Source organism: Xyrauchen texanus, chromosome 31 (assembly GCF_025860055.1).
Source record: "Xyrauchen texanus isolate HMW12.3.18 chromosome 31, RBS_HiC_50CHRs, whole genome shotgun sequence".
In the NCBI taxonomy this organism is placed as follows: domain Eukaryota; kingdom Metazoa; phylum Chordata; class Actinopteri; order Cypriniformes; family Catostomidae; genus Xyrauchen; species Xyrauchen texanus.
In genome coordinates, this window is record NC_068306.1 from 20,555,012 (window position 1) to 20,627,100 (window position 72,089).

A 72,089-nucleotide genomic window follows, 5' to 3' on the forward strand; every position below is an offset into this window, starting at 1 on the left:
GATGGATAAAAGAATAGTAAAGAATAGTGTGAAACCAAATAAACTCATTCCCCAACGGCTGTGTATGATAACTTCACCTCACAAGTGGCATGATTAAAAATGTCACTTTCTTTATAAAACAAATGTGTTGCAAGAAAAGATAATAATCAGCTGTGGTAGGTGTAACATTGCTTCAAATTTCTGGAGTTCAGAAATCCCAAAGTTTGGGATTTTTTTTTTTCTTCCTGTAGAACTGGCAACATATTTTAATAAAAACACTGTGAACACAAATGTAATGTATGTGCATAAATTGATAAATATTAAATATAAAATTTACATCAAACTTGGCATAAGTGGGAATGACAATTAGTCAGACAAAAATGCACATTAGAAGACAAATAATAAAATGTTATTTGAAAAACTGTTTAAATGTCATGTTACAAGAATGGCAGGCATGGAAACTGCCACTGCTCTTTTTACATTTAATTTATTCATTTAGCGGACACTATCATTCAGAGCGACTTGCAGTGCATTTAAAGTATACATATAAATATTTCTTACTCCTGACATCATGCCAAAGTCACGTTAAGAGATACTTATAAAAAGGTTTCCTTGAATTGGACAGGACACTGTTTATCTGTGACACTTTGATTGAGAGGTCCGCTCTGCATCCTGCTTCATGTGGCTACGTGCCTTCATTATTGTCTTCACTGCTAAACAAACAACCGATTGGCCTGTATCATCCTCGCACAACTCTCAGCTAAATGACTCAATGCTTGGACATTATTCCTTTCACATGACAGTGGGATGTATTGTACATGAATGGCCAATTTTCTTGAACAAGAGCACACAGATTACAGATTGTGCAAAAAAATATATAGTTATCACTAACTTGATCACTTTATTCATGAAGTGATTTTGTCTTTATGGCTCCCTTTGCTATCGATGTTTTAAGGGGGCTTTAGCATACATTGTTCACTGCAGTTTAGAAGGCAAAAAGAAGACGCAATATAGTTATTTCATGACCTATTAAGTACACCTTTGGTATAGCACTCTCAACAAAAAATACTTTTCTTAATCAGTGATTTTGTCTTCTTTTTTCCCAAATATCAAAACATCCTTAAAACACCATAAATATACTTGAGAAGCAGAATTGAATAAGTAAAGTTATTTTCTTGTTTAATGCATAAACCTCACAAAATGTGGTTAGATTTATACTTGCATAAAAGCAAAGACTAAAATACTGATTAAGAAATTGATTTTTGCTATGCCAAAAAATTAATAAAAAAAAAACAATTACAAAAAAATGGCAGCATCAATAAAAAAAACAAAGCTTTTTAATAATTGTTGCGTCTAAATGAAAATTTAATGGCAGTATTATTTTTTACATAGTCATACTATATTCATGTAAAGCAATGCAATGGATGCCTTATCAACACGCACAAAACAACTTGTAAAGACAGCTCAAGCACTGCAAAAGCACTGTAAAAATGTACATTCATCTTATCCAAAGCAATTCAGCTTAAATCATTCTCATTTGGTGCTTGATAAGTCCCTGAGGTTTGAAATGTAAAAACTGACATTAATCTTTGGTGAACTTAAAGGTTCCTTCCTTTAATGGCTCATTTCGGATTGCGTATGATTGTGCTGATTAAGTCAAAACCAATATTATGAGCTGTTTTGCTAATTGCCTTGTTTTATGATTTCGAAGCCCTGCCCTGGTGTGCCGAGGAAGAAAAGAATGGGGAATAGAATGCACTATGATGCATGCTGAAGCCTGTTTCCTGAAGGGACTACCAGACAGTGTCCCCACCACAAGGAAGTAATGCACTATGAGTAAGTAATGAACTATAAGCTCCCAGACGAAAATACCTTCAGATCAGGTATGCTAATACATGTTATAAATGTCACTTTTTACACTAAAGGACTGTTCTCAAGGACGTATACCCTACTCCTACCCCAATCACAGAACAAGTGCCATAGGCGTAAAAGCTTTATTATATTAGTACTAATACATATTTATCACATTCTCAGATTTTCCGTTTTTAAAAAATAAAATAAAAAATAACTACAATTTTATTAATTAGGGTCCAGACACTTTAAAGGATCTGGAAATATTTTCGCCCATTTTTTTTTCCCCCCTTTCACATCACATCTTTTGTTTTCCTGTAATACCAGTAGATTTTATCAAACTTGTTTAGAAGTATGGTGAAGTCCCCAAACATCTAGATGTTTCTTTCATTTTATCATCGTAGAACCATAATTATTTACTCATTAAAGGAAAAACATTTTTAAATAACAGTTCAAGTTTTTAAATTTTCAGGTTTTTCCTCAGATATACAAACAGACTAGTAACATGTCTTTTGGCCTGACTATTTCTATGCCTTCGATGGGGCTCTCATTGCATAGTGTAAAACAAAAATATATCTTTACTTGATATTTTACTTAATTACGTATTTCACCAATGTCACAGGTTAAATAGTTCACCCAAAAATGAAAATTCTGTCATTATTTATTTACCCTCATGTCGCTTCTAACCTGTATGACTGATCCCATGACCAAAGGTTGTAATGTCATGTCAGACGTTTGGTCACGAGACGCAATGAGAACCAACAAGGTTTCATGTTATCGACATAGCTTCTTAAATTTCATTCTATTCATCGTACAAAATGATTGTTGCTTCAGAAGACATGGATTGTAGCTTATTGGTAGCACTGATTAATATTATGGTGGTTTTATGGTGTTTTGTTGTCCTTTTTCGAGTTACTGTTCACTTACATTACATGAATAAACCCTTTTTAAATATTGACCTTTTGTGTTCATAGTCATACAGGTTTGAAGTGACATTAGGGTGCGTATATAATGACATAATTTTCATTTATGCTGACCTATTCCTTTAAAGCTGAAGTATGTAACCTTTTCTGTATTAAAATACTCCTATTCGTAGGTTTTTACAGTTTTTTACAGTTATTTTCTCAAAAACTGTAAGCACTGTGTCTCTATAGCTCAATGAAAATCCTCTGTTTGTTTTATGCGACCCATCTGTACAAACACAATTACATTCAGAAAGCTGTTGAAAACAGCTTCCACACTGTTTATAATTTAAAAAGTTTATTTTTGCATGTCTATTTGTTGTCGCAGAAATTACATACTTCAGCTTTAAGGCTGAGTTTCTTGGTCACCATTTATAGAACACCTACTATTCCACAACATTCTCATGCATTTCTCTGTGTAATTCAATTAAAATACCTCTATCTACTCTGTATTATCAGAGGAGTACACAGTGCTTCTTGGCCACCACAGGCTGTGGACTGAGGAAGGCACGCACTGCATCTGCGAACACGTCCTTGATGCCATCCTGATTGAGTGCAGAGCACTCCAGGTACTTGATGGCATGGATGTGTCGAGCCAGAGCCTGGCCCTGCTGCTGCGTGATGGGTGCCTGATTCTGCTCCTTGAGCTTCTTCAGCACATCTGCATCATTGCGGAGGTCACTCTTGGTGCCCACCAGCAAGATGGGCACACTGGGACAATGGTGCGTCACTTCTGGGTGCCACTTGTGCTTGACGTTCTCATATGATGGTGGACTGGAGATTGAGAAGCAGATGATGAAGACGTTGGTCTGTGGATAGGAGAGCGTACGCAGGCGGTCGTACTCTTCCTGGCCGGCTGTGTCCCACAGATTAAGGCTAATGGTGCGGCTGTCCACGCTGACTTGCGAGCTGTAGTTGTCGAACACGGTGGGAATGTACTCCTTGGGAAACGCTCCGGTCGTGTAGGAGATGAGCAGGCAGGTTTTTCCGACTGCTCCATCCCCCACCACCACACACTTGATGCTCTGCATGATAAAAAGGTGAGCACTATACTTCAGCAGTCTGTGGAGAAACACAGAGACACAGCACTCTCTATTAGTGCAGGTCATGACAAGTAACTCGATTAGCCCTTTTCATAATACTGTTTCAAAGCAGCTGAAAATTATGCCTTATTTAGTTTAAGCCCCTAGTGAGCAATCCGAAAGAGACAAAAACAGTACATGGATGGATAAATGAATGGATAGTTTATTAGATGAAACATTGGTCGAATAATAAATATATAGAGGGATAGGTGGCTGAGCCACTGGCTACAGGGGCATAGAAAGGGTACTTTTACATCTCTGAATTGGGTGTATGAAAGCTTCAGTGGAAAGAAAGATTTACACACATGCAAATAGACGGACAAATGGAAGAGATAAAAAAAGAGAACATAAATGTTTGTTTTCATGCAAATATGCAGTGGGTTGAGATCATTTGTGCCTTTATGAAGCACTGTTTTGAATATACAGTCACACTAAACCAGTTCCTTCTACTTCCCCTGACAGTCCTAGTGATAAGCTGTATATCTTTTAACATAATTCACCTCTCACTTGTAAATTAAGGAATAGGGATCATGCATCTTACCCAAAATACACAAAAGTTCTCCCTCCATTTTTCCTATTCCACTCCATTTGGTCATATTCTCTGTAGAAAATACTGTATGTGAGAGGCCTAAATTAAGGCTTCATAGAGCATGTATGTGCTGGAAAATGTTAAAACAAGAGGAATTTGGTTTGAGCCAATTCTTGAGGATGTTTCAAGTGAGTAAGGGAATGATGAAATACACATATTTGTAGATGTTTGACATTTGGGGATAGTCAGTCCTAGGCAGTTGTCGATTTGCAAAACAATAAAAAAAAACAACATTCAAGGGCGGTGGTGGTATCAAACTTAAAAAAATAAAAAATGTAATGTGGTCTAACCATAAAGTAAAATGTATTATAATACTTTATTTGCACCTTGAATACTTGAGAATAAACAACTTTATCATTCATTTCAAAACATTTTTGAAACCCATTTTTCTAGATGCAAAATATTTTTATAAATATCATGAATTTTTGTGTCAAAAATATCAAGATGTTTTCTCCGGATTACACCACATGATCAGAAGAAAATGTGCCTTTTAATAAAAATGTCTTACTGTCTTGAGGGTCCTTTTTTGTGGTTATTAAGGTAATCATATACAAAAAATACATATTGGTTTAACCAATTTGGTGGTAAAAACATTAATCATATATTAAAACAATAGGTTCACTGCTTATTTTATTTATTTAAGAAACAACAATAAAAGATTATCCTGCAGTAGTCATGCCAACATTTATAATTTCAAGAATTTCAGCTTTTAATTTTGTTTTTTTGTTTTTTAATGTTTCTGGACACCATGACATTTTTTTTTTTAAGCCCCAGAAAAAATATCAATATGACATGAAATGTAAAAATGTTTAAATATGCCAATCATAGAAGAAATGTATTCAAGTAAATGTTTATTGTTAATTGCATTTTTCTTTATCTTTAGTTTAGATCTGGTCTTGACAAAAAAATAAATAAATGAGCCCTTATTACATATGGCCATAATATCCACCTGTTACCATCTGTTATTGTATTTTAAGATTAATTTTGTGAATAGAATCCTCATTATGATCATGAAAGAAACAGACACTCTTTCCACTTTTTTTCACTCTTATAACCAAACTAGTAATGGAAGGTTGGGCTGTTTCTATGAAGGATCCTTAAACAGAGGTGCAAAATGATTTTCTACACACCAAAAGCTATTTATGGGTGAAACCCTGAAAATCGTTTGAGTTTAAAACACATGCATGTTGTAACTGTACACTTGTCATAGCAATATCTTACATTCTGTTCTCATCTTTTTAAAGAAATACAAATTGTTTCCTTGAATTGTTCTTGGCTGTTTTTGAAAGTCCAAAAAACTTTTGAAAACTTGCAGTAACTCAAGTGGTGTAAGCTTCATGTGAACAATAGGAAGGACAAGTCAACCCATTGCTAAACTCACACCTGTTTCTGTTTGACGATGGTGTTTTCAGAAAACTGGCGCCTTTTTACAGTGGAGAGAGCTTGTGCGCTCATGGTTGTCAGATTGCACAACTTAAGCGCCACACTGGTAGAATATTTCCAAACTGTGCAAGTGTACATATCTGATTGAGGGATTAAACCTCTTGAAATCTAGCAACCCCAAATGTGTTGAAATCTAATTCCGATTAGCTAATCGGCATTATTTAAAGTCTGTTATTTATCAAATGCAGAGAATTAAACATTTTACTTGCATGATTATTTCTAATACATGAAACAATTAATATAAAGGGGATGGTAAGGGGGGTTTATAATGGGGATGGTTTATGGCATCCACTCGCATCCCCCTCAGCTCAAGCCCTGGTCCTAGGGAAACATGTCCAGCTGCAGTTTTTGTGGAAAAGGAGCCAGAAAACAGATTGATTGATGAGTTTGCTCATTACAACAGAGGTCAGCATAAAGTACAGTCAGCAAAGCACTTTATAAATTCTTTCAACAGCTGTTTAAAAATCAGTTGATGTCTGTTAATAAAAAAATTACATATTTGTTCAAACTTGTTACATGTTAAAGGGATAGTTCACCCAAAAATGAAAATTCTGTCATTTACTCTTATATTGTTCCAAACTTTCTTCTGTTGAACACAAAAGGAGATGTTAGGCAGAATGGCAGCCTCAGTCACCATTCACTTTCATTGTATGGGGGAAAAATGCAATGAAAGTCAATGGTGACTGAGGCTAACATTCTGCCAAACATCATCTTTTGTATTCTACAGAAAAAATAAAGTCAAACAGGTTTGGAACAACATTAATAAATGATAACAAAATTTTAATTTGTGATCTCGCACATCAACAAGAAACAGAGCTGAAGAGTTGCAACCAAAAGCTCTCAGAATTCCCTCCCTCTTTCTTTCTTTCTTTCTCACTTATTCCAAGAGTCTGGCAGATGTTTGACCCCAGGAGAAAGGAGTGAGATGGACTCTGCCCAGTCTCCGGAGACACTACAGAGAAAAATACTCCAAGCCCTGCCCTCAACTGCAAGCCATAACACAATGTGGTTAGTGAACCTAAAGCTCAGTGAAACAATAATGACAGCTCAGTCTGTGTGGAGTCTTCTCTCCTGTCACTCAATCTCTTACAACACGGGTTTCTCACATCACAATACTAATATTTTTCAGAATAACAGTACAATGGAGAAGAAGATTAAATATGTGTATTATTTTTATCTTCTTGCCCTTATGAGAAATTACTAGAGTATTACTAAAGCTATGTTCTGTAGCGTACCACTAAAGTATAGGCCTATGTAAGGCTTGAGAAAAATAATGACGCATGCAAATCATCTATATAAGCAAGCAGAGAATCGACAATCCAAAAGGCCACTAGTGTGGCAGAAAAAGGAGAACTTAGATTGCAAAGTGTGCAATAAAAAAAGTGGTCACCTATTTATCCGTCACTCACATTCTTTTTGGAAAGTGTAGCAGTTAGTTTACCCATTCTTCACTACACATTCCAGCCTCCAGTTAAAGTGGTTCCGTGGAACACAAAAGGATGTTAGGCTTGGTGTATGTTATTCACTTCAGTGTAGTGGGGAAAAATGATGCAATGAAAGTGAATGGTGACTGAGACCTAACATTCTGCCTAACATCTCCTTTTGTGTTTTACAGAAGAAATTAAGTCATACAGGTTGGATTCTTGAACAAGGCAGAGCTCATTTCCTGCTACTTTAAAACTGAAACTAAATTACTGTCTACATGGTCATACAGTCACGATCTTCTGAGTACTAAACTGCAACTAAAAATATCCTGTTATTGCATATTTATTCCTCTGTATTTGTAACCTAAGCATGAGAAAATGAGAGAGAGCGAGAGCTGATCATGGTAAATTGTCACCACAATTTAAGACACGGCATGTCACAGTCTTTCCAGTGACTCAGAGGGCCCCTTTGTGTCATTAAGGAGATTCAGCTGTTTTGAAATGGTATTTTTGCATTAAGAAATTCCCAATAACTGCTCTGAGGTTTTTTAGGGTAGCTGCCCTCTCCTCCACTGTGACAGGTGAGTGTGGAAGATCTTGATCACAAATAGGCCATTATGTTTCCAACTAGAATGAACACAGACGGTTAAAATATAGCACAGCGTTCTTCATAGCAGACACATATATGGCTCGTTTCTGACAATGAATGCAGGGAAAGGATTGAATGGACCATATGGTTCTGAAATAGATTGAGATCTCCACTTCTGCATGGATTTGTTAAAATTAGGATGTCTCTCAGTTCCTCATTCCATGTGGAAATCCCAGTCTTAAATTTATTTTCTCAAAATGCGCACAATCTTCCATTATTCACATATGGCAATATTATGTTTTCACATTAACCTATGTCTACAACCACATCACAGAACACCAAGAGAACTTGTGAGATAGAATATTAACAGACATATTGTGTTATTGAGCAAAAAATAAATACAGAATTCACAGATATTGTCTTCACAACTGTTCTAATCAAAAATCTTAATTATAGTAGACTATACATTACTGTCCTGTGCATTACTATCTGGGAGTGGCCCTGATTTCAGCTGTCTGATTTAAAACACCCTAAACTTTGCTCATTAAGTCAATGCTGAAGCATCGAGCACTGGTCGACCACGAGAACGATACATGAAATTCTTGGCAAAATACCGAACACATATTCCGATATAGAGAGCTGCTTGAGCGCAATTTATTTTCGATAAATGCAGTCAGAAGTGAATAACACTCGGGTTAACAGCTTCGAGATGCTGTCCAACACACGCTATAGGCTGTATGTCACAATACTATATAATAGTATTTAACAAATGGCTTTGCACGAATATAATGGGTCTTACCAAACATAGCAGATGCTCTTCTAGACCGTAATCCCGCTGCTGTGGATGTGAGTTATTGAAGTCTGTAGGAAGTGAGTGTGAGAGGAAGTTAATGGCTTAACGGCATATTTGAGGAAGTTTACCGAAGTACATGAGGCTATGAAAAAATGTATGAGGGCGTAACAACCTGTCTAAGCGCGCGAGCGACCATTGAATCAACGAATTCGCTCGCGTGCTGTGTCAGCTTCACTCATTAAAGGGCGCGTTCTAGTTTTTGTCGCGTCGCTCGCTTGCAGTGTATGCGATGTAGAACATGCATCACAGAGAAAGCACGCATTTGACACAAATGACAATTTTAGAAATCTGATGATTTGGCGCTTTAATTTGGTCAAAGATGTTTGACGTGCAGCTCTGGCGACACACGGAAGCGACACAAGTGCATTTTAATAAATTAAAATGATTTCACTTTTAGGCCCACAGCAGCGCAACATTATAAATAGTTTATATTCTTTTTAACAAGACTATAAAATTGTAATTGATTGAAAATGAACATTATAAATACCATTACTTGTACTAGGGACTTCAAAGACACAGAATAACTCATAAAAACAAGTTGAGTCAGACACACATATCTCTTCCCGTAATAAAGTTGTAGGTGTTGTTTGTTACCATGATGATCACCATTTCCACCACAATTAGAACAGTTATGTAAGATTGCAGAATCTTTGGGTCAGTCACAATTTTCTTTATTGATGTCTGTGCTGGCTAACACCATATGGAATTATTGTAATAATAATAATATAGGTTTTGGTGGCAAGTTTTCCCCATGGGTGGGCAGTTGCTTTGATTCTGGGCAATGTGCTAAAACTCAGAACTCGGAACAATTTAGGCTACATCTTCACAGGTATCATCTTAAAGTGACGATTTAAATTTATCTAATAATTTTCTCAAATTTATGAGAAAATTATGCCATTTGTGTATGGCTTTCTTTCTTCTGCAGAAAACTAACAAAGATTTTTAAAAGAATATCTCAGCTCTATTGGTCCATACAATGCAAGTGAATGGTGACCTAAAATTTGAAGCTCCAAAAAGCTCATAAAGGCAGCATAGAAGTAATTCATATGACTTGAGTGGTTTAATCCATGTCTTCAGATGTGATATAAGTGTACAAACAGATCAATATTTAAGTATTCAGAAAACAGTTTTGAAAACAAAGTTTATTTTTGCAATCCTGTTTGATGGCGCAAGTGGCACAAAAATTACATACTTCCCTGCCCAGAAGGTGGCGATATGCACAAAGAATGTGAATCAACAAAAGCAAAAGAAGAATGTGAAAGTGGAGATTGATTGTAAAAAAAAAAAAAGTACTTAAATATTGATCTGTTTCTCACCCACACATCATATCGCTTCAGAACATATGGATTTATTCTATTGGATTTGTATGGATTATGTTTATGCAGTATTGGGCAAGCTACTCAAAATGTAGCTAGCTAATCTACCAACTACTCAATAAATAATTTGTTAAGCTATGCTAAAAGCTACACTTCAGAAAAGGTAGCAAGTTACACTACAAGCTACATGCCAAAAGTAGCTTGCTACATTTAAGCTGCTAAATATCTTTTCAGCTGCAGATGTACAGAGCACACTGTCATAGACAAATAACCTAAAAGTATTCATATGACGTTTATCAAATCCATGATACTGTATATTACAGTTTAGTGCCAAACCTATGAGCATGTAAAAACAACAATGTGTTCAAACCCATGTGTTCAACATGTAAAATCACAGATTTTTACATATTTAAACTATCTCTACAAACCCATAAACATTTTAACGTAGTGTGTGTGTGTGTGCGCATATCTCTGTAATAACAATGTGATTTCTGATGGTATCAGATAGTAATACCTTGGTACTTTCATATACAAATATTTATGTACCATTCTGTAGTTGCATGGTGCTTCAAAGTACTTAAAAAAATACCATGTTACTACCATGGTAATTTGATATATGATTACCATATTCATATACTATTGTATTTACATGCTGCTTCAAGGTAAGAAAACAAAATACCATGGTACTTCACAATATTACCACATTCATATACATTGTATTAACATGGTGCTCCCAGGTAATGGTACATGTCCAAAAAAACATGGTAATGTCATGGTACTTTTTTAAATGTTTTTGTGTAGGTGTTTTGGTTGGAAAATGTCTTTACCTGCAGAAGTTGTTCACAAGCTGCAAACGATAGGATGTATTTGCAGGTTTGGTTTCATCGATTGATTGTAGATCCAATACAACCAGCATTATCTTTACTTGCAGTGTTATAAAATATTCCAAGAGCAAGTGAGAGAGCACTCCAAATGATTCATCAGCATGAGTGCAAGCTTTCTGAGCCAATCAAATTGAATCGTGAACCGATTCAGACCGCTTTCCTATCACATTTGACTAATTCATTATAAAGAACCGACTCTAATGAGCGATTCATTTGTGATCAGACATCTTTAGTTTTAATTCAAATCTGGTGGTAGTAAACACTGGGTACAAGCAGGTATGGATTACTGACTGGGCCAATGGGGCCAGTACCCAGGGGCCCTTGACTTCCGGGGGGCCCTGGGCTTTAAGGTTGCGCGATCCAGTTTGGATGAAATGTAGTTAAGCTAATAGCGTCACTATTTGTAGCAAACCTACTGCATTTATGGTATTTTAATTAGCTTTTTGGTGCTTCAAAGTTCTGGCCACCATTCACTTACATTGTAGGACCAAAAGAGAAGAGATATTCTTCTTAAAAACTTAATATGTGTTCAACAGAAGAAAGAAAGTTATACATTTGGGATGAGAGTAATTGATGAGAGCATTTTTCATTTTTGGGTGAACAATACCATTAACTCTTAGCTACAATTATAACTCCTCTGAAAATATATAATTAAGTTAAAAACACTATCTTTTGGAAAATATCATGTATCAACCTTTTAAATGTTAACTGTAAACAAACATCTCTCATAATTTCTCGAAGCATGGTGAGTAGCCAATGTTCTCACCACCAGATGGCTGTCTTTCTGCTTTTTTGAGACCAAACATTAAAACCTCACACTTTATAATTCAAGACAATGTTGCTTTCCACACACAACCTCCAAAAGCAACGTCAAACGGATTCTTAACACCGAGAGGATTTTGATAAATCAGAAAAGGGACTTTGGAACCATGTAAGGAGCTTTTATTTATGCATTCGTGACAGCTGTTTGGACAAAAAAAGAAAAAAGTATAATGTCCCTACTTAACATTTGAGGAAGCGCGTGCCACAATAGATGGACAGATATTTTAAACCGTATTAATACAACTATTGATAACGGCGGGTCATTGATTAGCAACAACAGCGATGAGGAGGATACAAATGAATGTCGAACATCTCTAAAGTGTTGTTCAAACTTGTTGGAGCGTTCAAACTTGTTGGAGCGTATAAAAGGCAACATTTTCGCACCTGAGAGTTAAAACATCATACCATCAACTTCACACATCCACAGTCAACTCAAAATAACGTTTCTACCTGATTTGTCTCGAGGGTTCCCAGCCAATTCCAGCTTTTCAGAGCTTGACAGGTAAGCTAAGAGTTTTTCGAGAATCCCGATGAGTGTTTATAAAGTTTGTGCGACTTTTGTTGGTTTCCTTTCCCACAGTCTGACAGACATGAAGCGGAAAAACATGTAAATGCGGAATTTGACTGTACCAAAAGAGCCACATTTGTCGCTATTTTTGTTTTTTAAACAATGAGAGGATCCGAGCTTCTCTGTTTAAAAGTCACCTTTGTCCAATAGCTACGCAAACATCGCAAATTTAGTGTCACATGCGACTTACAGTAGTTTGGAATCTGTGTGAAAAGCCTCCAAATTCTTCTTATGTTTAAAGCATTTAGATTTTTTTTTTTTCTTTTTTTTTTCCATCATTTACTCACATTCATGACATCCCAGATGTCTTTTTCTTACTTCTGCAGAACACAAATTAGGTTTTTAGAATAGTATCTCAACTATGTATGTTCATACAGTGCGAGTGAATGGTGGCCAGATCTTTAAAAAAAAAAAAAAGCCCATACAAGCAGCATAAAAGTAATCCATCTGTGCATGCATCAAGCACTAGGATGTGTAATCGAGTTTGAAATCATGATTGTGCTTTGAGACTGAAATGTCAAGATGTACAGTGAAAAAGTAGTTACATTTTGATCTATTCTCACCCAAAACCGATTGGAGTCCTTTGAATTTCTGTTATGCTATTATGTTACTTTATGTCCTTGTTGGAGCTTCAAAGGCTTTGTCACCATTTACTTGCATTGAATTGACCAACAGAGCTGAGATATTCTTCTAAAAATCTTTGTTTGTGTTCCGCAGATGAAAGAAAGTCATACGTATCTGGGATGGCATGAGGGTGAGTAAATGATGAGAGAATTTTCTATTTGGGGGGAACTATTACTTCAAGCGTAAGAAGCATTTGGAGGCTTTTCACATTACACTATAGTACACTATACTGTAAGCAATGTTTTGTCAGGTAACCTAGAAAATTTGCTTTGTGTGGTAACCGTTAAATTTACTGTTTTTATTTGACTAAAAATTAAATGTTATTCAACCTGACAAATCAATGTTACACCAGCAAAAGTACTTTTTATGGGTTACATCAAGTAGAAATTGATCCTTGAAGTAGCAATTGCAGGTTATCACTTTTGTCAGTGTATTTCTATACCCAACATTCATGTATGTTCCACAATAGTTTGCCTCAATGTTTCAATATGTCTTCCATGTTGGCAGATTAATGCTTTGTTTTGTTCTGAAACCTTCTCTCTCTGTTTTAAGTTCAGAATGGATTCACTGAGATATGCCAGAGATTGCATGTACATTGCATGCCTTTGCTTCTTCTGGGGGAGTGCAGCAGACCAACCCAGCCTGACAAGGCACCTACAGTCTGCCAATGAATTGTCCGGTAGGAAATCGTCATTCAGTTGAACCAATCAGTGCTATTTTCAGTGCTTTGTGTCTGTATAAAGTGCATTTTATGTGTTACACAGTGCTCCCTATGGGATAGTGTGTTTGTTGGAGAGTTTGAATGATTTTGTGTAGTACAAAAAAAATAAGTGCTGAACTATATATTTCATTGGTGACACTGACAAATATTTACATGTGTAAAACACCAAAACACTTTTCACTCCCCACTACTGCTAACCAAGAATAGGAACATGTTTGTCTTGGAAAAATGGATTGAGTCCCTCCTTTAATGCAAGTCTATGGATTTGGAAGATTCTGTACTCTTCAGTCGATTTTCACAGTTTTTATGGCTTAAAAGTCTGCTTGCTTTGAAAAGTAACAGCACACATCTCTTCAACAATCTGTATGATTTGAGATATTCTTTATGTCCATAATACAAACAAAAAGGGATGCACCAATGCATCAAAATTTAGGGTAAATCCCAAACCCAAAATATGACCAATAGTAATATAGATTTTTGCCTCAGTGGTTTTGTAAATGCACAGTTTGACAAATGGTTCCATGAGAGAGGTGAACACCGAATAGATGCCCCTCAGAGGTCATGAGTGGAGGCTTCTGGAGTATGTTACCCTTGCAAGGCAGCTAGATTTGATCCCACATGCCATCCAATTTCATTCAATATCCCATTGTGCTTTGATGCTAATGTTCAGTTTCCACTTAAGACATTGTTCCTTGACTCATTAAAAAAAAAAACTCTTTAAAAGTACAAATGTAGTCTTCTTGAAAGTTTTTGCAATCACTGCACTCGGGACAGGCATCGAGGATGGGATGACCTATGAACTGGAGAGTTTCTGTTGTTCTATTTATTATTTATTGCAATAATTTTGTTTGCACAGTAAACAAATAGTCTTTAAAATGGGTTCTCAGGTCATCCATCTGTTCCCATCTCAGGCCCTCTTCTGGGGTTTGTTTAAAACTGACATGTCTTTTCAGGTGGATTCTCTTAGGATGCATTTGGCAAAGAGTAAATTGGATTTAGTAGGCCCAGGGCTGTGTTGACATTATCCAACTGTTTTAGATAAGGACTAAGCATCTCATTGTCTAGCGAAATGCATTCCCGAAAACATTTCTCCTGTTGTAGGAAATGGTGAGGTTTTCAGCATTATCTCCCTTTGATTTTAAGAGCTGCAGAGTCACTGTGGATGGAGATTGTTTTAATAGCATGCAAGAGGAAATGCTACCTTTTTGAAAAAATTGGAAATTATTTTCATAAGTACCCATTTAGTAGACTGATGAACCGTGAACAGACTGATCTCACAGAAACAGTAGTTGGTGTATGCTTAATCTGTAAACAGTAGCAGAAATCGGTCTATGCTTACCAAAATGTGAAACTCTGCCCCTGGTGGCCAAAGTGGTAAGTGTTGTTGGGTGACTGGGCACATTTTTCCGGGTGTAATGTCCACAGAGGGGTGGCAAATGTTGTGAAGTGAGTTGTTTTCAGCTGTACATACTATATATCAATTCAAACACCAAACCTAAACCTAACCATCAGTGGAGTAGAAATGTAATGTAAGAGGGGGAAAATGAAACCCTCAATTCTTCACAGATTACGCAAAAGTGAGTGCTACTTCGTTTCTATGCAGTATCCGGACCTGGGTCTCCCACGCTGCTGACGAAACATGCTTCCATCCAGTAGTGCCACAGGTGATGGTAAATGCTTGAGCTTATGCATAAATGTCTGATAAGAGATGTCGCATATCGTTGAGTTTGCATAATGTGGCCGATCCTAAGGAACTGGAACTCACGTACACAATATGCTGACTTCCCATGTGATTATGCTGAAGTGAACGGGGCCAGTCCATAAACAATAAAATACACAAATTCAAAACTATAAAATTAAGTTCCAAAACTATAGCCATAAGTCCAAAATGTCACACATGCTAACATGATTTTTGTGTGATAAAATCAGGAAGTTTATCTCAGTTTACACTATTTACCAGATTACAGGATTTATGGTGTCATGTCGGCATGACAACGAAGTTGTAATATTGGATATAACTTCACAGATATGGTTAGTAAGCAATTATTGTTAACACGTATAATGTTTAGGCCTACTGGCTAAACTTTAAAAACTTTTTGTACTTTCATGTTTATGGACTTTAATTTTAAATTCACAAATTTAGCAAATATATATTTTAAAGAGAGAGAAAAAAGAAACAAGGGGCAAGTAGTAATCAAATTGAACTCAGAACATTCCTTTACCATTTTTGTGTACTTAATGTATAAATGATCATTCTACCTGTCCTGTATATCAGTGGTTCTCTACAACATTTGCTTCAAGAACCACACTTGACACTGGACATCATGACGTGACCTCGGAATATTTGTAATTTTTTATTTTGGAAATGTAGGAACAGCAGAAGTGTAATTTACCAGCCTAGCACATGGAACAAGCAGTGGTTCGAATACAGTTTTGTTTAGCCTTATTACCACTGAGTGATGTATTTGCTGCCAAAATACCTTACAATTTGGTTGGACACGCAGCCTTTGAGATCAACAACAAAACACATGGGAAGCATTTTAAAAAGTTGATAAGCTTATTCATTTTGCTATCCTAACTATGCATAATTATGGTTAGTGGAGAACCACTGGTGTATATTACCCATGTGGCCTGTTGTTATTTCATTTATGCCATTGTGGCTTTGTAGGTCTCCTTCTCTAAAAGGCTTTTTGCCTATTTCCTCATAAGGATGTGTAAATATAATTAATCACAAGCCAGTGGAGTTGTTCCAGCTCCAGTGTATTTAGACCTGTGTTAATATGTACTAAGGAACTCACAAGCCATGGCTAGACTCCAGTTAAACAAATACATGTTGAGCCTGTTTACATGCGCACCAATATACCGATTACTCGCAAAAATCTTCTTATTTAAAAAAATCAGACAAAGCAATAAATCTATGTTTACATCAAAACATGAAGACATATGTGCATGACACATGCATACATTGGATATGCCTGTAAGAACGCAAGTTAAGGTGTTTACATTCAACAAGAAATTGGGTTAATTGGCAAAAATCTCCCCATGTCGATCAGTTTATTCTTAAGCCATTTAAGGCCTTATGCTGATAAGGAAAGCCGTTTAATACATTTACAAGACCACACACATTGTCAGCGTATTAAGCATAATAGGTGTAAGAAGGTGCATGTAAACACACTTGGTTTCGTTATGCTGCTCTTGTTCTATATAGTCAACCTCACACTCAGACACACAGTTTTTGTGAATTTATTCTTGCAATAAATTTGATCACAATGGCTTAATGTAAGCTATATGGAAATGTGTGTTGATAAGTGGTTGACTGTAATTGTTTTTTCAGTGGCCAGTGGTTATATCTGGAGTGCTGGTAGGGCGGTGTCTGATACAGTATAATGCAGATCAATATTTGACAAGATACCAGTTTTTACTATAAAATTCTGCTTTTGCAGCGGAGGAGACCGCACAGGTATATGTACAGTGTATATATACAGTATATAACAAATATAAATGTGTATCTTTATTTACACATTGTCACATAAGCAACAGTTGTAATGACTGATTTAATTTTCACAAACCTTCAATTAAACAACACAGCTTTCGCTTTGGACATGACTGAGAAAGACTTGTGAGTCACTGAGTCACTTTTATAACAGTAACCACTCTGACTGATTCAGTGAAGGATTCATCGGATTGATTCAAACCGATAACTTGCTGATGAGTCATTTGGATTGATTAATTAAAAAAGCCAGATCATACAAGTCATTTGCTCATGAATGCACTGTATGTTTGGTTTTGAGTACAACCAACAAACACTAAAGCATAGAAAAAAAGTGTTGTTTTAGCTTTATTTTATGTTACACAGTTTTTTTTTTTATCTCATCACATTCAAACTGCAGGCTCACAGCTTGGGTAATATAGAATTTCTTTTGTTGTGGTGCAAGAAGCACGGTTTCATAAAATTTAAGGCATGTTATTTAATATTGCATGGCAGCAATCCAGCAGCATTTGGTACGTCTACAGATGATTGCTTATATTTGCAATGTTTCACTCAAACATATTTAAAAATTGGCTAGGCTAGTAGTAGATTTTGGAAACTCCTTAAGGGGAAACTACAACTATGTATCGGCCAAGTTGAGCTCACTGTTGACACTGTTGAGCTCAAATTATTAGCCTGCAAATGGCTGTAGCATGGATGTTGGCATTTCTGTAAGGGGTGTCTGATCTTGACCCTTGTGTGGCTTCATCCAGCTTAGCCAAAGGATGATATTAAAGGGTCTTTGTAAAGAGATCTGTCAATCCTCAAGGCTCCGCAAACTCTGACGCTCCTCTCAGATCTTTTTTAAAGGTCTCTGACAGCCAGTAAAGCAGACTAAAGGCCTTTGCACACCAAATGCGAATCTTAGCCGCAGTTTCTCACCACGATTAACATTTTGAATCGAAACATTGGATTACTAATGAGCCATTCTCACCTTGAGCGTGCAGACAAAGCTTTTTTTTCTCGGTGAGTGTGTCAATTTTTTGCCGGGCTATGAAATGCCCTGACCAATAAAGGAGCTGCTGTTGGTTTTGTTTTCCTCATTCTCTTTTATGCTTTTCATTCTTGGGTCAGCGACACAGGAAAAGAAATGAAGGAAACTGATCCTCTTCTGTGGGGTTTTATCAAATGCTAACAGTTGCCTGCACTATCTAAATTAAGCATAACACATTCTAGCTCTTAACTGTGTTGGACAAACATATTCTCACTCTCAAAGGGATAGTTAACTTAAAATAAAAATTCCGTAATTATTTACTCACCCTCACGTTGTTCCAAACCCCTATTACTTTTTTATGTTTATGTTTGCCAGAAATTTAGTCTCAATCATGATTCAGTTTCATTAGATGGAGAAAAAAACAAAGGCATAACATTCTGCATAACTTGTCATACAAGCTTGGAGCAATAAGTAAATAATTCAAATTTTTAAGATAGCTATCCATTCAAATATGAGGAGATTTTAAATGTTTTAGCATACATAATGTTTAAGTGGTGGTAAAGACAGCTGTCTTGCACACACAAAGATGATTCCATCACTTTAGTGAATGGGATGAATGAAATGCATCCAGGGAATTAAAGCATAATTTCTGAGGAAATGCCTGAAGCCCTCAACATTTCCCCTTCTGTTTGTTCTTCCTTGTCTCTTACTTCCATGTCAGCCATATGTTTCTCAGCTGTTTCAGTTGCAAATCGATTTGTCTCACTTGAACAAGCTCTTAGATGGGAAATTATTTTGTGTGTTGTTAAATTTGCGAGTAGCAGAATGAGTTGTACACATTACTATTTCTTCCAGGACTGTTGAGCTTAGTTTCATTAAAAAGCTAAACTGGATGCAGTGTCAACATTTGCAAACAGTTCTCTCGAGTCACAATGTTTTCTTAGTAATGCAGCAACCCCTTTGAGTGGTGCTAAAGTGTGTAGTGTTTTTTTTTTAATTTTTAGAAGACTGCAGGTTGTGGCATGTGTGTTTGTGGTTTTGTCATGCACTATTGTTTTACATGCTGGCGCACAGCCAGAATTAATGTAGCTGTGCAGATCTCACAATGTTTTAAGTGTTTCTTTGTATAGATATGACTGAAAGATCACAGTATAGTAATGGAATTGAAACACAAGCATCTTTAATTATATTATCATATTACTGTAAATTCTCTAATCATTTACTCACCCACATGCCATCCCAAATGTGAATGACTCACTTTCATCTGCTGAACACAAATTAAGATTTTTAGAAAATTATCACAGCTCTGTAGGTCCATACAATGCAGAGATTGAAACTGCACCTGGCTGAGGCACACTCTGATGTATCTTTTTTTTAAGGATTTTTAGACCATTTTAAATGGAAAACAAAACTAAAACACTTGATAACAATAGTATTGGTATTAGGATGTGGCTCCAGACATGATAGGGCACCACTTGGGATTTTTGCACAATGCAAGGCAGACACACTTTCCTACATTTCTGAACTATCACTGCATTATTCATCAGCAGGCTATCTGCGCTAAGGTTATGGGCTTTCATCATGTCATAAAACCAGTTGTTCGTGTTATCAACTAGATTTGTGCAAAGGCTAAACAGCACAGAATTTTCAAAGTGTTTCTTGATTAACTTTCTGTAGACTATGACGATTTCCACACGAAAGTCAGATGGTTGAGCAGTGGTAAAGTATTTCACCACTTTCTTTCCTTGCTGAGTGAAATTTTTATTTTTTATTTTATGGAATCAAGGGGGAGGAAACTACCCTGTTGTCTGAAGCTGGGTGGCTGCTTGATCTTGCATTCTTGGCTGATGTGACTGAGAAACTGAATCAGCTCAATCTTCACAGCACCGATTATATCACATATGGTTTTATCTTTACATTGTAACTGAAGGCATTTAAAGCCAAACTTAAATTTTATCTTCATCGATTGAAAAACCAAAGACTGCAACACTTCCCTTCAGTGGCAAAGATGTAAGAGACCCACACTGATGCAACTGAGTTTTTGGATGTACACCAGTATTGTGACCTCCTGTCCAGGCTTGGGCAAGAGCTTGAAGAAAGTTTCAGTGATTTTGACAAACTTGAGCCCTGTGTGGCATTCATTGCCAACCCTTTCATGGAAGTAGGCATTAGTGAGATTTCAGAGCAGATGGTTGAACTGTTCTATGTCAGATCTGTAGAGCTGGAGATGGAAGTGTTTAATCTACAAAATCATGTCCAGCTAAAATCTATGAAACATTCACACAATTTCTGGAGTCTGGTAGGCACAGTAAACTACAAGAACATCCACCAAGTAGCCTTCAAAGAATCTGCTTTATTTGGCTCTACATACCTTTGTGAAGCAGCTTATTCTGAAATGAATGTCATCAAATCTGAAATCAGATCAAGACTGACAGATGAACATTTACATGACTGCATAAGAGTAAACCTCAGTGCATACTCACCAGCATACAACTCACTTGTGGAATCCATGCAGTGTCAGTCAGCTCATTAACTGTGTGAATGCACTTCAATTCATGTGGCAAACATTTTTCTTTTAAATTTAGACTAATATTTTAGTTTTATATAGTTTAAACTTGAATTAATGTACACTGTCAGCCAAAAGTTTGGAATAATACAGATTTTGCTGTTTTGGAAGGAAATGTGTACTTTAATTCAGCAAGGTGGCATTCAACTGATCACAAAGTTCTGATTAAATCTAGACAGGCCCCATTTCCTGCAGCCATCATTCCAACACCTTATCCTTGAGTAATCATGCTAAATTGCTAATTTGGTACTTACAAAAATCACTTGCCATTATATCAAACACAGCTGAAAGCTATTATGTTCATTAAATTAAGCTTAGTATTGTATTTGTTTTTGTTTTTGAGTTGCCACAGTATGCAGTAGACTGTTATGTCTTAAGGTCAATATTTGGTAAAAAAAAAAAATGGCAAAAAAAGAAACAGTTTTCACTAGAAACTTGTCAGTCAATCATTGTTATGAGGAATAAAGTCTATACAATGCTTGAAATTGCTAAAAAAAACTGAAGATTTCATACAAAGGTTTACACTACAGTCTTCAAAGACATACATTCCGCAAAAATATAAACAAGGTATTAATTTTGTGAACGCAAAATGCTCCAGTTTCGCTTAACGGGCATGTAATGGCAAATGTCCGTGGTCATTGTGGGTTTATTCACGTAGTGTTAATAACAGGCAGTGAGACAGAGGAGATGCCCTGCTCAATTTCTGTGGAGCTGATAAAATGCAAGAAACAGATTCTCAAAGTCTTCCTTCATGAGAATTAAGGGCTTGTGAGCCTTAAAATAATGTGTGAAAGTTAAGAATTTAAGGCAGAAATATTTTACTATTGCATAATATAATATAATAGCTATACAGGTTGGCTGGGTTACAAAAGAAGCAAAAGAAAACAAAACATTGAAAAAGTCCAATGGATCAAAAATAAGATTATATATATATATATAGTAGAGTTATTTAGACATATTTTGATCATTAAAATATTATTTTAATTATTTTAAATTTTATACTTTTATATTTGATTGTAATTCATACGTTTTTGAAGCCTGTAAAGGAAATGATATACCCTTATTTAATTATATAACCCAAGCTAAATTTGTATAAATGACTTTAATTAATCGTCATAATGGTGAAACACCTAAAACAGACAATTAATCATCATAGTTCTAAAACAGACAATTAATCATCATAATTGAAATTATTTGTTTGACAATTAATTGTCAGCCAAATTTCACAATCCTGACCCCTAATTTTCATAATTAGGTTCCTACCTTGTGAATTGTTTTGTTATAAATGTGTATGAAATTTCAAAAAGTGACAACAGCTTGTATCATTATTAAAAATGTGATTTCATGACATCATATAAATTGATAGAATGTGACATTTAAAAATTTTAAAAAGCTAAAATGTGATCAAAATAAAAAAAAAATTACAATTACAATATACTATATTGCATGAATATATATGAAGAGGCCCCCTATCTCAGTTTACTTAATATATTTTTTGTTACATTATGCTTGCATGTCTTCAAAATTCTGGTGAGTAAATACAAAAAAGTATTGGCCAATGTTGATTCTTTCTCCAACATGATCGTAGAGGGTTGCTTTGTATATAAATGTGTGAAGAAATTTAAAATAAAAGTTTTTGATTTAGAATGGTTCTATAATATACTCCGATTCTGTTCTCTGGTTTTGAAAGACAACACACACACACACACACAGAGGAAAAAAAATAAGTAACTCTCAGCCACCTTTATTTTTTAAAAAGTAGTTCACCGAGTAAAAAAGGTTGGGGGCCCCTGGCCTATACGGACCAAACCAAGGAAAAATGCACCAGGTTGTGAAACAAATGCTACAAATGAGTCAGGTGTCAAAGTATAAATCTGGGACACAATAATTTAGCAGCTGTGCCTTGTTCTAAACATCGTTTAAATAGTCACACTATGGCTCTCACAGACTACATTACTGACTGTATGAGCATCACCCTCAAACTGAACTAACCTGTGACAATGGGCTCTAACACTGGGCCCTTACAATGGCACCACTATTGGCCCTGTTTTAGATTGGCACTGCAGGGGTTTCTCTAGTCTCAATCAGGACTCATGTAAAGTACAGGATCTGCTTAAGGGGGTGCTGAAAACTAATGGCATTTTCAGACCTGTAGCTCATTTGATTTGTTCTGAAACGGGCAAAATTGTTAAATGTTGCATTTTCTTCTTGGTTCGGTTTGCTTTCACAAGGGAACATTTAAAAGCGGACCAAATCTGTGCTAATAAAAGTCACATATGAGCAAGCTGTCCCCTCGTTGGTCACGATGTTTGTGCACTTTTCCGGGATTTAGCTCGTTCATGTATTCAAATATGTATATACCGGTTAAAATGATATACTGTACCTGTAAAAATGTGTCAACCGATCAAAATTTTCAAGTATTGTTTATGTGACGGTCATGCAAATCGTTGCTGCCTTGTACAAAATTAGCATTCCAGTCAGAGGTTGTGCTGCAAATAAACATTATCCATCACTCGGATGGATATTAGTTGTAAAATTTATGGTATGGTTGCTTCATTAGTTGCTTTTGCATTATTATTGCCTTGAAAAATGCCTATTTTCGCTGTCACAGAGCTCTCCCTTGCGGGAACATATACACACAGCAGAAAGAGTGAAGCCACATACAAAATAGTTTTTATCTGTCAAAATGTTGTGGATGCCGTCCTAACTGTGTTCCGCCACCCGCTATCCAAAAGAGAGAAGTGATCGTACTAAAATTACCTATTATAAAACAACTTCTATTTTAAATGTGGAAGTACACTCACCTAATGGATTATTAGGAACACCTGTTCACTTTCTCATTAATGCAATTATCTAATCAACCAATCACATGGCAGTTGCTTCAATGCATTTAGGGGTGTGGTCCTGGTCAAGACAATCTCCTGAACTCCAAACTGAATGTCAGAATGGGAAAGAAAGGTGATTTAAGCAATTTTGAGCGTGGCATGGTTGTTGGTGCCAGACGGGCCGGTCTGAGTATTTCACAATCTGCTCAGTTACTGGGATTTTCACGCACAACCATTTCTATGGTTTACAAAGAATGGTGTGAAAAGGGAAAAACATCCAGTATGCGGCAGTCCTGTGGGCAAAATGCCTTGTTGATGCTAGAGGTCAGAGGAGAATGGGCCAACTGATTCAAGCTGATAGAAGAGCAACTTTGCCTGAAATAACCACTCGTTACAACCGAGGTATGCAGCAAAGCATTTGTGAAGCCACAACACGCACAACCTTGAGGCGGATGGGCTACAACAGCAGAAGACCCCACCGGGTACCACTCATCTCCACTACAAATAGGAAAAAGAGGCTACAATTTGCAAGAGCTCACCAAATTTGGACAGTTGAAGACTGGAAAAATGTTGCCTGGTCTGATGAGTCTCGATTTCTGTTGAGACATTCAGATGGTAGAGTCAGAATTTGGCGTAAACAGAATGAGAACATGGATCCATCATGCCTTGTTACCACTGTGCAGGCTGGTGGTGGTGGTGTAATGGTGTGGGGGATGTATTCTTGGCACACTTTAGGCCCCTTAGTGCCAATTGGGCATAGTTTAAATGCCACGGCCTACCTGAGCATTGTTTCTGACCATGTCCATCCCTTTATGGCCACCATGTACCATCCTCTGATGGCTACTTCCAGCAGGATAATGCACCATGTCGAATCATTTCAAATTGGTTTCTTGAACATGACAATGAGTTCACTGTACTAAAATGGCCCCCACAGTCACCAGATCTCAACCCAATACAGCATCTTTGGGATGTGGTGGAACGGGAGCTTCGACTGCAAGATGCTATCCTATCAATATGGGCCAACATTTCTAAAGAATGCTTTCAGCACCTTGTTGAATCAATGCCACGTAGAATTAAGGCAGTTCTGAAGGTGAAAGGGGGTCAAACACAGTATTAGTATGGTGTACACCTCATACCTGTTTGATTTCTGAGCTCTTTTTTTCTGGTACACTTAGTAGTCACAAGTTCACTGGTTCATATACTCCCAGAGCACATTAAGGTAAATGGATATGCGTGCTGTCCGTAACAGAGGGGCTCGAGCACAGCACAGGACTAGGCTTGAGCTCTGAAATCTTCCATGTATGGACTATCTGACTAAAGCAAGAAATAGCAAGACAATGTTTTAAATAATAAAGGATGTAGTCTCTGGAATTGTTACCAGTGCGAGGGAAGCAATTGCTGATATATCCTTGTGATATGAGTGGCAGGCCTAGATGAAAAAGCTCCTCCCAAACTTTTGGAACTTCATTTAGTGTTTGTGCTATGAAATAAACTTTGGTTCTTTTCATTTTGATTGAAATGTTTTCAGCATAATTGCAGATAAGGCAAGATTTTCACTGTGGGGACTTAAACACGATTAAAGTCATTTTCATTTCAAGGTAATTTGTGCTTGAATAGGCCTATTGTTGTGCCTGGCATTTATGTGCTCTTGAGAAAGGCTTTAAACTTGGTTCATACCAGGACAATCTGAGGCTTTTCAGTGCAATTGTAAGGCAGCATCGCATCATTGTACCCTTTGCAGTGAATGCAATCCAGTAATGCATATTGACGAGCTCCAAGATAAATCCTAAATGGCAGACAAAGTGAGAGAAATGCTATATACTTATGGTTTATTCAAAACAGAAAGTGATTTATATTAAATTGTTTAATTAAAAATTGACTATTTTACTCAGTATTGGTGTACGCTGTGTATTTTATGCTTAATTTGGCATCGCAGCGAAATTTTGGGGCTCAAATCTGACCCTGAATTGGCATTCTTCTTATTGGACAAGTAACCTTACATAACTGCAAAGCATGTGAAATATAGTGCCATAAGGATTGATCTGTGTAATTTTAGCTAACTTGATCTTGCCTGCTAACGCTGATGAATTGCAAGCTGCCTTGCTTCATAAATTTCAAGTCATTTCAACGATCTTCTCTTTATACTTAAAGTCAGGTTAATATCAATGTTAATATGTAATTATTCAGCAGGGTAAACTACAGTAATACATGAAATGAATGCTAAACAATGTTCAAGATAATGCAAAAAGACCCATTCATTAGTGTAATGTAACTTGGTTATACAGAAAATATATACATTATATTATTATAAAACAATAACTCATCGATATATCAGAATGACAGTTGTGATGGAATCACATCAATACTGAATTGTCAACACATTTATAATGTACCATCTATTTATAATGTACAGTCTATTTTATAAACAGCTACCAAATTTAGCTAACAGCTATTGATAAAGCTGGCTAGCTAGCTAACACAAGCATAGGCTATCGTATAAATGCAGTCGTATAAAAGAAAAGTGATTACTTCAAACTACAGTCTGGCATAGACCTATATCCACACTTTGCTTTAGCCCTGTTCCAGCACTGCAGATTCAAATATAATATGCAGTCTAAAAGTTTGTAGTAAAACAATCATAACTGTAATTTTAATTACGCTACCTCATCTGTCAGCATGATGCTGGTGAATCATGTTGTCTCTCTCTGTACGTCTTTGTTTTGGCCAATGCTCGCGTGCGTCCCTGGTGGCTGTCTGCAGTTCACAGCCACAGGTGTCATTAATAACAAGGGTTTCTGAATCTTACATACTGCACCTTTAAAGGAATAGTTCACCCAAAAATGAAATATTGCTGATAATTTAGAATTCAAAATTTTGAGGATTTAACTTCAGACCTCCTCTAAACAATGCAAGTGAATGTACTAAATTTTTTGACAGTCCAAAATGCATATTTGGGATGCATCAAAATAAAGTTCTTCTGAACCCAAACAATTGATTGTTTTTTTTAGACACAAAACAATACTTATATACTTTTTAACTACAGATGTTCACTTCCATACATCCCTGTGACACGCACTCATGAGAGGGATGATGTAAGCTCGTTGGTAAGGTTATGCGTCACATGTAGGAGACAGGAAGTGCATCATTGTTTACAAGAGAATCTTCCACAGACCAAGTGCCGTTCACAAACCAAAATAGTCCAAAACAATATAAAATAATACAAATTAATTATTTCCAAATAATAATAAAATAACCATCCTTTATTTTGGAGCAATGCGTTGCGTTATCTACTTGTGCTTTTTCTTTAGCAGAAATATATAGGCTATATAACTGTCAGGAATTCAAGCCACACAATTTGTAGTTAGTGAAACCAAGTGCGAGAGTGTTTGCTGAGATTCACAGGATTTACACAGTGAGATCAATGGTACAGGTGATATGACACCGAAGAGAAGCTTCACAAACTGAAGAAGAGGTATCTGGTAAAACAGCAGGGTAAGCACCAAACAGATATCAATGAAGATCAAGAGCAAATACAAACAGGTAATTAAACACTGCGAGTCCTTTGTGTGAGACTTGACAGTGAAGTGGCGTGAACGTGAGTTATTTATGCAGGTAGTGATGAGAGAGTGAATTGAGTGCAGGTGCAATGAATTAGAAATCGGGTTATGAGGAGCGGAGCACTGAGGGACGTGCAGAGCCCGAGGGAGGCGTGACCATGACAAAGTTTTCACACATATCTGAGTTCACTTGAAAAACAGCACGGGCACAGCCGATGAATTCAGATACTGACCCTTTGTTTCTTCAGATGGTCTGAAATGTTCGCTGCACCTCCTCCAATTTGGAGAGAATGTAGGGGTGTACTGATATCCAGGTTCAGCAAGATAAACCAGAGCTTCAATCGCTCATGATCATTGTTTGGGTTCAGAAGAACTTCATTTGTCGACTGGAGTCGTGTGGATTATTTTGATGCACTCTAAATATGCATTTTGGACTGTCAAAAAACGTGCATTGTTTAGAGGAGGAGGCCTGAAATGAAACCTTAAAAATCTTGAATTCTGTTTTGATGATGAAAGAAACTCAGATACATCTTGAATGGCCTGAGGGTGAGTAAATTATAAGCAAATTTTCATTTTTGTGTGAACTATTCCTTTAAGGGGACCATCACAGGTTACCACTTGTGTAGGATGTAGGTTACAGTGTAGTTCAAGTGGCTTTGCTGTCTCATATCTGACGGTTCTTTCTCCTCTCTAGACCTATGTGGTATCGATGAGCTTCTTTGCCAGGATGAGAATGCTTTGCTGAGTTTTGAGGCCATCCGCAGCATTCACAAAGACATGGACGATGATGCAGACGGCAGTGTGGATGTGACAGAAACGGATGGGGTGAGGCCTGCAGTATTTATGAGTGGTTTTGTGGTATGCAGTGTAGAAGACTGATGTTGCAGCAATGTACTGTGCTCTACATAAGCAAGTGCTAAGTCTACTTGCTTGAAAGGGCATATATAGGGTGAACAGGTTGTTTAGAACAATAACATAATAATAACTGTGAACTGTTCCTTTTAATGTGCAATATTTCCTCATTGTTGCAAGATAGTAACCCTAACCCTAAGCAATAGTTGCACTGTTTAGTGGAAATTGCCCCTCATTACTCTTTTTGAATCACCCATAGTCAGTGGCCAGTGATTCCTCTTTCATGAGAATCCCACAGCTGAGCATTCTGTATTTAGGTAAACAGCATTACTGCAGCTTGAACACTGCCTGACCAAGGCCATGCACAGTCCTGTGAGTGTAAACTCAAGCACTCTAAGCATTGATCTGGGGTATCAAGAGGCAAAGTCCATTGAAACTGACAGAGTTTGCAGAGGTTGCCTACAGTGAAAGGAGGCTCTACAGTTCTACTGCTTAGTGTCAACAACCTGATATTTAAAATCAACGCAATCACACAAGACTACCTGTCATGGTTTCAGGCATTTCATCTGCCCCTCTTTGTGCCTTTAATTCTGGAGCTATTCAGCTGATAAACCACAGGACAGGTGTGGTTCTCTCTACTCACGCTATCAAGATCTCTTTTACTAGCACTAAATAAAACAGAGTTATTAATGTGTTCACATATTGTGAATGTAAATGTACTCTATAGCAATACATGGTTGTTTATTTGATTTGTGTGTATGTGTGTTTGTGTTTCTATTACTGTGGCTGTTGCAGGAGCATGTTTAAAGTTTGGGTTCCTCCAATATTTTGAATTATGCAAATAGACCGCTAAATGGAAACTCCTCCTAGAAATACAAATGATAAAGCCTATGCCAGTGTGTGACTCATTCACATATATGCGAATGCTTTGTAATGATTTTCATTATTCACATTGAAAGTTGTTGATGAGGTATTGATGCATAAGCATCAGAACAGTACATTGACTTAAATTCCTTAAATCTTAAAGATATGTTCCCCCAAAAAATGAAAAATGTCTCATTATTTACTCACCGTCATGATATCCTAGGAGTGTTTGACTTTCTTTCTTCACCAGAACACATTTGAAGACAAATTTTAAAATATCTCAGCTCAGTAGGTCCTTAAAATGCAAGTGAATGAAATCTCAGACAGTCAGCATAAAAATCATCGAAAATACTCCAGCGGTTAGATTAATGTCTTCTAAAGTGACGTAATCACTTTTGGTGCAAAAATCATACTCGTGTTTTGTAGTAGCATGCGTGTGTGACATAATTACATTGACGCTTGAAACATGCAAGAACTGATGCAAGTGAGTCACAGCCAGAAGTGTGTAGGAGGAACGCTGTACAGAAGCTTCACTGGTTTTGGTTCAGATCTGTATTTATCTTTTTCTTTACTCACAATGGTGCGTTTGTGTGCTTATCCTGGATGTCTCAACCGAGAGGAGAACATGATATTACATCTGTATCATGGCAACGCAAATACCGTCACTCGAGAGACTGCTTGGACTCCACCATCTTGAAGCCTAATGGAAGCGATGGTTTATAGTTCATAATTACTTAAATATTTATCCTTTTTTTCACACCAAAAGTGATCATATCACTTTAGATGACATTCATGTAACCGCTGTAGTCGTTTCGAAGACGTTTTATGCTGACTGTCTTTGATTTTTGGAGCTTCAAAAGAGAAATCTCCATTCACTTTTTTAAGGACACAATTTTATTGACCTACTGAGCTAAGATATTTTTCTTCTAATGTGTTCTGGTGAAGGAAGAAAGAAAGTCATACACACCTGGAATATCATGAGGTTGAGTAAATAATTTTCAGGTGAACTATGCCTTTAATTGCACATAGAGCATCTCTGCAAAGGATTCACAAATTACAGCAGGACAAACATGAATGATACTTCCACATGCAGCCGTAAAACTTTATAATGAGAGGAATCAAAAGAGATGGACTGTCAAAGCAACAGTGACCTCATATTTTCTCTGAAGAAAAAAATGTAAAAATTCAGTCTATTTTTTTCAAATAGTTTCTGAGGGAGGACTTGAAATACCACGACCCCAAAATGAAACACAACAACTTCCATAGAGCCGATCTGCTGATCACAGTGGAGGACATGTGGAACTCCTGGAAGGCCTCAGAAGGTTTTCATACATCCTTTTACAGTTTATAAAACTCAAACTCAGATGGCTAATTGTTTTCAGAAGCTATGTATTTCAAAATCATTCCTGAAAGGTGACATTATAACAGGTATGTACGTTTAGAGGTACTGTATATAGAACATAACCCCTCCACCAAAGAATTGTCAAACCAATAACTCATTTTATACATTTGTTGGTTATGTTATGCGTGATTGGTGTTTTTGCCTGTAGTGTATAACTGGACAGTAGAGGAAGCTGAGGCATGGCTCAACAGCTGTGTGGAGTTACCACAGTATGCTGATTCCTTCAGGAAAAATAGCATCAGCGGCAAAGCCCTTCCCAGGTAAGAATGCTTGTGTTCCTGGTGCCTTCATATAGTCCAACTATTAGACTGTCACTCACAGTGTCTCAATCCATTCAAAGACTTGCAGTTAAAAACGCCACCCTGCTTCTGACCGTGCTGAAGATACCGGACCGCAGTCATGCACAGAAACTGCATCTGAAGGCTCTGGATACAGTCCTCTTTGGACCTCCTCTAAGTGAGTATAAGGGCTTGAACAACTACTTGGTTTAACTAGACATCCAGAAAAGTAGTAGACTAGTCTGCAGTTCATAGTTTATCTAACATAACAGCCTATATAGTGCAATTGTAGCTTGGTTTTGCCTAGCACGTATACACACGTTAATCAGACTGCATTGTGCTCATGTTCCATAGACGGAGGTGACACACAACCAGTGCTGGGTTCTTATGTATAACATGTAATTTGGATTATGTAATCAGATTGTAAAAGTTTTAGTATTTGTGTGGGGCCTGGGTAGCTCAGCGAGTAAAGATGCTGACTGCCACCCCTGAAGTCACGAGTTCGAATCCAGGGCGTGCTGAGTGACACCAGTCAAACTTTCTAAGCAACCAATTGGCCCGGTTGCTAGGGTGGGAAGAGTCACGTTGGGTTAACCCCCTCGTGGTCACTATAATGTGGTTCTCGCTCTCTGTGGGGCACTTGGCGAGTTGTGCGTGGATGCCACGGAGAATAACGTGAAGCTTCTACATGCACTTTGTCTCCGTGGTAACGTGCTCAACAAGCCACATGATAAGATGCATGGATTGACTATCTCAAATGTGGAGGCAACTGAGATTTGTCCTCCACCACTTGGATTGAGGAGAGTCACTACACCACCATGAGGACTTAAGAGTGTATTGGGAATTGGGCATTCCAAATTGGTGAGAAAAGGGGAGAAAATAAAAATTTTAATGTTTTGAACAAAATGCACATTATAACTGCACATCAAAATAAAGTTCTTTAATACACAATATAAATCTTCAAAATATAAATAATACAAGTTTCTCATATACCTTTCGCTATAAGAAACAATCGCAAACATGTCAGCATTCAAAATTTGTTTTTGATCATAAGCAGAAGAACTGAACAGAACCTGACCTGAAAAAGTATTTGAAAGTGTTCATTTTTTTTTTTTATTTGTTTGCCATCATTATTATACATTTTAAACTCTTAAAAATATAAATATTCTATCAATTAATGTTATATCATGAAATTGTGTTTATAATTATGATATGAGCTGTTAATCTTTGAAATAATGTATCCGAGTCACAAGTAATAACATTATGTTTACATTAATTTTATAACAAGTGCTATAATGGTACTGTCACTTTAAGATTTCAACATGCATCTCACAGGCTCAAAGTGTTCTGTTTTCTTTATTTTATCTGTGTTGTGTGTAATAAAAATTTATATTTCATTTACATTTTTTACCTAACTGTAAAGAACAGAAATAATATTAAAAGACACATTAATCAAATTAATCAATGAAAGTGGAGTGTGTGGATCTTAACTTTGATGGTAACACATTACCTGGAAAAAATTGTCAGTTTTAATCTCAAGCACTTTTCAACAAAAGGCAATTTTCCAGGTATTCCAGTACTTGCATTACTAAAAGCTAAGTTCAAGCATTTTAAGCACTTCAATGACCTTTTGTGAAGAGCAGAAGGGGTAAAATCAAGTGATAGAGTTATGATAATTTTCACAATTGTGCAAATTATCCTACTCAAATGCATGTGACATCAAATAAGGTTACTCTGCGTTAATTCAAAATTAATAAAAAAAATAAACAGATTAGATTATCCAAAAAATACAATCCAAGAGGTTATGCTACTGATTGCAATTTTAATCATGTAATTTGTTATTAGTACTGGATTCAAATTCAGATGTAATCTACACAGCAGCACTGCACGCAACGTGTATTACCTGTACTTCCTCAACTGATGTCTTTCCTTTAAATAGTCAATTACATATTGTGTCATGTATACTTGGACAAAAAGATGAAGACTGAAGATCGACTACACAAAACCCTGCTGTAGCTCAAATATACTGTAACTGCACTTGTAAATGTACTGACAGACCATACTGACAAACATGTGTCACTCCGTAGCAACACTAATCAACCAATATGTGCTCTGCAGTGGCAGTAATAGTGGCAGATCTCTTGTGACATGAAGCAACAAAAAAGCTAAATATTAAATACATGATAAATGACTTTATTTGCTTCACTGTCTCCTCTTTGATAAATGGACAATAAAAGAATATTCATAGTTGGCCCCTTAATTATTCCACTGAATTGCTGGAACAGTTGCATTTCCTATTTTAGGAAAAACTGAGCATGGAAATGTTCAACAGTGCATACTTAACAAGTTTTTCAGGATTGATGCCTCCAAAGGATTTAAGTCCATACTGCAACAGTTATTGCTTATTATGTACTGAAATCAAGAAAGGTTGACAAAAAAGTTTATTTTTTTTAAACTACATCTGAAAATAGCCAGACATATTGGAATTCAAGTGCCTGACAGTGGAGGTATGCCCCATTAATGTCAGTCGTTACAGCATGATAATCAAGTACAACTGCTTAAACTGAGAAGAGGGACAATTGGCGAGAAATGTTGTCAATAAATAAGTGAGAGAGACAGAGAGCGGGAGATTGATGGGAATGGTAGAGGGCATTTCATCATAGGATTGAAGATCAGCCAGAGTCATGAAACTCTGTTGTCAATAGCAAAGCTGCTGGTATGAAAAGTGATTTTGAAAATGCACCCTCTTAATCCCAAAAGCCGTCAAAGACTGCAAGACATTTGATGCAAGGATTTCGGCACACACCGTGTCTGAATGTCACTGACAGACTGTAGGTACTGTGTATGCTCATGGTGAGACTAGAGAAGGCAGATGTTACAACAGCCATATTCCATTGTGCTGTTTAACTCACAAGAGCACACATTGTCTAGTTCTGGCTTCTGAGATTTTAGCAAGCTGGGACCTCTTTGTAATCTCAGCTATGGCAGTTATTCGGCTTGTCTCTTTGGTGACTGTTTATACTGTCTGAAGTAGAAGGTTGCTTACTTTTCCAGTAAGCAACCAGTAACACCCAATAGTGTTGCATCACTAATGAAAATGTATCTAGTGTCAGTGTGCGTAGCTTCTATGTGTTGGCTCAGCATTTAAGCATGAACGGTTAAAGACAGTTGGAAAAGTCCTGTGCCAGGCAAACTCAAGGAGTAAGGACACTGTTGCCATTCAGCCATTCACTTTCAATGTATGGAAAAATAATGTGCTGGTCCCAAGAGATTTGAGCTGAGCCCAAATCAGTGGCAGGTTAAGATAAGTGATTGTCAAGGTTGATTCAGCACCGTCCACTCACAGATATTTTGGCACCACATCACATCACCTGCTATTTTCCTGGACAGGATGTGAATGGTGAAACTGCAGATGGAAATAGCACTTGATAATCCATTCATCCAAAATCCTGCCATTACTCAACTGATGCCGCCATTGTTGTGGTGGGGAACACCTCTCTGTTCACTCATGTCAGTGTCATAGCTGCACACAAAGACAGATGTATGATCTGTCTTTGTGGCAGCATCATGTTGTGGGGGTGCTTTGCTGCAGGAGTGGCCATCACAAAACCCTGACCTCAATCCAATAGAATATTTTTGGGCAGAACTAAAAAGTGTGTGCGTGCAAGGAGGCCTACAAACCTGACTCGGTTACACCAGTTCAGTCTGGAGGAATGGGCCAAAATTCCAGCAACTTATTGTGAGAGGCTTGTTGCAAAATGTTTGACCCAAGTTAAAGGCAATGCTACCAACAAAGTGTATGTAAACTTCTGACTTCAACTGTTATTGAAGCTGATTGTCACCTATCAATGTATGTTTTTGTGATCTTTGTGGCAGTGAGCAGGCACAGTCACTTAAAGGATTTAATGCTGGTTGTGTCCATCGTGATTGGAATGGGGGGCTGCTGGTTTGCCTACATCCAGAACCGAAACTCCAAAGACCACATGGGCAAGATGATGAAAGACCTAGATGGGCTACAGAAAGCTGAGCAGAGCCTCATGGACCTACAGCAGAAGTAAGTACAGCTCAGCACAAAACACCTTCTAGGCCTATTTACTTGGGTATGCACATTCCATTTACACTAGCCTACATAAATGTGTCTCCTCAAAATAGATATAAATTTGATCGACTATTTCTGTGCTGTATGCAAACAACATGCAAAATTCACTTCCGTGATGATGCTAATGCCAGGCAGTGAAAATGTACTGTTTCTGGTAACCTCATAAGACAATTAGATTTTTAATAATATAATTGCTCCATCTATGTATCTCATCCTTGATTGCTCTCTGTAGTGTGGATTGCATTTACCCTTGGCAGATTCATGTATTGTATCAGTCTCTAATGAATCTTGGAGGGCATTTACACTTGATTGAGAAAGGCAGGCCAGTAAATGTAGGCATGTGAGGCCTTTGTTTTTGACAAAACACTTTAATCCTTTGTTACAAAAAAAAAAAAAGGTTAAATCATTCTTTTAAGCTTGAAGTACATTTTTCAGTAGAGGACTAATTTTGTCTTGTTTTTTAGAGAAATCTAACTAATTAATTTCTCTTTTAATGATAGAAATGCTCCAGGTTTAAGCTCAGTAAACCAAATTTGTAGCATAATTACCACAAAAATTATTTCGGCCCTCGTTTATATTAAAATATGAAAAAACATTTTTGTAGTAATCAACTTTATGCCACTAATGCTGTTAATTGAGCATAACTTGTTATGAACAGTATTGTTTTATAGGATGTTAAGAAATTTTTTACTGGAAAACAAGACAAAATTCTGAGTAAAGAAATTATTTTTGCAGTATGTCAACATTATACTTCAATGTTAGGTATATTTAACCAGTTATTAAAATGCTGGAAAATCCCTTAGACCCCAAACAGAGCGTAAGGGTTAAAGACAGAAAGAGGAATTTGACTATCCATTGGTAGTGTGTTTTATTACCTGCTATCTTTGTTCAGGTCAAAAGACTCAGACAGGGTGATGCAAGCATCCCTTAAAAGTCCTTAAATGGCAAAAGGACGGGCAGTGCTCTTCTGATTCCAGCTCTGTGTGTTTCAGACCATCACACTATCGTGCTGCACGCTCAGTTCAGCTGGTGCCCTAACTAGTGAAGCAGAACAGAGAACCTGTCTCTGCCTTCTTTCAGAGGTCGCAGGTCTCGGAGAAGCTCATAATTCAGACATCCCCTCTTCATGGTGCTTTAATTTAAAGCAATGACCTTATAAGGACGTAAGGATGTATTACAGTGATCTATATTAGTTTGTTGAGGGAAAAGCTGTAGCAGAGGAATGTTTGTTGAATGTAATGTGATTATGTCACTGTGTAAGAATGGCCAATGTTAGAGAAGACCAGAGGGATCTGGTTGTAGGGTATGTCTCTTTGCCCTTTACATTAAATCCCATTTGGAACAGAGATCTGGACACCTTGTTTCCACTTTGATCCGCACTGTGTCCACCCTGCATTATGCACTTGTCATGTCTGTTGTGAAAGGCTTTCATAATTTGCTTCCTCTCTTTTTATTGCTCTCTGCTGTTCATTTGCTTCCTTTTTCTTCCATTTCTCCTTCTCTGCTCCCCTTTCTTTTTATGTAATAGTAACACTTAGCCTTGGTTGCTGATATATATCAACGTAGGTTTGATTTATACCTCTCTTCCTGTCTACTTCAGTATGCGGACTGCTTCAGCATGCAAGATGCCTGTCATGTGCACATTAACAGTCCTCGCTATTATTTTGTATTCTTTCTTTTTCTCTGAATTCTTCCTCCTATTTGACAAGTAAATTAGAAATGGATAAACGGACTGCTTAAATTGATAGTTTTAGTCACAAAATGACAAAATGCATTGCTAGATTAAGCCATCCAGATCTTACAGTCCTTAAATATTCTCTGAGTGCAAAGTTTAATTGAATGAACAGTGAAACCACAGAATTACCACACCGAACAGGGCATATCTTGTTCAGCTGTCTTTTCACAAGGAAGAAGAGGTGTGGCGATGTATTGCAGATCCAGTTCCCTACTAATTTCTAAACATGTCTCTAGAGCTCCACCTGGTGGTCAATTGTATTAAAGGGATAGTTCACACAAAAATGAAAATTCTCAAATAATTTGCCCACCCTCATGCCATTCCAGATGTGTATGACTTTTTCTGCAGAACTCAAAGGTTTTTAGACGAATATTTCAGCTCTGTGGGTCGCTACAATTATAATGGCACTTTTTCACCGTACGTTACGGTTCGATAGCCTCAACTCTACTCGCTTTACGTTTCCGATCTTGGATTTCCACTGCAGTTTAGTGCCATCTCAACGTGGGTGGGATTATAGGCTGATCGCCATTGTTGCGCCACCTCTACTGCCGTGACATCATCTTAAACGTGACATAAACTGACCAAAACAATAACATGACAGCTACTTGCTCATTGTGCTGCATAAAGCAGTTGTTGCTTGGTGATATTACACAAGTGTAACAGTTAAATTGGCCTGGTTGTTTTAGAAGCAAGCTTCCCAGTAGCTGGTCAACTAAATAAAGTGAAGCTTTCAAGCAGAATATAGAGTTAACTTACCATCCCCCATCATGGCAAACTATGACAGTTATCAGAACTTAAATATACACTATATACATAACTGTGCCAAACATATATACAATCAGATATATAAAAAATGTAACAAGTGCAGAGAGCAACAATAATATAACACATTAAGAATAATATACAAATAAAATATAGAATAGAATATATAGTAATTGCACAGGAAGATGTAATCACCTGCTGGGCATTGCTGCCTGTCGCACCTCCTCCAATGCCCATGGGTCAGCTGCAGGGTCATCAGCCAGAAACCACCATTCACCGACGTTTCGCTCCTTTAATTCTGGAACGTCTCCTGGTGGCGGAGCAGTGACAGGGACGTCTCCCTGTCACCCCCTGCAGCTGATAGCTGTTCTCCCTGCTGCTGTAATCTGGGGTTAGATGTTCTTCCCCCAACTCCTATCTTTCCTCCTCAGCCAGAGCCAAAAGCTACCTTTCTCTGCCTCCTCTGCCAGATCCTTTGTTGCCCTCCTTAGCCTCCCTCCGGTCACTCCTGCTTCCCTCAAGAGGCGTATGGTTGATACCCCAAGGAAACCTCGGCATCCGACCTCCACTGGGTGGATGGTCGTCTTCCAGCCAGCCTCCCGGCACTCGGCAGCGAGCTCTGAGTACTTGGCCTTCTTCCGTTCAAAGGCAGCCTTGATCCCCTCCTCCAGTGGTACAGTGAGCTCTATGAGGTGCGTCGATCTCGCCTTGGTTGACCACACCACTATGTCTGGCCGGAGAGATGTGGTGGTTATCTCCGTGGGGAACCGGAGCTGCCTATCCAGGTCCACCCTCATGTCCCACTCCTGGTTGGGGGAGAAGGGCCTTGCTGTTTCTCTTGATCTGGTGCTTCTCCTTACCCCTCCTTCCGACACGAAGATGGTGGGGTCCTCTACTGATGGTGGTTGTTTACTACCCTGTCGACACTCCTCAAGTACTTCGGCTAGCTTTCTCAGGACCTGATTGTGGCGCCATCTGTAGCGTCCCTGTGAGAGAGCGATCTTACAGCCTGCCAAGATGTGCTGGAGACTTGTAAATAATATATATTTATATATTATATATTACACACAAATGTGAAAACACACTAAAGAGAATCTAATTATTACACTATTGCACTAAGAACAGAAAACACAAACTAAAACTAAAACCTGACTTTTCTGGCTTTCCTTGATGCAAAATCATCAATGATGTCATCGTATGAAATCTGCTCACCTATTGAGTGATTGATACTGATGACGGCAAGGCCAGTGAGCCGTTCCTGGGACATGGTTGATCTCAGGTATGACTTGATCAACTTTCGTTTTGAAAAGCTCCTCTCTGCTTGAGCCACAGTGACTGGCAGAGTAAGTGCAATCCTGATAGCAGTCCAAAAATTGGGGTAGATCTCCGATAGATCCTTTATCATGCATAAAAGTGATAAGCTCATGGTCTTTGATGGCAGTTCAGGGAAGTTCTTAATTTCCTAAAAAAAGAATAAAGAAAAATATTCATGACACAGTTATAATGGCTTCATGACAGCCAATGTCAAAACCAACATGGCAGTTTAATGTAATGTTAACTCTAAGTAGTGAATGGTAAGTAGTTTCTTAAGTTTAATAATTAATCTGCTATGTCATGTTTTTCATGACATATTTATGACAGGTTATGATGTCTTGGTAATGTCAAGTTGTCAACAAAGGCATCTCAAACAAATAATGTCATATTTGCATTAAAAATGTCATTATTGAGCGAGTGACACTTAATAACAGCTGTCATAAACATGCATAAAAACCTCCTTCATATTCATGGCATGTGTCATGTAGCAAATGAGTAGTAAATAAATAGCAAATGTCGTCTCTTTGAAACTACCTACAGATTTAAAAACAATTCAGTTGGCTAATTACAGGGCCTAACGTAACCCAACTGATGGAAATAAATAATAACTGAACTTGTAACAGTTTGGTTGCAAAGCACAATATTATGGTGAAATTAGATCTCGTGTTTGTTGACTTAAAACCGAATTATTATTGTATAAGCATAGCAAGCATCATAGCAAATAGGCTAACAAATGTAAGAGTTACCAACAATTAACATTAGCCCTTCATTCATGACAACATGGATACCGTAATCATATCACAGAGAGAACATAGTTGCATACCTTTATCTTTTGCTCGTTTCTCCTCTTCTTCTTTTCTTTTTTTCCTAAATTGTGCACCTGATGGCTTTGACATTTTCCTATCCATCCCTGTTTATTTGGCACTCCACAATCAACAGATTTCCCATCCCCCGCCCCCCAACACTGTCACTCACTCACCACGTTACGAGTCACGGCCAGAAGTCAAGACTAAACCAATTCACCTTGGTGAGGTGACCACATAATCGTTTTGTATTACTTATTTTTATTAGCCATTTCACACAGAAAAACAAAAATGTGCAGGAACTATAGGCCTGTATTTATAATATTATGAATAAAATGTGCGTTATTTGGAAGAAAGTTGTGTGACTGACTTTAGCCCACTAATTTCATTAGAGTATTGCTCCCCTTTCCCCTTCTCACACATGGCACCTTCTCAGCACGCAGGGGCACCAATTTGCCAATTCCCCACACGGTGAAATGATAGATAATAGAAAACCTCTATGTAGAAAACCGCTTCGTGGCGCAGAGGATTTATTATTTTTTTTTATTTTTTTTTTTAATTTTTTTTTTTATTTATTTTTTTTTTGTAACTGCTCGTGCCGCCCCCATGTGACATGAAAAAATGCCGCCCCGGGCGAATGCCCGGTTCGCCCGTGCCTAAAACCGCTACTGACTCCAGCCGGGCACTCTCCCTCCCATTGCTCGCCGGTTTACATAGTGTCCATTTGGTCAAACCACTTCCACTTTTCCTTGATGGTTCTATAGTCACTTTTAAGTTTGACATTTCCTGAGTCTTTTTCGTTTCGCTCATCGCTAACGAGTGGACTGTCTGCACCTCGTTTATTGACCACGGCGTGGTTTTGCGCACAGCCATTTCTTTTTCACAATTCGAAAGTCCTGTGAACAAATGATACTGTTATCGCTGTTGCCAACTTTAAAACTAGCGGGTTGATGTCGTGTGTTGGAAATCCAGTGACGCTGGTAGTGACGATTCTCCCTGACCAATCAGTGATCTGCAGGATTTTGACGTCTCATTTATTGTTGGCTCAGCTTGCTTGGAACCTTGACCAAGGTGGTACTAAAAAAAGTATCAGGTACCAGGAACTATCCACAGCGGAAAACCCCCAAAAAGCGAGCAGAGTCGAGTTGAGTCAAGTTGTACCTAGTGTTGCAACGGTATGAGATTTTCACGGTATGATAACCGTCTCAGAAAATATCACGGTATACGGTATTACACAATTAGTATTATCAGTGAAAACAGAACGGTTATTTTATTTATTTATTTTTTAGCAAACACTTTATTATATAATTGAAACTTGAAACCATTTATTTTATTGAAGTATGTGTAAAAAAAAAAAGTCTCCCTTTTGAAAATAAAATAAATAGTAAAAATAAGAAAGCTAACAGAATTATAATAAACAGAATTATAAACATTATAAAAAATAGCATGTAACTATAACATGTTATAGAACTAAAGCATGTTAGTTTACATGTTAGCATAGCATGTTAAATTAACTACTAAATGAAAAAAACATCAGCTGTGTGAGCTTTTGAATTAATATCCTATGATTATTAACAGTTAATATATACTGTAGACAGCTCCTGTCTGTACCTTTAACTCAGTGCTTCTCAACTGGTTTTGTTCAGGGCAGATTTTACATTGGACATCAAGTGGCGACCTGCCATATATTAAACATAACCTGTATTTAATGTATCCTGGGTTGCATTTCCTTTTATGTTGTGTAGTTTTGTTCATGGTTTTCCAGTACAAGGACATGCATCAAGTGACATTATTTTTGTTGATGATGTCAACAACAAAATCTACAGGAAGTTGTCTCTCCCCCTTTTAAAAATTGAAGAGCATATTTACTTATATGAGCCCATTATTATCCCATTTGTTAACTAATATTACATATTTATACACATATTACACAGAAGGAGAGGTTCCCCTTACCATGGTTAGGTTAGTGTGCTAGTCTTAAATAATAGTAGTAATAATAATAATAATAATAATAATAAATTAATATATTTATGAAAAATAAATACTAGCTGAAACACATCTTGAAACTTTAACTACAAATGCCACTGTTGATATAAAATGAGGTTTAGATTATTTCATATGAAACTATAACATTTTGTCAAAATATAACTTTTACTTTTACTCGTGTAAAATCCTGAAACAAATTTGTAATGGTGATGGTGTGTAATTATTAATATTTTTAACTATTTTGTTAAAGGGGCCACATCTGGCTTTAAGTACTGCATGGGGGGCCACATTTTACCTTTGATTTAGTTTTTGTATCTTTTAAGAAATAGTTGTGTACTCCATTTTCTGAAGTGTATCTGTGACTAGTGAGACTATTCTGCAATTGCCTAAGTTATTGTATTGCTCTACAAAGGTAGATACTTTTCTATCAGGCATTAAAAAACTGAATAATTTATTTTATAAAAAAAAAAAAATGTATTTTACCATCTCTAATTCCCTGTTCATTTATTATTCAATTTAACACTCTCTACATCAGTAGTCTGTTTTAATAATAAAAAAATTTATAGAAATTTTCATGTTTGTAGCAAAGCAGGTGAGATTACTTGTTTTTTTCTAAAACTTTCCCCGTTTACGTGCTAAAAGGGTCATGATGCGGGTCTCCTGGATGGTTTGACTTTCAGCACACAACTGAATAACACAGGCTGCATGACTATGATAAATGATTACTGCAAGAGTTAGATTAACATACAGGTGCGAAGGGACTTAAACATTTTTAAATTGCACAAATAAAAAATACATATACATATTCATCTCTGGCTTGCTCATGTCAATGATTACTCCTCCGTGTGTCAATGATGCAGAGATCTGCTTCTATATTTAATTTAATCACTGAGAAGGTTTACCTGCAAAATTAGTAGCACCAAACAAGCAGCCTCAAGAATGGACTCAGAGTAAGCTGTATAACACTTTTCCTTGAGCAGAATATTGCACTACAGATCGCTAAATTTGTTCAAAGGGGAAAGCGAGAGACAGAAAAAATGCACTCGTGTGCATGGTTGCCAGATTGCACAAAATAAGTATAACATTAGGAGGAATATTTCCAATTTGCGCAAGAATAAATCTCAAACTGGGGGTGTTTCGTCTCTTATCTTGTAACGCTGATCATGTTAAACACTTGTAGAGATGCGTTAGTTAGAATTTATAGTTAAAAAAGGACTGCAATATTGATCTTTTTCTATACCCACACTTATCATATCGCTTCGGAAGATATCGATTTAACCACCGAAGTCTTATGGATTACTTTTATGATGCCTTTTATATGCGTTTTGGATCTTCAAAGATTTGGTCAGTCACTTGCATTGTATAAACCTACAGAGATTAGATATTCTTCTAAAAACCTTTGTTTGAGTTCTGCTGATGAAATGCCCAGGGACTACGGGTGGAAATTAGCTCTTGAGCTAAAACCTGGTACTATGCATCTTTCCCCTTGAGGTTAATGTTTATTGTACGCTGTCCCTGTTTCTCTAAATAAAAAAAATAAAAAATAAAAAAATAAAGGCATACACATATGGGATGGCATGTGGGTGAGTAAATGATTGGAATGATTTTGGGTGAACTATTCCTTTAACTGTTGGTCAAGTAATGATACTACACAACATTAATGTGCAGACAAGAGTGGTTCCTCTAGAGATTGATAATGTATTTGTGTTCAGGCTGCAGATCGCACAGGAAGAGCACCGCACGGTGGAGTTTGAAAAGGTCAACCTGGAGCATGAGTTACGAAACGAGATAAATGCAGCCAAGCAGGAGGCACAAAGACTCAAAGAACTGCGTGAGGGCACGGAGAACGAGCTCAGCAGACAGAAATATGCAGAGGAAGAGTTGGAACAGGTATCAGTGTTCACATGGTTTTATTAAGAGAACTGCAGGTTAAAAGGCTATTTATTTTCTTCTTTTTATCAATATAAAAAACATGGCTATTTGTAAAGTAGGCATCATGTTATTAAATATGCACATTTGCATATTATACCAAAAGTTTTATAGACTCAAAAAAAGTCTTTTGGTGATTAGCAACTCTTGGTATTTGTCAAAAGTTTGTGTATATAAAACAAAATATTTAGGTAAGCGTTTTCCCATTTTTAATTAATTAGTTTATTAATTAATTAAAACAGCAATTAAAAGGAGAAGATTTCAAAAAAACATCTAAAAATGACCAGCAACTTCGAAAAATACCAGCAAAGTGTACATTTGGGAGTCTGTACCTATTATGATGCTTGGGATATTGTATTTGTAATACAAACAAAATATCATTTAAAAAAAATGGCTGATGAAAAATTCAAATACTGATTTAAGGTGATTATAAATATACAGAACCTAAAATTGTCGCCTTTTATTGTAGCTGTTTTCTGAAAGTTTGGTTTTGGCAAAATATTGCAGAAAGTCAAAATAGTGAAATCTAACTATAATCATAATTTATGCATGCACAAACTTCCCTTACATTTTTTTTATGTGAAACAATCAATTAATCTGTATGGCCATTGGTAACGTGTGGTTGAGAAGGTGCTTTTTACTTTCCTACTTTTCACCATTTACTTAAAAGCAGCATGTTTGGAGACCCTCACTGTCTCCCATAGTATCATCTTACAGCTGTCACATCACCATGGACACAACTCAAGTGGTCCAGAAGAGGTCATACACTTTTAGCTCCCCAAAACATCCAATTGCAGCCAGTGCTGAGTGTATGTGCATGTTTTTGTTAGGTGCGCATGGCTTTGAAGAAGGCAGAGAGAGAGCTGGAGTCTAGGAGCAGCTGGTCTCCTCCTGAAGCTCTGCAGAAATGGCTACAGCTCACTCATGAGGTGGAGGTGCAGTACTACAACATAAAGAAGCAGAATGCTGAAAGACAACTCATCATGGCTAAAGAAGGGGTGAGAGGGACACACACTCTGTTCCTGAATATCAAATGCTTTTTTGCCTATTCTGCAAGCTTGACATCCATTTAGGTATAAAAGGATTGGTCTTAAAGGAAAATTTCACCTACATATCACAATTCAGTCATCATATACCACCCTCATGTCGTTCCAAACTGGTATGACTTTCTTTGATAATACGAACCCTGATTTACATGTGGTTCCGTATGTCATGACAGGCAGAAAAGATTAAGAAGAAGAGAGGAACGCTGTTTGGAACATTCCATGTGGCTCACAGCTCTTCATTGGATGACGTTGATCACAAAATCCTGACAGCCAAGTGAGTCCATCATTGATGTTGCCATTTTTAGCAGACTGTGATTTTTACGTTTTTATTTATTTCCTTTTTTTTATAAACTTTTTATCCTCCCTCTATAAATCACCCGACCGTATCTTTTTTTTAGGGTGAAATAAAGGTGTTTTTTTAAGCAGTTGATTTCAACTGGTAGGTCTCGACCCAAAAATAGGTTGCAGAGATGGACAGCAGGGCTAACAATACAAAATGAATAGACTTCTCAATATTTAGTCTATATCACTACTTAAAGGAGAAAACATTCATATATCTTCTGTTTTTGATGTCCAGGGCTGTGCGTCAAATTAAACTATGGTATTTTGGGGCACATTCATCAGTCACTTGGTAATATGGCTTATATTAAAGGAATAGTTCACCTTCAAATGAAACTTATTTTATCTTTTACTCACCCTCATGCCATCCCTGATAATGCTGTAATGCTTTCTTTCTTCAGCAGAATAGAAACAAAGATTTTAGGAGAATATCTCAACTCTGTAGGTCCATGCAATGCAAGTGAATGGTGATCAGACCTTTTGTAGCTCCAGAAATCAACTAAAGGATACATAGAAGTAATCCATAAGACTCCAGTGTTTAAAACCATATATTCCAAAGCAATATAGTAGGTGTGGGTGAGAAACAGAACAATATTTAATTCCTTTTTTACTCTAAATCTTCACTTTATCTTTCACTTTCAGATGTGATAGTGAAACTAAAAAGGCACCACATGTGACTTTCAGATATAAAAGTGAAAGTGTAGATTTAGAGTAATCAAAGGACTTTTTTATCTGTTTCTCACCCACACCTATTATATTTTTTCGGAACATACAGATTTAAAAACTGGAGTCGTCTGGAGTACTTTTATGTTGCCCTTATGTGGATTTGGGAGCTTCAGAATTTTGCCACCCTTTCACTTCCATTGTAAGGACTTACAGAGCTGAGATATTCTTCTAGAAACATTCATTTGTGTTCTGCTGAAGAAAGAAAGTCATACACGTATGGGATTGTATTGACGATGGAATTGATGAGAGAATTTTCATTTTTGGGTGAATTATATCCCTTCAATACAATATTTTTCCCAGTGTTTTTTGGTATGTTAGGTTGGTAAATCACACTTACTGTATGATTTTAGTTATCCATTTACAAAATTTATAAATGTTTCTATGCAGTTCATTAAAACATATTTTATTTTGTTTGATTTTAAGAAATGTTTACAAAATAATGTTGTACTTTGTTACTATGTACAACGTTTTACATTTACATTTTACATTTCCACAGACAGGCTCTGGGTGAGGTCACTGCCGTTTTAAGAGAAAAGCTCCATCGCTGGCAACAGATCGAGATTCTGACGCATTTTAATATTGTAAATAACCCTGGAATGTCCTCTCTGGCCGCTGCCCTAAACCTGGACCCTGCTTTCCTGGGCATCCGCCCCACCACGCCCCAGCACCTGCTGCTCTCTGATGACATAGACGATATGGACGAGGACATACTTTCCCCAGGAACCTTGCAATGTGAGTTTATTATGTACATTTGTGGACTATCATAGTGCTGTGTGTTTAACTTTTGTGTTGACAGTTATTCTGAGAAAGAATTCAAATCTGATCTTGTTTAACTATGTTTTATTTTGAGATTCTCAGCCTCCTTAAAGAGACTGTTCACCCAAAAATGTAAATTCCGTCATAATTTATTCACCCGTATGCCGTTCCATGTCATATGACTTTATTTCTCCTATGTAACACAAAAGATGATGGGCAAAATGGACAGCCTCGGTCACAGTGAATTGTGATGTTATTCTGCCTAACATCTCTTTTTATTTTCCACTGAAGAAAGAAAGTCATACGGGTTTGGAACAACATTACAGAATATTCATTTTTATTATAGTTGGTATAGTAGATGGCCAGTTTTCTAACCCTAATACATGGGAATGTAGCTTTGTGGTATGACATCACTGGATAATGTCCACAGATGCCGCCTGGCAGATGGACCGGCGAGTGAGTGACCTTTGGCCTGTGGGCTCCGAGAGCCAATCCCTGTGGAAACATTCTGGTTGGCACCACCCCCTTTATTCTCTCAGCCAATGCTAATGCAAAGAAACTCTTCTGTGTCCCTCCCACTGGCCATTTAAGACTTTGTATATGTTCTGCAAAGGAAATTTTATCTCTAACTCTTAAACAGACAGCTGAGTAACAGATACAAACAAAGTGCAAATATGGAGTCATGATAATCAATTTTATGGGCATCTTAGTGTGAATGAGTTAAGGATGTGCAGAATTACTAATTTCTCTGACATTTAAATATAAAGTTTGGAGTCGACTAGTCTAAAAAGTAAGAAAACCTCAGAAATGAGTTAAACACTGTGATTATAAGACCTATTTAAAATACTTAAACAACAGCTAAATCCGACACTAAATTCTACTTAAAATGGGCATTTGTCTGCGATGTGCTCGCCTTGCATTATAATCGTTGTACATTACATATAGAACGTGACACACATTCACTGAATCAATTTAAGTGAATACAGACATATTTATTGAAAACAATTGGATGAACTGTGCAGGACCAATAGAGCAACCCTGTTCTAAAATAAAATAATAAAATAAAGCCTGTTCTAAATGGAATTTACCAAGTAAATGTTACTTGACATATTAAAACAGGACATTGATGAAAATAATTAACAGGTAAGCCAAATCTAAGAGTGAACAAAATGCGCTGAAAAGACGTGTATTTCATCACCTATTATATAATATGACAGCTGTTTGGATAAGAATGTTAACTAATAAAACAACCCCAATTCTGAAAAGTTAGGACCGTATGAAAAATGCTAATAAAAGCAAAAAAGACACTTTTTTTGGACCTGAAAGACACTGGCTTTTGTACCTGTTGCTAATAACAGCTTGAATGGTCCTTTTCCTCTGTGGCCCAGATAACACGATGGCTGTGTTTTTCGAAAACTATTTTAAATGTGTATTCATTGACCAAAAACACGGTTCCACTGTTGTACTTTCCATCTAAGCCCAGAAACGTTGTCAGCGCTTCTGGACAGTGTTGATGTAGGGCTTCTGCTTTGCATAGTAAAGTAGACAAAAATAGACTTCTTGATCAGCGGCAGTGGTGGACGAAGTACACATACCATGTACTTGAGTTAAAGTAAAGACACTCAAGGTAAAATATTACTCAAGTAAAAGTAGAAGTGCTGCCTTTAAACATTCACTTGAGTAAAAGTACAAAAGTATTTGCCTTCAAATGTACTTAAGTATCCAAGTACTATGATTTTTTATGGCCATAATGTCCTATTATAATTTGTCACAAGACTCTTGCTTATCTCAGTCTACATGAAGACTAATGTCACTCTTGGCACACCAATCTATTAATAAAATGACAGTAATTAGTCAGATATATATATATATATATATATATATATATATATATATATATATATATATATATATATATATGAATTGAATACATTTTTTGTGTGTTTAATTTTGGAGGGAAGGGACTGTTCCCATAAGGTATAATACATTTACAGTATTTACTGTATATATTTTTCTCGAGTGTCTATGGTCATAATTATTAACATCCTAATGTTATGATACATTCAAATAAACCTGCACAATGCCATTAAAAATATATATATATATATATATATATATATACACACACGCGTACACATACATAGAATGAATATATATATATACAGTGGGTACGGAAAGTATTCAGACCCCCTTAAATTTTTCACTCTTTGTTATATTGCAGCCATTTGCTAAAATCCTTTAAGTTCATTTTTTTCCTCATTATTGTACACACAGCACCCCATATTGACAGAAAAACACAGATTTGTTGACATTTTTGCACATTTATTAAAAAAGAAAAACTGAAATATCACATGGTCCTAAGTATTCATACCCTTTGCTGTGACACTCATATATTTAACTCAGGTGCTGTCCATTTCTTCTGATCATCCTTGAGATGGTTCTACACCTTCAATTGAGTCCAGCTGTGTTTGATTATACTGATTGGACTTGATTAGGAAAGCCACACACCTGTCTATATAAGACCTTACAGCTCACAGTGCATGTCAGAGCAAATGAGAATCATGAGGTCAAAGGAACTGCCTGAAGAGCTCAGAGACAGAATTGTGGCAAGGCACAGATCTGGCCAAAGTTACAAAAAAATATCTGCTGCCCTTAAGGTTCATAAGAGCACAGTGGCCTCCAGAATCCTTAAATGGAAGATGTTTGGGACGACCAGAACCCTTCCTAGAGCTGGCCGTCTGGCCAAACTGAGCTATCGGGGGAGAAGAGCCTTGGTGAGAGAGGTAAAGAAGAACCCAAAGATCACTGTGGCTGAGCTCCAGAGATGCAGTCGGGAGATGGGAGAAAGTTGTAGTAAGTCAACCATCACTGCAGCCATCCACCTGTCGGGGCTTTATGGCAGAGTGGCCCGACGGAAGCCTCTCCTCAGTGCAAGACACATGAAAGCCTGCATGGAGTTTGCTAAAAAACACCTGAAGGACTCCAAGATGGTGATAAATAAGATTCTCTGGTCTGATGAGACCAAGATATAACTTTTTGGCCTTAATTCTAAGCGGTATGTGTGGAGAAAACCAGGCACTGCTCATCACCTGTCCAATACAGTCTCAACAGTGAAGCATGGTGGTGGCAGCATCATGCTGTGGGGGTGTTTTTCAGCTGCAGGGACAGGACGACTGGTTGCAATCGAGGGAAAGATGAATGCGGCCAAGTACAGGGATATCCTGGACGAAAACCTTCTCCAGAGTGCTCTGGACCTCAGACTGGGCCAAAGGTTCACCTTCCAACAAGACAATGACCCTAAGCACACCGCTAAAATAACGAAGGAGTGGCTTCACAACAACTCCGTGACTGTTCTTGAATGGCCCAGCCAGAGCCCTGACTTAAACCCAATTGAGCATCTCTGGAGAGACCTGAAAATGGCTGTCCACCAACGTTTACCATCCAACCTGACAGAACTGGAGAGGATCTGTAAGGAGGAATGGCAGAGGATACCCAAATCCAGATGTGAAAAACTTGTTGCATCTGTCCCAAAAAGACTCATGGCTGTATTAGATCAAAAGGGTGCTTCTACTAAATACTGAACAAAGGGTATGAATACTTAGGACCATGTGATATTTCAGTTTTTCTTTTTTAATAAATGTGCAAAAATGTCAACAATTCTGTGTTTTTCTGTCAATATGGGGTGCTGTGTGTACAATAATGAGGAAAAAAATGAACTTAAAGGATTTTAGCAAATGGCTGCAATATAACAAAGAGTGAAAAATTTAAGGGGGTCTGAATACTTTCCGTACCCACTGTATATATATATTCTATGTTATGGGAGCAGCCAATTTCCCTCCAAAATTAAACACAAAAACATATTAATGCAGTGTTTCTGCTACTCCCCAGAAAAAAAAATGCTATTATATGCAAGTCATTTTAGTGTCAACATAATAAGCAATGTACATTATGCGTCAATATTTACCGATAATAGCTCTCTGCCCCGCTTAAAATCATTGGCAACACAATTTGTTTGGAACTATTGAGAGCTACACGAATCACGTGACCGCACGGCGGCGAGATCACTGTTGCAACCGCCTATGTTCGCAACTCTCATATTTAGCGGCTCTGGGGTGTGTTTCCCGTACAACGACGTGACTTGCTGCTCCACTACCGTAGTACGATGTACTGTTGAAGAAATCAACTTGCTAGTCACAACTGTTTCCCAAAACCGTATTGTCACAAATTGGTTGTTCAACCACGTTGGTTAATGATGTCACACATGTGGTGGATTAAAAACTACTTTTAATGAATCTGTTTGCGATCGAATTAATGCTAGATGTTTTGCTATAAATTACGGACATGTCATCTGAGGACTCTCTCATATTTTTCTCAGTTATTTGCTTTATTTCCAGATTCAATCATAGGCTCGTTCTTACGCACTAGAGCACGTTCACACATGCGCACTCTTCAAAAACGGTGCTTTAAATCTATTGACAAACTAAAAGACATAAAGGACATTTGTATGTCTTCTAAATAAAAGATACTGATTGTACTGAATGTCATCTTGCTTATTTGGCTCACGATAATAATTTATTAAGCCCACATGTTATACTAACAAGAAACTCTGCTTCTAACCACAGGTCGAGAGCTGTCGTTCCAACCACACAGCTCTGCGATGCTGTTTGCGAATGTTCGTTGGAATGATGGTTTCGGGAAACACCGACTCGTTGAACTATGATGATAACGATGGAACTTGCGACCATAGTTGGCTAACGATGCTTTTGGGAAACACACCCCTGGTTTGCGCGTAGATGCCGCCAAGGCAAGTTCAAAACAAAGCGCGCGCGCTGTACTGTGATTGGTGGCTCGTTTGACCAGTTACGTTTTTATCCACTCATAAATAAAAAGGAACGACTGATTTTGAAAATGTAGTAGAGTAAAAAGTAAGATATTTGACTTTGAAATGTAGTGGAGTTAAAGTAAAAGTCTCCCCAAATTTAAATACTTCAGTAAAGTACAGATACGCAAAAAAGCTACTTAAGTACAGTAACGAATTACATTTACTTCATTACTGTCCACGACTGATCAGCGGGGTAACAATTCACTTTCATTGTATGGAAAAAAGCTGAAAAAGTATGTCAATGATACAAATATTTGCTGAGAAAGCCCCTCATATAACAATAATTCAATATATATTGATAAAATAATTTTATATAGTTATCTTTAAATATTAAAAGAAAAAATATTCAGATAATTAAAATGCATTACATTCTTGTGGCAGTAGAGTTAATCATTGATAAGTCAATACAAAAAGCAGCTTTAGAATACAATGTATTATTTACTTCCATATTATTGAACATAAGCCAAACATTGGCATACAGTTCACAGCAATCCATTTCACAAGTGAATTTGTCAATCAGTTGGAGATTTATTATGAGGGTTTGTTTAAGAACCCTTCAATGAACACCTGCGTCAGACATGCTTGTGTAGCGTCTCGGGGGCATTGCATCATAAACATATATTTTTAGGTCACTGTGTGAAGTTAAATATAGTTTAATACTTAGAACACATCTTGATATCTCTTAGTTCAAATTTGCACTCCATCAAGTTTTTTGAACGCAAGAACGTAACGTGTTTTCTTCACTGCATAAACTGCGCGTTGCCCATACAGCTGAAGTCACACCCATTTAAAACTACACTTTTCTCTCCACTGCCCCTCCAAGAAGGCCATGTAGCTGCCCCATTTTTTTATTAAATTAATCTAAATTACCTAGCCTTCTACCTGACATTTCCTTGATTGCCGCCACCCTCCCCATCTTTGTGCACCACTCTTGAAATGAGGGCACTCCAGCCTACTTCCACCCCCTAAGAACAATCTGTCTGCCGATCATAACACTGGCTAGGATCCAATTTTTTTATATATGTATCCCCTATATTAATGACTGCCTCATCGCCTAAAATACTGGGGCAAAATGAAATTTGAGTGCCCATATGTCATACATAAAACTCTGAACCCTCAACCAACATTCTTGGATCTTAACACACCACCAAAAAACATTGTGTCCCCATCTTCTGATTGGCATCACCAGCAGGTGGGTGTGTTTTTCAGACCAAACCTATACAATCTGGCCCTGGAGCCTTGCCTATAGGCAAAGCATTAATTACCTTACTAAGCTCCTCCAAGGTTATCTCAGAATCAAGAGAATTTTTTTTGCTCTGCCGAAAGTTTAGGAAGTTCTAATGGTTCCACAAATTTTGTAAAAAAAGTTGTGGAACTATAAAGATCAAGATAGATGTGGCATGGGGGGCGTGGTCATGTGTCGGTCTGCAGGAGAGGGAGAGTGGTAAGGTTCATCACCTGGGTCGTAATTATCTCTAACACCTCTCTCTCATAAAAGTGATGGCGGAGAAAGACCTGAAAAGGCACCCCAGAGCATCAGAGAGGAGAGAGAAATGCAGCTTGAACACATAAGTGTCTTTTAATGTCTCCAGCTTGAGGATTTTGAATTCTTTGACATATTGTCCTCCTAGAACAGTTATGGAAAAGAGTGCATCGAATCTTACCAGTTTATGTCATAAAAGGTATTAAAACTAACAACGTGCACCGAGTTCGCCGTACATACGTCCGATCCTCGCATGGTGTCACGTGACTCTCTGGCGAGTGAAATCTTAATATTTATTTGCCAGTGACTAATAACTGACATATTTTAGTCATATTGTGTGAAATGTAGTCGCATATGCAAGTTATTTACTCGCAATGTAGAGGGCTGATATTATAATAAAAAGTAATATAAAGCCAAATGTAAATGTGAAAAAATGATGAACATTTTAATTGGGAACAATATTGACTGACTTGTAATTCCAGTGTCGACAAGCAGCATCAGAACCGTTTAGTCAACTAGTCGACTGGTCTTGCACATCCCTGGAATGAACACCAGAGCAAGTGAAATCGTTTTTAAACAGTATTGTATAGATGATAAATTAAAAGCCACTGATTCCATGTCTGCAATTATGAAAATTACACTAACAATAAAAATAAAAAGAATATTTCACCCAAAAATGAATATTCTGTTATAATTTTCTCACCCACATGATGTTCCAAACCCAAATGCCTTTTTCTTTTCCATGGAATGTAAAAAGGAGATGTTCATTGTCACCCTTCACTTTTATTGTATGGGCAAAAAAAGATGCAATGGAAGCAAAATGGGGGCTGAAACTACAATTGTTCCTAAGATCTCCTTTTGCATTTTTAAGGAAGGAAAAAAAAGAAAGGCATAAGAGTTTGGAACAGCATGGTAAATTATGACAGAAATGTAATTTGTTGGTGAAATATCTCATGTTATATTGAATGAGAGTTGTGCATCTGTTGAAACAATGCTCTAAAGGCAGAGCCAAATTTTTAGCTAACGCAGTTTCCTTTTCCTGTCTTTTTTATTATTAAAATGGCTTTTCACACTTATATTTAAACCTGGGTTAACATATTCCTGGATTATCTTGTTCCATGTTTTACACTGTTTATAGTTGGGTCAGTTATTCACACTGTATACCTTTTGGGGTAGGGCATCATTATTCCGGGTTAAATTCAGGGCTAACCTCCTTTCAAAATTGGAAATGTCAAGTCAAGTGGTTTTTTTGGAAGCATGTGAACCATTACGCAATATTTCGCAATATTACGCAATATTACGCAATATTTCTGCTGTTCCACAAAACCCAGGGTTAAATGCAAAAGCCTGTTAGAGCACTGTATTTTAACTTATTACATGGCTCTTTGGAAGTCTTGAATCTGATTGGTCAATTGCTGCATTCTGCTGTCAACTATTTTTGTATAATGACTGCTAAACTGTAAAATGTACTGTTGAAATGTTTCAACTAACCAAGAACTGCATAAATCTTTCTCCATTTCTCTATTGGCTGGAAATCTTATGTCTGTACTGTTATGTCTCAGCTCTGTTTCCTCTTCCTGCTCATCAGTGTCTTCCATTATGTCGTATATCTTTCTATATCTTTTCCTTCATTAACATTATTTGGCTTTTATTACCATCACACACAGCTCTTCCCAGCTGTACCTTTTATTATTGTGTTTTAGTGATGTGTTTGTGTATCATGGCAGATCCTTGCTTTTGCTCTTATCTTATATTTTTTTCTCCTGTGTGCAGTATATCATTAATGTCTTTGTGTGCCTCTCCTCAGCTCCCAGCCTGATGTCTCTCCGGCCGCAACACGGAGACCCCATGCTGAACCTGAGCTCACAGAGGTTGGTAGAGGGCTGTGAGAGTGAGACCGGTCCCATGTATCCCCTGCGGCTCTCCTGCCGCACCTACACGCGACAGACTCGCAGCCACTCTATAGGCCAGCTGGAGTACATCCCTGTGCCCTCGCTCTCCTCCTCTCTGTCTAATCCCTCCATAATCTCTCCTTCCACCTCTCCTCTGCAATCTCTCTCCTCCTCTTCCAGCTGTTCCCATTCTGGCTCTCGTTTTGCTGCACTGCAGTACCGTTCCTCATACTTCAAGTCAATGGAGGCAGTGTCCGGTCTGCCGCCAACAGGGTGCTCTGGTTCACGCACTTTACAGAGAACAGGAAGCATTGGGTACATCACATGTTCCCTGTGTGGCTAACCCCTGTGCTGTGCTCTAATTATTAATGTCGTCAAATACAGGATTGCCATTAGTGTCTGAAATAATTGCTTGGAATTGATTTTCGGGGGCACTTTAAGCTTCCTTTGTTCTATTAAATAACACAAAGCGTGTTGTTTATTTATATCAATACTTCAAACAAATAATTTCATTGGTCTCTACTGTATATAAACCCATTATCCATCACCCAGAGCCCTAGAATAAAAATATGATCGAATTTGTTATTCATTATTAGCCTTCACATTTTCAATATCTATGGGCATTTTTGTCACATATTTGCCTCAAGTCAGGCATGAAACTCTGAATGGCGCAAGCTGATTGTTTGAAATTCTGGTTGTTTGAAATTTCTGGTTGTTTGAAATTGTTAGCCAATCAGCTTGCTCACATGTGGTATGTTGAGCTAATCGACTAACATAGTGTAACCTGATAGGTCCTTTGACGTGTTATCGGCTAGCCAATCAACTTGTGTACACTCTCTTTGCCTAATATTTACATTTGCTCAGTTTGCAAGTAAGGCAGTCTCACGTCAACATGCTGCAAGTGTTTTCTCTGAAAATGTTATTTGCTCATGTAGATGCTGGGGCGTTTTGTTCCATCAGCTTGCACTGTAAGGTCTGCTTCTGACTCTGACACATAAGTGTGCCTTTTACTTTTACTGTACATAGAGATTTAGTTCAATAATGTATGTGTGGCATGGGGGGTGTGGTCGTGTGTCGGTCTGCGGGAGAGAGAGAGAGAGCGGTAAGGCTTGTCTCCCGGGTTTCGGCACCACTGTGAACTGGTTTGGTTTGAGCAATGGAGGAGTCAGGAGACAATGAAGCAGGTTCAAGGTCAGTCCTTTTTATAATTCTCCTTTAAACACACAATCGATGGTAACCGTCGATAACAAATAAATATTCTTTTATATATATGAAAGCGCTCTAAATGGAAAACACTCTCTCTCGGTTCAGTGCTGTCGTGCTTTCTGGACACTATCTCTCCCTCTCTCTCTCTCTCTCTGTCTCTCTCTCTCGACACTTGGCGTTCCTTAAATGTCTCTCTCCGTATCACTATGACAAGACACAGGTGTTAGAGGTAATTACAAACCAGGTGACAAGCCTTACCGCTCTCTCTCTCTCTACCGCAGACCGACACATGACCACGCCCCCCATGCCACAGTATGCTATTCAGCACATGCTATTCAGCCAAGCAGGCCAAGGCACACCTAGCTTGCATACACTCTTTGCACATGGCTCTTTGGAGCAGCAACAGTTCATAAGTCTTGGCAGTAGATCTTCTTGTTTGACAGGTTGTGTTTTGCGTTACGTGTTTGTGCAGCTTCTCTGCTTTGTTGGGGTATTGTATTTATGACTAATTGTGCCATACATGCTTGATGCAGCATGTCTTGTTTTTTGTAGTATCAAGTTTCAGCAGCAGCAATGTTGCAGATCTAAGTCTGCCAAGACCAATATCCTATCAATATGTCATACCAACATTAACATGCTAAATCTTTTCGAGAGTTGTCATGACTGAACTTGGAAATATCGGGAAATTAAACCAAATTGATTTCCAGAAATGTCATTAATATTAGTCAAATCTTTAAAGTCATAGACATTTTTAGTGTGAAGGTAAATTTTTCTAGTTGTGCTTGATCTAAAATATGAATCAGCTAGCTACTGCTCTATGTGAGCTTTACTCTATTTTGTAGAGTAAACTTGAATTGTAACATCAGTCTGGCCGTACTACTGTAGCTAAAAACTTGTTTTTACGTTGTTTATGAGACATAAATTGGTCTTCCTCAGTGGAAGACATTTATACACAACAAATTATAGTTATTTAGGTTCCTGACATGCAAATGAAAATGAGAAATTTCTTCAGAAATGTACTTAAAAAACAAAATCCTTATCAAGTAATCACTAATGACTGGCGAGGTCATGGAAAAGTCATGGAAATTAATTGGTTTCCCTGCAAAAAAACACACTGCCCGGTTTAGAAACGGCTGACTGAGCTGCTATTGCTTGAACTGGTCAGTGGTTATTTCCATCATAAGAATTACCATTATCACCATTGTATGAAATCACTACCGAAATTCCTTAGAACAATTGGCAGTCTCACAAATAACTCAATTATAATTGCAATGTTCATGAATAACCCCTCTTTATGAAGTTCCTTTAACTAGATAAATATAAACAGATAAAGATGGAAACAGAAGCATGTAGATCATTGCTTATTTGAAGTCAACATGAAATCAAAATGGACCCGATTCACTGTCTTACTACATTTTCCAGGTCTTATTGTGCACTTATCAGTTTGCCTTCATAATTAAAATGAAGTAACTTGCTCTGGCTCTTAAATGACTTTTTGGCAAGCGCCACCCAGGCCGGAAAAGGTTGTTAACCAAATAGATGTGAATGCTGTTTCATATCGGCTTTAAATGAAATCTGACAGATTGAGGGGAAAGTGAAGGGGCTAAAGCACAATACAGACTCTGAAGTCCTCTTCTCTCCTTGTCTAGGGATCTGAACCGGTCAGAATCGGATTCCTCCTTATCGCTGTCTCACCCAGCTGGGGACACGTTGCGCTACTCTTCTACCCCACTGTACAATAAACTTTCCAGATCCAATGGGGGTTCCTCAACAGACAGCCCCCTACTGCAGAAAAAGACCTTTGGCATGGAGAAGTGTGCCAGTCTTGGAGAAATCCACTCTCAACCATCCAGCCTCACTTCAGTTGAGTCCACACGCTCTCTCTTCTATACCTCTGCAGAACCGGACGGCCCCTCGGTGAAGAGCAGCAGTCGTGTCACTCAAATCCCAGTCAAGAAGAACCTGGTGGATGTGGACAGTGGATCCACAGGGGAAGACACTGAGAGCTCCAGCACTGGCCGCTTGAAGCCCTCCTTTCCCAGAATCTTTAGAAAACCAAAGAAATAACAACAGCAATGGAATCCACCATTCAAGGCCTTTTTGCCTTTTCTGTTGTAAGAGAGTAATGTAAATTAATTATTGTTTTACAGTCACACATAAATGGACTAAGGGGTCATAAAGACAGAACGCAGTGCAACAAATGGAAATTAAATCCTAGTGTCTCGAGACACGTTTTTAAATCAAGTTATTTTTAACAGCGTCTAAATAACATGCCACTCCTGCACGAGTTGCTGAAAAAACAAAGATTCGTCGCAATGGCCAAAGACATCCGTCTAGTGCATGTTTACATAGAGGCAAAAACACATTTGGTGTTAAAGGAATAGTCCTGGTTCAATACACATTAAGCTCAATCGACAGCTTTTGTGGCATAATGTTGATTTTTAGTCTCCTCTGTCCTAGTCTTAAAAAATAAAAGAAATCAAAGGTGCAGTGAACCTGGAAGATTCCTTTAACACTAGCACAGTGGTACATTTTAACCTCTTCACTGGGTGCATCTTTTCAAATAATTTTATTCTTTAGATTATATAGTTTGTGTTGACCAACAGAACAGAAACAGTCATTTGTTGGGAACAGGTATGATGATCACTGTAAATGTATTTATATAGTTAACTGAACATAAGGGCACTTGATTGCATGTCTATTTTTATTATAAGCAGTTTGAGTTTTCACTCTCCATGGCCTGATTTATAAATGCTGAAGTGCATGCAAATGACTCCGCCTGCTCTTTGCCATGTTGTTTTGCATAGGATTTGCCTGGACTTCTTTTGCCTTTCCATGTGGTGCTGCAATGCTTCTATGCAACTCAGTATTGTTGCCAGGGTAACAATTCAGCCACAAATATTATTACCGTCTGTATCTTTAGAAAGTCTTTGTAAGAGACATCAGAATACTTAAATAGACATAGCACATCCACCTATTAAAAAAAAAAAAAAAAAAAACACTGAATAAAATGATATAACTGGACTGCCAGTTTGAGTATGCAGCATCTATGTACTTGTATTTTCTGACGGTTGTGGGTGATGAATATATCCTTTATTTTGCATTTTACTGCTGTTACCAAAATGGTTTATGGTCTATGGTTATCACTGTAAATGCACTGCCAAATGTTTTTGCAGTGTACTCCCTATTTGTGTTAACAGATATGTAGGTCTCCTACTCATCTCTGTCTCTCCTGGTCTGCAGGTTACTAAAGTCCTTCATTAAAATAAAAAAAAAAAATACTGAAATTAAAAGGGAGGGGTGTTTTGCAAATAAAAAAAGGAATGTTCAAATACACTGGGGAGTTTTTTTTTTCTTGTGACATTAAAACAAGCAGAATGAAGACTTGTTCTCTTGACAGATCTTCACAACAAGACATTGTTTGAAGAAATTAACTTTGAAATATGCATCAATACACTATGCAGACCCAATACCTCACATATTCAGACATAACATTGTGTATAAATAGTTAATCCAGGGTAAGCTAAACATAAAAAACTGATATTTGGCACTCCACTCCAGCGTATTTTACATCTAGGTTAGTGTTGTAATCTCTGTTCCCTGGTGGAGAGAACGAGACTTTGTGTCGAATGAAGCGACACTAGGGGTCTTTCTTGAAGGCCTTGCGCATCTCTGAACTTGAGAAAAGGCCAATGAGAAATTGGCAGACTGAATTTGCATGTCCTTCCCCTGGACATACGGGTATAAATGGAGGGAATTGTGCATCTGTCCATTTCAGGTTTTGCACTGAGGAGCAGAGAATAATGTTCGGCCACTACAGTGACTTGGTACAGCGTTGTGGCCGGGGGGGGACACAACGTCTCATTCCTTCCATCAGGGAATGGAGGTTACAACAGTAAAATATACTCTTTTACAGGTCTATTGGCTCTTGAAGGAAACGCTGTTGAAGCACTCAGGGGCATGGACTGCACTGGCATGCAGAGAAGGGAGAAAGCTGCTGGTAATGCGCCGTAGGATCCAACAGCAATGCTCTTAGGCAAGTGGAACAGTAGTGGAACACCAGCTTGCTGAACACAACCGCTCGGCTCTGAAGAAATAAATCTGAATGGACAGATGCACGATTCCTTCCTTTTATACCCGTATGTCAGGGGGAGGGACATGCAAATTCTGTCTGCCAATTTGTCATTGGCCTTTTCTCAAGTTCAGAGGTAACCGAGGCCTTCAAGAAAGACCCCTAGTGAGCAAAAGATGGGGAACTCCAGCATCCTGAAGGTTTGTTTGCTTTACCATCATGGAGCAAGCATTAAAAGGCAAGACATGTATGCTCAATTGCAAGTTGAGAAAAAACACCTCAATCAAGACAGCACTATGAGTTATTGTCTAAAACAAGGACTTAATTAGAAAAGTATGTTTCATTCAAGCTGTGCATGGCCCTGGTAGAACAGTGAACTATTTTGACTTCCCCTTGGTAAACCTCTGCTAAGAGAAATTATTGAGTTAAAATATCAAATTGTATTTGTATGATACATGGCCTTTCAAAATGTTATAAAAAATGTATGATCATGCTTTTATATTTGTACCATTCTATATTATTTAACAGGGTTTCCACTGACTCTTTATATTACACTTTATTTACTAAATATACAATGGTAGTTATTTAAAATAAGCAGTTTGACTACATCATGTCAAGACTACTGAAGATATTGCCTTGTTTTACTGTGGCTCTTGTCTTTGATGTAGGTTTCACTGTAAAAGAAAAACATCTGTTAAGTGTTAAATTAAGCCTTTACGCTCTGCAAAATAATGCATAAAAAGACCAGGTAGACTAAAATGAACGGAAATGGAATCCTTTGGAAGTCAAGTATTCAGACAGTATTCAAAATAATGTCTACCCATCTTAGTACTAAATCAAATGAGAAAAACATTAGCATAAATAAAGCTTTTTGTAATTGTGTCCTACAAAACAGTGCATGGTTTCTAGGACCTTTGTGCATTTGAGAGGGTGCAGTGTGGCCTCCCAACAATGGAGGCAGTGTTATGCTTCGCTTATGGCCTCCCATTTCATGGCACTGAAGTCAGCTTGAGTAAGGTTAACCCAGAGCCATATAGAGAGAGAGTTGCGACAACTCCATTGACTCCAATGGAACGTTTTTTTTACAGCAATGGCGGCTCGTGGAGCAATAGTTCCCGGAAGTAGCAGCAAACACATGCCGCGCCGTAGAGACGCAGCAGAACAAACCGTTTGCGACACACTTTTAAAAGGTGAGACGTTTAAAGAATAATATTATCTTATTCTGTATATTATTAGTACATCTAAATAAAAATAACTTGTAAATTAAAACCTTATAGTTGAGTATTACTCATTAAATTAGGAGATAAGGGATGTTATCGGATAACTAACAGATTAGGCAAGGATTGGAGCTGGATAAAGTTAGTAACGAACACCCTATTAATTGTAAAATCTTTGCAAATACCTCACACATTTTTTTTGTTGTTGTAATTTTTATTTATATTTAGATTGCTCCTGCTGACTTGAGCCAATCATTTTTTTCTCCTCTCCATGTCAGTGGGGAAGCCATACATTCGCACACCTTTCTCTGAGCGATTGGAGAATCCCCATGCAGCACAGCAAACCATGGTGAAGACTATGCAACGACAACATGAAAGAAAGGACACATACAAAATGCTTGGCATGCTATTTAATTTATTAGAAATGTATTCATGAATTGCTGTAAATAGTTATTGCATTTATTTGAATAAAAAAAAAAAAAGTAATAGCGTAATATATTATTACAATTTAAAATAACTGTTTTCTATTTTAATGTATTTTAAAATGTAATTTACTCCTGTGATGCCAAGCTGAATTTTCAGCCTCATTACTTTTGAACGGCAGTTTATATACGAGTATGCTTAAGTTGTTTTAAAGCTGAATATATTGTGTATATGAATAAGTATTGTAAGAATTATACATTAGATATATAATATGTATAATACATAAATAATTATATTACTATATATAGAATTGTAAACAATAAGCTTCATTTCACTCAATTTTACATCTGCTGTTAATAGTTCATTGACCCATTGTGCGGTGCGAGCTGGAAATCACCTGTCACCAGCCTGTCTCTGTACTATCTGAAAAGTCATAAATATGACATTAGTTACCATGAGATTAGTGAAAACAATGAACATGAGGTAACATAAAAAGGCAACAAAAACCCTAGCCTGAAATAAATTGAGGCAAATAACGGTAAGCGAACACTAATCCTCAAATATTAGCTGATTTGATCTTTAAAAAAACAACATCGCTGTAACAACATACTCATGCTACATACATATGTCGGTGTGTTACATAAATATATAAAATAAATGCATTTATTGACTACTAATTACCAGAAATCGCAGTTCTGTCACTCTACTCTAACAGTTTGAAATGCCCGCCAAAACACTTCCTGGAACTATCTGAAGTCTACGTGAATCACGTGACGATCAAGCATTTAGAACTTCCGTTGTCGCAACTCTCTCTCTATATGGCTCTGGGTTAACCATAAAGGGTCCCGCTCAGGCTCCACACGCTGCTCCTCAGTGTTGGTGTAGGGGTTGTTTACAAACCAGGAGTTCAGCGGACGGATGGATTTCTTAAAACGGTGTGTGCTCAAACAAAAACAAAATTGTTAGAAAATAGACCTAACAGTTAATGAAAATTAATACTAAATAGTGCAATTTATTAATAATAATTATGGCACTAAAATTCTTTGTAAAGTAATAAAGTTATCCACTATTCTAAGAGTAGGCTGTTTGCATTTGGAAAACAATATAACAACTTGCTGCATTTATAAAGAATGTGCGGTCATAAAATGCAACTTTTTCTATGCTATTATTTTGACACATAGGCAAATCAATTACAAATGTAATCATTTTCTCAGCTTTATCCCTTTCTTCAGCAATACAGTAGATTTGGCTACCTAGAATTGTGCATCTGGTCTAATACTTTTTTTAAAAAAAATGTTTTATTAAAGATTCATATCAAACATACAACAAGGCACATTGCAATCATATTCAATCAATCTTACAACATGAATTGAACATGGAGTACAACATATTCCAAAAAAACTAAACCAAACAAACAAAAATAAATAAAGGGGAAAAAGACCAAGGGACTCAGCAGTAGACACTAAGGAATGAGTTTGCATAAGTATTCATGAAAAATTAGGGCTTTTTTGTTTTGCAACCTTTCAGGGATTGTTTATACAGAATTATATCATTTAGAAAGGCATTAAAGACTGGGGATGTTTTAAGAAATCGACATTTGTGTTTGAAATATTTGGCCATTAAAATCAGATTATTCACTCCAAACTCAGTTGTTCTGTTCTCCATTTGAAGTCCAAATTTAATGTATTCATAAGTTAAAATTGGGATATTTTGTGTATCGTACATGATCCAGTACTGGAAAGCATCCCAGAAGGTCTGGGTTACACTACAAGAGAAGAAGAGATGTTCTGCGGTTTCAATGTCAGAATCACAGAAAGTACAAACATTCACATCCATATTAAATCTTTGATGCAAGAAGTTGTTACATGGATAAATCTCATTCATCACTTTGAAGTGAACTTGTTTTACCTTCGGTGAAATAGGAAAAGAAAGGTAACTGGTTCTTATCTTCAATAAACAATTGCTGGTAAAGTTCTGGAAGATATGTTTTCTCTTGAATGGTGAAGGGAAGCAGATCGAAGTGAGGACATTTCTAAAAAAAATATATTATTACATTTATTTTTATCTAAGAAATTATATGCATCTATGATTAACGTGGGCTCTCGAGGAATAACCACAGAGTATGTTAACATGCCTTTTACTAAAATGATCAGAGCTTGTGGGATTGCCTGAATTACAATTTTAAATTGCCTCTCAGTGCACATCAAACTGTATTTCTGGATAAAGACATCATATGTTAAGAAGTTACCACAATTATCTAATAAATGAACAATCGACCAGACACCCTTTTCCATCCAATCACTGTAGAAAAAAGATTTTCTCTTAATTAATATACTTCTGTTATTCCATAGTGGGACCGTGTGAGGAGTAATGTTATGTTTGTATATGAGTTTCCAGTATTGGAGAACCTGTTGATAGAAAGTTGAAAGCTTATTCGGTAGTTTGGAAATGTTGAAGTCACATCTTAGGCCTAATAAGAAATGTATGCCACCAAACATTTTGAAGATTTTGAAGGGGAAATCAAACCATTTGCATTGCCGTAATCTTTCTTTGTGTGTCCCGCCTTCTCGCACACCAATTGGTCAAATTATAAGTAGCTTGCAGCATGTATTGGCCAAGTTCCTGCCTGTCAATCTCTCCACGAATGCGCAAAGCGCTATTGTGTTCGGCATCAAACAGTTATGAGAGTTGTGTATGTTTTTTCTTGTCAAAAAAAAAAAAAAGAGAAAAAAAGGTTACAGCTTTCTGTCTGTCCTCGTCCAACAACAGCCAATCACGAGAGATTCGAAGAGATGCAGCCAATCAATACAGGGTTTGGTCAGCAGCCAATAGCATTTGTTAACAGAAAAGACCGGGCCCTCCCCTGAGTGTCAAAACCGACTTGTGTTGTGTGCGTGTGCAGAAAATAACTGGCTCTTGTGTTCAGATCTTTTTCGTTATTTCTGCTCGCGAATTGTTAATTTGTGTGCGCAATCATATTTTTTGGTGAACTGACTACTTTTTGCGACCAGGTAGAATTGTTATCACATCGCTTCATTTTACATGGCCATTCAAAATAATAGTAATAGTAAATGAAGGTACACCCTTGGCATGAAATATTTTATTGTATTAGGCCTACATGAACATTCAAAAGAATGTTGGAAATGTTATATAAATATATATATATATCATGCTAATAGAGTGCTATTTTCACTCTATTAAACTTTTAATTAATAGGAACACTGTTTTGAACGCTATTATTCCACCCCACCCCCCCGCGATGAAAAAAAAAAGGTGTACTGTTTTTGGAAAAACCAGAATATGGTTACCCTATGTAACCACAAAAATAATAATAATAATAATATTTTATATATATATATATATATATATATATATATATATATATATATATATATATATATATATATATAAATAAATGTTGGGGGGGACAATAAACATAACAATTCTCAAGAGCAATTTTTGAAGGGGACACCAGATATGTGTATATATATGTGTGTGTGTGTGTGTGTGTGTGTGTGTGTGTGTGTGTTTGTTATATATGTCATGTCCTGTGTGTAGACGTCTTTGCGTCAATTTTAATATCAAATGCGAAAGCCAAATTTTCGTTTTCCTTATATTATTTTGTCAGTATTTCTGTAGGAAAATACACCAAAATGTAGATGAAATAAAGTTTACAGTCGGTTAACGATGTTTACACATTGCTCTCGTTTCATCGGGAAACCACTTTTACCACAAACTTCACTCGAGCAGGAAACTGCAGCCCAGAGGCGCAAATTTGCAGCTTGGTACAACAAATACCCGTGTTGTGAGATCTGGGGTAAATTCAATATAAACGTGGATCCAAAAGTCTGAGAACACTAGTGAAAATGCTTATATTTTGCATCATTCCAATTTATAAAAAAAAAACTATAAATTATATTATTATCAAGAGTTCTATGTATAGGCTATCTATCTATCTATCTATCTATCTATCTATCTATCTATCTACTCTATCTATCTCTCTCTCTCTCTCTCTCTCTCTCTCTCTCTCTCTCTCTCTCTCTCTCTCTCTCTCTCTCTCTCTCTCTCTCTCTCTCTCTCTCTCTCTCTCTCTCTCTATATATATATATATATATATATATATATATATATATATTGGATATATGGATGTTTTTTGTTTTTGGCACCATTCAGAGTAAGTTCTAGAGACTGTTGTGCGTGAAGATCCCTGGAGATCAGCAGGAATAGAGATACTCAAACTAGCCCGTCTGCCACCAACAATCATCATGCGATTATCTAATCAGCCAATCGTGTGGCAGCAACACAAGCAGATATAGGTCAGGAGCTTCAGTTAATGTTCACATTAACCATCAGAATGGGAAAAATTTGATATCAGTGATTTGGAGCGTGGCATGATTGTTGGTGCCAGATGGACTGGTTTGAGTATTTCTGCTGATCTTTTGGGATTTTCTGTGCATGGAAATGCCTTGATGAGAGAAGTCAACAGAGAATGGCCAGACTGGTTTGAACTGACAAAGTCTATAGTAACACAGATAATCGCTCTGTACAATTGTGGTGAGAATAGATCTCAGAATGCTATTTTGAGATGCGGGTTGGCACTGTTTTGCGGCACCATGGGGACCAACACAATAATAGTCAGGTGGTGTTGTGGCTGATCAGTGTGTGTGTGTGTGTGTGTGTGTGTGTGTGTGTGTGTGTGTGTGTGTGTGTGTGTGTGTAATTTAGCTTAAACATTAAATCTACAAAAATATATTTTAGTGGAAAAACTGTAACCACACAAGGCAGCGGTTGTCCATGTGATACTACTCAACATTCCAATCAGGAATGCCAGGTGACATGAAGTCCTTAGTTTTGAGAGGCAGGAGTATCTTCTAACACAGGTTCATTGATCAAGAAATTTTTTTTGGTTTCTGTATTTTGACAGGACACGTGGCGCTATGCAAGGAGCAGACATGTGAGCGACAGCTCTGTGCACTAATTTTTAAATTTTTTCATGTTATAATCCGTTGAGATTCGATACACACAGTTACATATTTGTTCATTGAGGTAAACATGGCAAAAAAAAAAAAATCTAAATTCTTGGGCTCTGGAGACATTAAAATACACTTACATGCTCAAGTGAAAGTTGCTGCCTCGAAGGTAGAAGTATCTCTGAGGATTGAAAACCTCAGCAGATTCAACACTCACCAATACGGCGAGAGTAGTAATGAGATGGAAAGACAAAAATAGAACAAACAAAAAGAGAACAATAAATAGTGAATTATGATCATACTTTAAACATTATTAAAGAATTGTTCTTGTGCATTGAATCCCACCAAACAGCACGATCACAAAGTGCTTAATGAAAGTGGGTGCGTGAATGTTTGTGGAGGTTTGCATGTGGCAAAAATTGTGTGTTTGTGTGTGCGTATGCGTGTGTTTATGCGAGTTGAGCGCTGGCTAATTATGGCAGGGAGGAAAGTTTTAAGGGAAACCGGTTTAACGGCTGTAAAACAAGAATTCACCTGGTGAAATTGCTCACTCTAGTTAGTGTGGTGTATTTTTATCAAGTTAAGTATACATTAATCAAGTATAATCAATACCATTTTATTCTACAATTATTTCTGATGGTCAAGCAAATCTTTTACTATGTGAGTGTGTGTTTTTAGAGGCCTGTGCAGGAACAGGAATACACTCACATATGTGCTCTCATGACTGCTGAGAAAATATATGGTGAGGCTCTTCCACAGGTGTCTCCTGTCCACTTCTTAAAATAATTAGACAAGAGTCAAATAATAGGATGATGAATAATGGTGACAGGTTTAGAATGTATTAGCCCCACCTTGTTAGAGGACATGTATTTAAGTGAACAAAAAACAGAGATGCTTCAATTGTTCTGCAGGCAACTCGGCTTTATTGTCTGATAATAAAGTCTATTCTTCTGAAATCAAAAACTCCAAGTCTTTGAGAGTGATTTTTCACAGAGATGGCACTAACCACAACAGCGTCCGCCCCTTTTCAGCGGCATCCGCTCCACCTCGATGCAAGGCGAAAGGGCTAGCACCCTGCGTGCGGAAATCGCTACACTTTTGCAAAAGGATGCGATAGAGCATGTCCCTCCAGCCAATATGGAGAAGGGTTTCTACAGCCCGTACTTCATTGTACCCAAAAAGGAGGTGAGTTGAGGCCAGTCTCGGACCTGCGAGTTCTCAACGGGCTCTGCACAAAATCCCATTCAAGATGCCCACAAAAATAGACATTCTAACATGCGTCCGGCATCAAGGTTCGCAGCGGTAGACCTGAAGGACACGTACTTCCACGTCCCGATTCTGCCCTGACACTGACCCTTTCTACGATTCTCGTTCGAGGGCCAAGCATACCAGTACAAGGTCCTCAACTTTGGCCTGTCCCTGTCCACTCGCATCTTCAAGTAGGTCACAGAGGCCACCCTTGCCCCACTAAGGGAAGTGGGCATCTGCATACTCAACTAACTCAACGACTGCCTGATCTTAGCTCACTCTCAAGAGGCACTATGCGCCCACAGGGACCAGATGCTCAGGCACCTCATCCATCTAGGGCTTCAGGTCAACTGGGAAAAGTGCAAGCTCTCCCCGGTTCAAAGCATCTCTTTTCTCAGCATGAGTTAGACTCAGTCTCAATGGTAGCACGCCTCACAAACGAGCATGTGCAGTCAGTGCTGAATTGCCTCTCGTCATTCAAAGTAGACACCGCGGTTCCTCTAAAGCAGTTCCAGAGGCACCTGGGGCATCCTCAGCCACGGTCGCGCTGCTAGGGTTGATGCATTTATAGAGTTTCTGGCTGATCCGAGGCAAGCATGTCTAGATCCATTCAGACAGTGTTGTAGTTTTTCATGCCAATTTTGTGAAAAATCACTCAGCATCTTTGGGGTTTTGATTTCAGAAGAATAGACTTTATTATCACACAATAAAGCCGAGTTGCCTACGGTGAAACCACAGTACCAACAACAACAACAACAACAACAACAACAACAACAACAACAACAACAACAACAACAACAACAACAACAACAACAACAACAACAACAACAACAACTCCAGCATCTTTGGTTTGGTTTTACTTAAATACACGTCCTCAAACAAGGTGGGGCTTACATGCATTATCTATCATGCTCTTCATTGACTCTGGTCTTGACCATATTAAGAAGTAACAGAATGTCCTTTGGAAGAGATCAATTCTCCCCCCTAAGTAATGCTATTTTTGTTTCTGCACACACAGACAAATAGTCAAACCTATGTGAGCACATATTCATCACGTCACAGGCCTTTACATAGAGTAAACTGCATGTTTACCCCTCAGACATAACTGTGGTATAAATCAACAAAGTTTTCATCGATTACTCCTGATTAACTTGATAAAAAATATACTACATATTCCCTCCTCTGTGACTTTCTATAGTCACAAATTAACATATTTAAGCATGTACGTGCTCCTGGTTTGGTCTTGTTTTTGGTTGTCACAGTTATGTAGATTGCATTAAACAAAATATTCATCCTAATTTTAAGAGTTCTTGCTTGTAGTGTAGATGTCTTCAACCCAGATGCTTTGCGCATCGTAGAGGATCACCCTTTGGGGAGAGGTTAACCAGCACTTACACCCAGGGCGTGGTTCTTCATATCTTCTTATATATTCATTGAAGGAATCAATTTCCTCCCAAGTTGGTCTTTCTGTCCATTCAGGGTAGCTGCCATTGTATTGGGCCATTCACATCAATCAAAGTCATCTACTTTACTGTTGCTCGAATCCAAGATGATTTTACCAATGGTAACACACAACAGAATCTTATTCCTTCCACAATGTTGTTATCCAGATATTATATTAATTTTAGTTAATTGTGCACCCCATTTCTTTTGGCAATCAGGTCATGTTAATTTTTAGTCACCACCATATATTCTTTTCCATTCTTCATTATTATTAAAATGTACATGAGTTCAATAACAGCATAAACAAAAATAATTTTCCAATAGTAATTCTTCATCCTGCAAACAATCCCAGGTTTGCTTAATACTTCGTTAATAATTTAGGCACTTCTTTGTATGTAACGGTTCTCAAAGCTTTACCTCCAAAATCAATCTATAATTGGTCTTCTACACAGGGTGTGATCCCCTGATAACACAGTGATAGAATGCTTGTTATTCATCGCTGTGATAAAATATTTTAATAAAGCGGTTATTAAGACACTGTCAGGTTGAGTGGAACTCACAACTTCTGGCAGGTTTCTTCTAGACCTCCCTTTTGATGCTTCTTTCCTTAAAGCATCCATCCACTTCCTTAAACCCAGTTCACCCTTCTTGGGCATGTTTCCAGGGCGGTGGCGCCCTGTCTTAGGCAGCTCTCATTTTGCAATTGGAGAGTCTTTACCCGTCATTGGGTCGTCAACTCTTGCCACTGGAGAATTTTACCCATTATTGGGTCATCATCTCTTGTCTCTGGTCTCGGTACCGCTCAGTCTTATTATCCAATCTTTAATAATTTGGTATCTGGAAACAAACATTTTCCCTTGTTTCAGGGAGCATCACCTGAGAACCATCACAGCCAATGGAGCCATCTACAACTGCTCAAACATTGAGACAGTCCAAAACATGGTTAAATTCACAAAGCATTATTCAAAGTTCAACAATCTATTGATATTGTCCAAATGAAAAGTAAAATGCAACAATTGAACTCATTTACAGTTCACTAATTTCCATTCAAGCTGCTATGTTTTTTCCTTTGGCAAAGGTCACAAAAGACCTTGTCTCTTGGTGAAGACTAACCATCAGAACAAATCAAAATACATGATCGCCTCTGTCAAGCTTCTAAGATGCTTAATTTAAATCATCACTTTCATTTAATAATTTCTAAGTAGTTTTAGAACCCACATTTATTTTCCAGAAGTACATTCAACCAAATCTCTTATCGTTAGTATGAACACTTCACTTCAAATTGCCCTCTGAAAATAACAACTCTTTAATCATGATGAGGAAAGCTGTTTGAACCTTTCCTTCATATTACTGTACCTAACTTTATTGTCAAATCACATCATTTTCCATGTAAAAGAAAATAAAATCAAAAGAAAATAAAACAATTTAGTGATGTGGTTTTAACCCACTTAAAAACTTAAACTGAGAGTGAGAGGGAAAGAATTTTGAGGGAGAGATTGCACTCCTTCACACTGTTGTTACAGTTATTCCTCTTTTTTCCTTAGAAAATTACAATAACACATTTATGTAATTCTACAACAGAGAATAGTGATAAATGTAATTTAATAAAATGATATAATCAAATATACTTTATTATATTATCTGCTTTCAACCTTTGCCATTGTAAACCATCTTCAAGAAAACTTCTAGAATTTCTACTTCTCTTATCCCTTCCCTCCTCGCGCAATAAAATTAATGCGCATTTGTATTCAGACCATTGAGAAATTTAAGTTTTCGTTTTAAATCAATAAACTCTCTTATGATTACTTTCTCTCTTTTCTTACTCTTTCTCAGGAGAAGGAATTTTCATTATGTCAAATAAACCAACATAAATTACCTTTTTAAATTAACAGAAAATAACTTGAAGATTCTAAACAAAATAAAATAGTAAAGTGGCACAATGGAAGTTCAGACATATATCTTGTGTTTTGCAATAATTGATCAGTAAAATACATTATGTCCTTTGAATTTTTACAAGTCTCATTGTTTATATTCTAATGTTATCATCCATTAATAATATGATTTTTCAGTTATTATCGTCTTATACTTATCAGCATTTCATGATCAATTATTCAGTTAAATAGCAGAGACAGATGTCACTGTGCATAAACTGTATACCTTTAAAACAGTTTTTTCATGGATTTAACTTAAAATAAAAAATAGCTTACTAGAAATAGACACTTAATTAACTCCTTGCAGTACTGATTAAGCTTTTTCTTTAAAGTGAGGGTAGTCTTTGGAAAATTTAGGGGAGTAAACAATCCAATATGTTACTCTTACTTTGCCATTTAGTTTTAATATTTAACCTTCACATCAACAAATTCGCAATTAGATGCTGGATTTAAATTTAGACCCTCAGAACAATTTAGACATGGATATTGCACCCATGGATGGCAGTTGGAGAATCAAACATCCAGTTAGTTATATATGACTGAAATCAACTTATCAAGAGAAATTTGAATCCACAATTGAAATATCAATTTAGTAATATTACCAGCATTCATGATAGTAGGAGAGCCAATCATATAATAGCCCACATCCTGTATTTCTCAGACTTTTTCTTTTCTCCGGACTGTCTCCTGTAACATAAGCTTCTTCAATAAATCATCTGGCCCAGCAATGTTGATAGACTGGTTCCAGAATGAGTTATTGAAATGACTTACACAATGCTGACAACAGAGAGAGTAAAACATGGTTAGCATCAATTTCACACAGAATATACACATTACATCAAATTATTTATGATATTCAATTTAATCCTAATGTTTCTCTATGGGTTTCACCTAATACCAATCTCCAATTTTTCCTTAGCATTATCAATATTTTGTCAATCAAATACACCACATATTGGGACTTATTTTAATTCTATCTGTCATGACTGGTCATATACCAAACCCAAGAAAAAACTTCTCTGAGTAAATTTGAAACGTAGAGAACATGCAATGATTTAAATTATTCTTAAATTTATTTTCTTTAATTCTAGTCTCAGTGACAACTTTCAGTGTACCCATGATCAACCAATGCCTACACTGTATATATAAAACAAGAAATAAAAGAAAAATGTCTAATCTCAAAAGAAATAAAAGAAAAATGTCTAATCTCAAAAGAATCTGCTATCTCTTTTTTCTAAATTTGGGGGCCCCTGTGTTTGACTAGAGACATTATGAGAGACACCGGGTTTAACCTCTCTGTTCACTATCAGGTG

The 72,089-nt window shown here is 37.3% G+C and overlaps 2 protein-coding genes across 10 annotated transcripts; one reads left to right on the plus strand and one right to left on the minus strand.

Moving 5' to 3' along the window:
* Positions 1-1,808: 1,808 nt before the first annotated feature.
* Positions 1,809-13,072, minus strand: LOC127625322 (rho-related GTP-binding protein RhoG-like). Of its 3 annotated transcripts, none has more exons than XM_052100558.1 (2): positions 12,245-13,072; positions 1,809-3,854 (listed from the first exon to the last, which is right to left on the minus strand). In XM_052100558.1, exon 2 carries the CDS (start codon positions 3,821-3,823, stop codon positions 3,248-3,250), a length of 576 nt encoding a protein of 191 aa, XP_051956518.1. In that variant the 5' UTR covers positions 3,824-3,854; positions 12,245-13,072; the 3' UTR covers positions 1,809-3,247. The 3 variants fall into 3 exon arrangements, with proteins under 3 accessions (XP_051956518.1, XP_051956517.1, XP_051956516.1); XM_052100557.1 differs by lacking the exon at positions 12,245-13,072 and adding an exon at positions 8,719-8,864; XM_052100556.1 differs by lacking the exon at positions 12,245-13,072 and having other exon boundaries at positions 1,809-6,471.
* LOC127625317 (stromal interaction molecule 1-like) lies at positions 3,703-58,806 on the plus strand. 7 transcript variants are annotated; one of them, XM_052100544.1, is made up of 16 exons: positions 3,705-3,832; positions 6,794-6,914; positions 13,080-13,116; positions 13,539-13,665; positions 27,813-27,943; positions 30,042-30,156; positions 30,385-30,496; positions 30,577-30,692; positions 34,391-34,568; positions 42,926-43,103; positions 43,973-44,140; positions 44,362-44,462; positions 45,750-45,985; positions 46,440-46,520; positions 54,182-54,245; positions 57,122-58,806. In XM_052100544.1, exons 3-16 carry the CDS (start codon positions 13,111-13,113, stop codon positions 57,537-57,539), a joined length of 2,031 nt encoding a protein of 676 aa, XP_051956504.1. In that variant the 5' UTR covers positions 3,705-3,832; positions 6,794-6,914; positions 13,080-13,110; the 3' UTR covers positions 57,540-58,806. The 7 variants fall into 7 exon arrangements, with proteins under 7 accessions (XP_051956509.1, XP_051956504.1, XP_051956507.1 ...); XM_052100547.1 differs by lacking the exon at positions 13,080-13,116; XM_052100543.1 differs by lacking the exons at positions 3,705-3,832; positions 6,794-6,914 and adding an exon at positions 11,331-12,296.
* The last annotated feature ends 13,283 nt before the right edge of the window (positions 58,807-72,089 follow it).

Bases quoted from the DNA above. Each gene is read 5' to 3' on its own strand.
- LOC127625322 (XM_052100556.1), bottom strand. From the start codon at position 3,901: ATGACCTGCACTAATAGAGAGTGCTGTGTCTCTGTGTTTCTCCACAGA.
- LOC127625317 (XM_052100544.1), top strand. The intron at 30,497-30,576 runs GTAAGAATGCTT...ATCCATTCAAAG, and splicing joins AGCGGCAAAGCCCTTCCCAG to ACTTGCAGTTAAAAACGCCA. The intron at 45,986-46,439 runs GTGAGTTTATTA...TAATGTCCACAG, and splicing joins TTCCCCAGGAACCTTGCAAT to ATGCCGCCTGGCAGATGGAC.